The sequence below is a fragment of the Garra rufa genome, chromosome 18, assembly GCF_049309525.1.
Source record: "Garra rufa chromosome 18, GarRuf1.0, whole genome shotgun sequence".
NCBI classification, from domain to species: domain Eukaryota; kingdom Metazoa; phylum Chordata; class Actinopteri; order Cypriniformes; family Cyprinidae; genus Garra; species Garra rufa.
In genome coordinates this window covers 20,150,666-20,222,754 of record NC_133378.1, presented here as the reverse complement: position 1 = coordinate 20,222,754, position 72,089 = coordinate 20,150,666, and the positions used below count along the sequence as shown (strand labels likewise).

At 38.6% G+C, this 72,089-nt stretch overlaps 2 protein-coding genes across 3 annotated transcripts in view; both read left to right on the top strand.

Annotated features, from left to right (window-relative positions):
- The window catches only part of lamb2l (laminin, beta 2-like), a 64,557-nt gene extending 52,750 nt beyond the window's left edge, over positions 1 to 11,807 (top strand). Inside the window, exons 27-34 of the mRNA XM_073822837.1 lie at positions 4,860 to 5,107; positions 5,216 to 5,431; positions 5,512 to 5,656; positions 6,731 to 6,938; positions 7,029 to 7,170; positions 8,296 to 8,472; positions 9,353 to 9,512; positions 9,690 to 11,807. Coding sequence (XP_073678938.1) covers positions 4,860 to 5,107; positions 5,216 to 5,431; positions 5,512 to 5,656; positions 6,731 to 6,938; positions 7,029 to 7,170; positions 8,296 to 8,472; positions 9,353 to 9,512; positions 9,690 to 9,826 — 1,433 coding nt within the window. The 3' untranslated portion in view covers positions 9,827 to 11,807. The remainder of the gene's footprint in view (positions 1 to 4,859; positions 5,108 to 5,215; positions 5,432 to 5,511; positions 5,657 to 6,730; positions 6,939 to 7,028; positions 7,171 to 8,295; positions 8,473 to 9,352; positions 9,513 to 9,689) is intronic.
- Positions 11,808 to 12,768: 961 nt separating this feature from the next.
- lamb2 (laminin, beta 2 (laminin S)) lies at positions 12,769 to 70,775 on the top strand. Of its 2 annotated transcripts, XM_073822545.1 has the most exons (35): positions 12,769 to 12,859; positions 13,006 to 13,071; positions 26,704 to 26,873; positions 26,970 to 27,105; positions 35,828 to 35,901; positions 35,990 to 36,178; positions 36,261 to 36,324; positions 39,268 to 39,470; positions 39,796 to 39,916; positions 40,008 to 40,196; positions 40,549 to 40,728; positions 41,357 to 41,469; positions 41,977 to 42,056; positions 42,144 to 42,279; positions 43,712 to 43,870; positions 43,959 to 44,086; positions 45,503 to 45,632; positions 45,712 to 45,904; positions 45,994 to 46,137; positions 46,428 to 46,659; positions 48,455 to 48,618; positions 48,928 to 48,963; positions 51,689 to 51,913; positions 52,000 to 52,217; positions 54,466 to 54,562; positions 54,700 to 55,072; positions 56,182 to 56,366; positions 56,552 to 56,793; positions 65,858 to 66,061; positions 66,209 to 66,353; positions 67,582 to 67,789; positions 67,875 to 68,016; positions 68,108 to 68,284; positions 68,356 to 68,515; positions 69,989 to 70,775. In XM_073822545.1, the coding sequence occupies exons 2-35, from the start codon at positions 13,041 to 13,043 to the stop codon at positions 70,123 to 70,125; spliced, it is 5,385 nt and encodes a 1,794-aa protein (XP_073678646.1). In that variant the 5' UTR covers positions 12,769 to 12,859; positions 13,006 to 13,040; the 3' UTR covers positions 70,126 to 70,775. The 2 variants fall into 2 exon arrangements, with proteins under 2 accessions (XP_073678646.1, XP_073678647.1); XM_073822546.1 differs by lacking the exon at positions 48,928 to 48,963.
- The last annotated feature ends 1,314 nt before the right edge of the window (positions 70,776 to 72,089 follow it).

Below are 72,089 nucleotides of genomic sequence, written 5' to 3'. Positions count from 1 at the left end.
AGTTGAAACCTAACCCCCCGAAGCAGGCCTAGTACAGCTAGGAAAACGCCGGTGCGCGAGTCCCGCGGCTGCCAGACTCCCACCGAAAGTATTCGCTCGCTCAGCTCCAAGAAATGTGGCTGTTCCAGCATCATCCGCAGTCATCAGGCCGGCGCTGCAGCCCGCCTGTCTGCACTCAAAAGCCGTTCTCACGGCTACCCAAATAAATCCTCAAAAGAGTGTATTTTCTGGTGTCCCGGCCACAGCCGAAGGTGTTTTGTGTGTAGCACGCATGCCCACTGTCCAGTGCCCATCACTACACATAAGCACATCCTGTCATACAAACCCCGCGCACATAAAGTCGACCAAAATCGACTGCGCTTCACAGGTGATATTTGTGCCCACCCAAAAGTGCCCACACATATCATATCAGGCAGGTCTTACGGTTTCTGTAAAAACGAAACCGGACGACGCCCCGTCTACGCGGCTAAAAGCTGCATTGAGTGTGTTAAATGTGCCCGTTACTACGCAACCACATATACACACAAGAATAGCAGTCCCCGCGGTCAGCGTACCCCGAGCCTCACATGTCACAGCGGCCCCGTTATTAACAGATCGGAGCGCGCTTCGCACCCACCCCCTTGCATTACATGCAAATGCATGGGAAAAGCTCCCGGGGGTTTCACAATGGGTGCTGGACATCATAAAAAGAGGCTATTCGCTCCAGTTTCGACGGCGCCCTCACTGTTACACGGCGCGCGTCGAGACCACTATACAGGCAGATGCAGCACACCTGCTACGAGCCGAAGTGACCACATTATTGAGCAAAGGAGTCATAGAACCCCTGTCTCAAGGTCAGAGCGAAAGAGGGCTATACAGCAAATACTTCCTGATACCGAAAAAAGACGGGGGAGTCAGGCCCATACTAGATCTAAGACAACTGAACAAAGCGCTGGTGAAGCGAAAGTTCAGAATGCTCACGACCAAGAAAATCCTCGCGCAAGTGTGCCGAGGAGACTGGTTTGTGTCAGTGGATCTGAAAGACGCGTATTTTCAAATACAGATAGCGTCGCGTCACAGGCGATTTTTGAGATTCGCCTTCGAGGGCCAAGCTTATCAGTACACAGTCCTACCATTCGGTTTGTCCCTAGCACCCCGTACGTTTACGAAGTGCATGGACGCAGCGCTCGCCCCGCTCAGACTGAAGGGAGTGCGAATACTGAATTATTTGGACGATTGGCTGATTTTAGCGCAATCTCGCTCAATGCTCAGGGAACACACGGCCATGTTACTCGATCACCTCGAGAATTTGGGTTTGAAAGTAAACTGGGAGAAAAGCTCGCTGAACCCCAGCCAGAATATCTCCTTCCTGGGCATAGAACTGGATTCGCAGTCAATGACAGCGAAGCTAACGCAAGAGCGCGCGCTGAACATTCAGAGAGCAGTGAGCGCGCTCTGCTGCAGCGCGTCTGCCCCGCTCAAGACCTTTCAAAGAGTGTTAGGTCTTATGGCGTCAGCATCATCAGTTCTACAGTTAGGGATGCTCTGTATGCGCCCACTGCAGTTCTGGCTGAGAGCGCGAGTGCCGCGCCAAGCGTGGGCGTCCGGTCGACTCCGTCTCACGATCAATCAGAGATGCGTTACAGCCCTGATGCCGTGGAGAACAGCCGGCTGGTACCAAACAGGTGTCACTCTAGAGAGACCCTCGAAGGTGAAAGTAGTGTCCACGGACGCGTCCACCTCGGGATGGGGAGCGCTCCTAGACGGCAGACCGTCGTTCGGCCAGTGGTCAGAACGCGAGAAATCGCTGCATATCAACTGCCTCGAAATGATGGCAGTGGAGAATGCGCTGACATATTTTCTTCCTTTATTGAAGGGAAGTCATGTATTAGTCCGCTCCGACAACATATCGGTAGTGGCTTACATAAATCGCCAGGGCGGTCTCAGGTCCAGAAAACTACATGCACTTGCAGAACGCCTTCTGGTATGGGCTCATCGCAACCTGCGCTCGCTGAGGGCAGCGCACGTGCGGGGGACCCTAAATGTAGGACCAGACAGACTGTCCAGGAACAATGTTCCGGCGGGCGAATGGTCGCTGCACCCTCAGACGGTGCAGCTATTATGGAAAACATTCGGCAGAGCGGAGATAGATCTATTTGCATCTCAGGACAACGCTCATTGTCTAGAATTCTTTTCAAAGCCAAGGACGCGCTAGCCCATGCGTGGCCCCGCCGTCCTCTTTATGCTTTTCCCCCAGTCTCTCTCCTACCTCAGGTGATAGAGAGGGTGAAGGAGGAAGGGTGTGCAATACTGCTAATAGCGCCGTTTTGGGGGAACCAGCCTTGGTTCCCAGCGCTGATGCAGATGACGAGCATCGCACCGTGGCCAATACCTGTGAGGAGAGACCTCCTCTCGCAGGCGGGCGGCGCGATTTGGCACCCTCACCCCGAGCTGTGGTCCCTTCATGTATGGGTCACCAGGGAATATATGATGAACTCCCCACAGGAGTGATATCAACGATCACACAGGCTAGGGCGCCATCTACTAGACGGCTCTATGCCTCGAAGTGGTCGATATTTGCGGACTGGTGCACAGCCCGCGGATCCTCACCCACAGACTGTGGAGTGACAGATGTACTTTCCTTCCTACAAGAGCTGCTGGACAAGGGCAGGTCCCCGTCCACGCTCAAAGTTTATGTGGCGGCCATAGCAGCGTTCTCGATGACAACGCTAGGTCAGTCAATAGGGAGGAATGATTTAATCATACGCTTCCTTAGGGGAGCTAAGAGATTAAATCCACCCAGACCGCCTTCAGTCCCAACTTGGGACCTTTCTGTGGTGCTGGACGCTATGAAGGGCGGACCATTCGAACCACTACAGGCGGCTGAATTAAAATATCTGTCTCTTAAGGCTATATTCCTCCTAGCGCTCGCTTCAGTGAAGCGCGTAGGAGATTTGCACGCGCTCTCCGTGGGCGCGACATGCATGGAGTTTGGACCTAACGACTCTAAAGTTATACTCAAACCCAAGCATGGATATGTGCCAAAGTCTATTAACACACCGTTTAGAGCACAGGTCATCGCACTGTCTGCTCTGCCGGTTGGGAATGAAGAGGCTGACGCGAGACTCTTATGTCCAGTGAGAGCGCTAAGAGTCTATGTGTCTCGCACGTCTGCTTTTAGACAGACAGAACAGCTGTTCGTCTCGTTTTACGGGCATTCTAAAGGAATGGCTGCGTCAAAACAGACTTTATCCAGATGGATAGTGGATGCTATTGCACTGGCGTACGAGTCCAAGGGCATGCGATGCCCGCTGGGTGTCAGAGCACATTCCACGAGGGGCGTGGCCTCGTCGTGGGCTTGGTCGAGTGGAATTAACCTGCAAGACATTTGTACGGCGGCAGGCTGGGCCTCTCCGTCTACATTCATAAGATTCTACAACTTGGAGGTTCCCGCCCTACAGGCCAAGTTGCTATCGGTCTAGATATTAACAGATATCTAGACCCATGTTCCAAGTTTATCCAGGTCGTTTACCTGCCCGGATATACCAGGAGCCAGTGTTTCTAGGGTCCTAATCCCCTTATATGTTCAAGCACGTTCAAACACTATATGAACCCCGGGCTATTCGCCCTCGGGTCTATGGCATCAGATCTTGGCATGCACGGCGTTTTACATGGGGTCCCCAAGCGTAAGCTTAACGCTTACGCAGTACGAGAGACCTCTCGTAAGAGAACGTACTCGGTTACTAACGTAACCTCGGTTCTCTCAGAGAGGGAACGAGTACTGCGTACCTTGCCGTGCAAGCGCGTGCTCTGGGCGCTTTTATGATGAAAAAACCAGAGTGTAGCTACCTTCGAGCGATATTTATAGGCTTGGATCACGCCACTTTCGGCGGGAGATGACGTATTAGGCGCGAAAGGCTCTCATTGGAGCTGGTTTCGCGCCAAGCCTCGCTCGATAGGTGCTGCAGTTGCTGCAGAGCAGCCAATAGGCAAGCAATACGCCTCGCCTATGTCTGCTCACTGCGGCAACGCGTTTTACATTAATACAAAATTAAGGATAATTTTTTGGCTTCAATATCTCTCGCGGAAAGGATTTTCCCCAAGCGTAAGCTTAACGCTTACGCAGTACTCGTTCCCTCTCTGAGAGAACCGAGGTTACGTTAGTAACCGAGTACGTTTTTATGAATGGAGGACGACGCGACCCCGTCTGTGTTTTGGCGGAGGAGACTTAAACGCGCGACCATATTCTATAGTCTTCGGTATACATCCGCGTTAAACTATCAAGGTGAAAGTCATCATAGCTTGTGTAGTTTAGACCCAGCTCCCAACCCAAATTTGAGAATAGATTAACGGCGATATTTTTTTTATCGCGCGATAAGAGTTTCACGTTAACGCAGCACGTTAACGCCGATAACGGCCCACCACTAGATTAAATACATAAAGGAAACAAAAAGTAACTGGCGTTACTTTTTTGAAAAAGTAACTCAGATATTTTCTTGTAAATAAAAAAGTAATGCATTACTTTACTAGTTACTTGAAAAAAGTAATCTGATTACATAATTTGCGTTACTTGTAATGCGTTAGCCCCAACGCTGATGTGACCATCATCTCAGTATTTTATTTTCTGAGTTGTGTTGAGGTAAAAATAGCAACAGGTGGCGCCAGTAGCTCACCGAGTGCAACCATTTTAAGTCATCAAAGAAAATGGCGCCCCCCATAGTCCAAGAAATGTATAAAACATTGTGTATGTTTTAAATAACGTAAATCTTTCGTGGTTTTCTCCACATATTTTAGTAAGACACAAGATTATATTAAGTCATACAAGTCTTAATACCCGGGGTTAACCCATGTTAATGTCTTTTGTTATTTTTGTTTTACAGAGCAGTTTGAAAATGTGCGCAAGTACTACCAAAGTTCATTGAATTCAGAGCAGCGCTGTAACGCCTCTGTATACGGACCCCAGAGTCCTGTGAAACAGTCTGAAGACACACGTAACCGTACCGAAGCTCTGCTGAAAGAGAAAAAGGACCGCTTTCTACGGACAGTCACCGCCAATAATAAATCTTTGTCTGAACTGGGCGAAAAAGCTCATGAGATAGATCGAAAGCTCCAGCAGCTCAGCAACAAGGTACAGACTTTAGACACAACTTTGGCTTGAGACCTGAAAGAAAGCATCAGAAAACCATTAACTTCATCAGTGACACATTCGTGATTCTTGTTTTTCTTTTGCCTTAAGGTATGTGGTGGCCATGGCAATGCTAGTGCAAATAGTAGCTGTCCAGATAGCCCATGTGGAGGACCTGGCTGCCGTGACAGTGACGGTGCGCTGAAGTGTGGAGGGAAAGGATGTAAAGGAACTGTTGGTGCCTCAGTGACGGCTCTGAAAAACGCTGATGATGTTCATAAGAACCTGACTGCTACCAGTGAGGAGCTACAAACCATTGCTAAAAAGGTAAATGGTGTTTGTTTGAACATGTGCAGTGTGTGCGTATGCTCGTGAAGGAGCCTGAATAATTTCTGCTTCCCTCTCAGCTCAGAGACATCGCTACACTCACCCAGACTGTGAAGACGCAAGCAAAGGACACTCTTGATAAAGCCCAGAGCAAGAAAGAACTCTTTGAGAACTCCAACAATATGCTCAAAGACTTTATTCAGAAGATTAAAGATTTTTTGAATGGTCAGTGATTGCGTTTTTGTATTGATTTTGTGTTGTGTGAAATGCAGAGGCGTTAAGGCATAGTTCAGTGAAAAATGAACATTTACACACCTATATGTTATTCCAAATTTCATACAATAGCAAAATTGTATACTATTTTTAATATTGAGACCCAAAAATGAAAATTACCCTATGATTTGGTCACCATTAAGCAATCCTAGGTGAATATGACTTTTTTTTATTTCAAACTGATACAATCTGAGTTATATTAAAAATGTCCTGACTTATCCAAGCTTTATAATGGCAGTGAATGGATGTTGAGATTTTAAAGTCTAATTAAGTTCATCCATCCATCATAAAAAGTATTCCACATGGCTCCGGTTTGTTAATAAATGACTTCGGAAGTGAACTGATGCGTTTGTGTAAGAAAAATATTTATACTTTGAAGCTTTATAAACCATAATCTCTAGTTTCAGCTAACTGTCAAACGCACATTTACGAGAGTGAATTCCAGCGGATGACGTAGGACATAGGTGTAATGTAAGCTCTGCTGAGAATATGCTAGTCTCGCAAGAACCGTGTTTTGTTTACAGCAAGGGAAAACCTGTCTCTTCTTGGCTTACATCGAAATTCTCTGACATTTTTCTTTACAAATCCACATTTTGTACTTCTAATTCGTGACTTCCTCTGCGCTTCTGTTTAATTACAGTTTATTTTGTTTCAAATATTGATATTTTTCTTACACAAACGCATCAATTCAATTCAGAAGGCCTTTATTAACCCCCCAGAGCCATGTGGAGTACTTTTTATGATGGATGGATGCACTTTATTGGACTTCAAAATCTCAACAGCCATTCACTGCCATTATAAAAAAGAGCAAGAACATTTTTAGTAACTTCTACACACCTAAAATGGCTTGAGGGTGAGTACAGTAAATCATGGGGTAATTTTCATTTTGGGGTGAACTATCCCTTTAACATAGGCCTGAGTAGATGATAAATTTACATTTGTTTCATGAAAATGTTTAATTTTCATTAATGCGTAATTATCACTTACAAAAAACTGTTTTAATACTAAAACTCATGATATATGCAGAGGAGGGAGCAGATCCAGAAAGCATTGAAAAAGTGGCCCAGCAGGTTTTGGCGATCTCCTTGCCAGTCAACAGGACCGTAATAGTCAACATCGTTGAGCAGATCAAAGCCAACATTGCCAACCTCACCAACGTGGAGGGGGTGTTCAACCAAACCTCAGAACAACTGGCCAAAGTCAAGGATCTGCTTAAGAGAGCTCAAGATGCAAAGTAAGCGAGAAAGAACATAGTTCATTACTGGACACAGAAATCCACTTAGGGTAAATGACATTTTGTGTGTGTGATTTTGTGTTTGCGCAGGGCACAAGCTGAGGGGGTGAGCAATAATATCAATAAAACTAAAGAAGCACTTGAAACCTCTCAGAGTGCCATTAAAAAAGCTGAGAAGGAAATGACCAAAGCCCTGGAAAACCTCAAGAATGCCCAGAACATCACTACTACGGTAAACATTAATTATTATTAACAGCATTGAAAACTGCTTAATTTGTTGTGCTGCTTAATAGTTTTTGTGAAAACCATCATACTTTTTTAATGATTCTTTGACATTCAGAACAGAACAAAGAACAGCATTTATTTAAAAACGAAATCTTTTGTAGCATTATAAATGTCTGTACTCTCACCTTTGATCAGTTTAAAGGATTAGTTCACTTCCAGAACAAACATTTACAGATAATTTACTCACCCCCTTGTCAACCAAGATGTTCATGTCTTTCAGTAGTAAAGAAATTACGTTTTTTGAGGAAAACATTTCAGGATTTCTCTCTATATAGTCGACTTTTATGGTGTCCGCGAGTTTGAACTTCCAAAATGCAGTTAAAATGCAGCTTCAAAGGACTCTAAACAATCCCAGCCGAAGAAGAAGGGTCTTATCTGGCGAAACAATCAGTCATTTTCCTAAATAAATTGATATTTATACACTTTTTAACTACAAATGCTCGTCTTGTCTAGCTCTGTTATGCACACGTTAGGGTATGTCACAAAATCACCTTACATCGCAACATTTTTTTCTAAAAGGCATTTGTTCTTCTTTGCACATTCACTTTGTAAACACTGGGATGGAACTTCTGCTGTGATGTAGGACGATTTTGAAGTTGGAGAAGAAAATGAAATTTGCAGACATATTTTCGTGAACCAGACGCATACGCATGCGCATCGCAGAGCTAGACAAGACGAGCATTTGTGGTTAAAATGTGTATAAATATTAATTTATTTAAGAAAATGACCAATGATTTCACTAGATAAGACCCTTATTCCTTGGTTGGGGTCGTTTAGAGCCCCTTGATGCTGCATTTAAACTGCATTTTTGAAGATCAAACTTCTGGGCACCATAGAAGTCCACTATATGGAGAACATTCCTGGAATGTTTTCCTCAGAAAACATAATTTCTTTAGAAACTGAAGAAAGAAAGACATGAACATCTTGGATGACAAGGGGGTGAGTAAATTATCTATAAATTTTTGTTCTGGAAGAGAACTTGCAGAACTAAGGTGTTTATTTCTTTAAAAATAAAATGTTATCGTAGCATTAAAATTTGATCCAATCTGCTTTCTGTCTCTTCACTGAACAGGTTGACAACAAAATCTTAAATTTAGACAGCAACCTCATGGATGTGATGATGCGATTGGCCAATTTGTCACGTGGAGTGGATTTATTAAAGAATAAGACGGAGCAAAACAGGGAAATGGCAAAAGATGCTAAAGCTCAGTCCGACAATGCAACTCAAGAGGCTGCTGGACTTCAAGAGGTGTGTGTGTGTGTGTGTGTGTGTGTGTGTGTGTGTGTGTGTGTATGTGTGTACCTGGTATTCATCACGTTGTGGGGACTAAATGTCCCCACAAGGATAGGAATACCAGTAGATTTTGACCTTGTGGGGACATTTCTCAGGTCCCCATGAGGAAACAGGCTTATAAATCATGCACAATGAGTTTTTTGATGAAGTAAAAGTGTGCACAATCTCCTGTGAGGGCTAGGTTTAGGTGTAGGGTAGGTGTAGGGCGATAGAAAGTACGGTTTGTACAGTATGAAAACCATTACGCCTATGGAATGTCCCCATAAAACATGTAAACCCAACATGTGTGTGTGTGTGTGTGTGTGTGTGTGTGTGTGTGTGTGTGTGTGTGAGCGCATGTGTGTGTACCTGGTATTCATCACGTTGTGGGGACCAAATGTCCCCACAAGGATAGGAATACCAGTAGATTTTGACCTTGTGGGGACATTTCTTAGGTCCCCATGAGGAAACAGGCTTATAAATCATGCACAATGAGTTTTTTTGATGAAGTAAAAGTATGCACAATCTCCTGTGAGGGCTAGGTTTAGGTGTAGGGTAGGTGTAGGGCCATAGAAAGTACGGTTTGTACAGTATAAAAACCATTACGCCTATGGAATGTCCCCATAAAACATGTAAACCCAACGTGTGTGTGTGTGTGTGTGTGTGTGTGTGTGTGTGTGTGTGTGTGTGTGTGTGTGTGTGTGTGTGTGTGTGTGTGTGTGTGTGTGTGTGTGTGTGAGCGCATGTGTGTGTGTGTGTGTGTGTGTGTGTGTGTGTGCGCGTGTGCACGTCTTGCTATATTTCAAAGCTTCTGCCATTAACATTTAATATTTGTGTGCATGTTTGTGTTTAAAAGGATCTGGCAAATGCTGAGACTCTGTATAAGGAGCTGAAAGATAAGGTGGACGCTGTGGGAGGGACAGGAGAAGGTAACATCAGCCAAAGAGCCACAGAGATGAAAAAAGAAGCAGAGGAACTGCTGAACAAGGCCACCATGGGCATGGAAACCCTCAGAAGTATGTCCAAATGCAATATACATTTACTAAAGAGCAAAGAAGTGATATTTTATGCTCAAACTAATAGCTTTTTTATGCTGTCATTTTGTTCAATAACAAATTGGAATATTTTGGGTTATTTGACTATTTTTGGCTCTTTTCTTATCTTCTTTTTTTTCCTGTGTCTCTCCTTTGAAGAACTAGAGAGAAAGTTCAACAAGAATGAGAAGAAATTGCAGCAGCAGCGGGATGAACTGGCGGATCTGGAGAAAAACGTTACAGAAGTCAGAGAATATATCCGATTGAAAGTCATGGGCTACAATAACTGTCAGTAGGAACTGTAAAAGCCTGAAATCAGATGAAATCAATGCATCTTCTCAATCACCCTCTGTGTGATTCATGTATTGTTTTATTACAAATCCAAATTGCTATTTCAATACGAATCAGCAGCTTCACTACTTAATTGTTATGAAGTTGATGATGAACTTCTAAATGGAGCACAGGTTTTTTTTGTCATGCTGCTAAATCAGTGGTTCTCAAACTTTTTCAGGTGTCGGAGAGCTGAAAAACTGATTGTGGACTACACTACCAGTCAAAAGTTTTTGAACAGTAAGATTTTTAATGTTTTTAAAGCCTGAATTTATTTTATCCACATCAAAAACAATGACTTTTTGAATATTAAATATTTTTACTATTTATAATAACTGTTTTCTATTTAAATATATTTTAACATGCACTTTGTTCCTGTGATCAAAGTAAAATTTCAGCATCATTACTTCAGTGTCACGTGATCCTTCAGAGATCATCATAATATGCTGATTTGTTGTTCAAGAAACATTTACTATTATTATTATAATCAAGATTTAAGACAGTTGAGTACACTTTTGTTTCAGGATTCTTTGCTAAAGAGAAAAATCTAAAGATCAGCATTTATCTGAAATCAAACGCTTTTGTAACATTATACACTACTACACCATTCAAAAGCTTGTAGTCAGTATTCTTTATTTTTATTTTTTTTGAACGAAATGATAGAAATTAATACTTTTATTTAGCAAGGATGCTTTAAATTAATCTTAAAGTAATGATTAGGACATTTATAATGTTACAAAAGATTTATGTTTCAGATAAATGTTGTTCTTCTGAACTTTCTATTTATCAATGAAACCTGAAAAAAATCTGCTCAGCTGTTTTCATCATCATAATAATAAATGTTTTTGAGCAGCAAATCAGAATATTAGAATGATTTCTCAAGGATAATGTAATGTTGCTAAAAATTCAGCTTTGATCACAGGAATAAATTACATTTTAAAATATATTCAAATAGAAAACAGTTATTTTAAATAGTAAAAATATTTCGGATTTGTACTGTTTTTGCTGTACTTTGGATTAAATAAATGCAGGTTTGGTAAGCAGAAGAGACTTCTTTAAAAGAAAAAGTGTATCTGATACCCCAAGTCTCATCTGATGTCCTTTTCACTGTGCCTGACTTGAGTCACCAATCCATATTTTTTTCTGAACTGCTGTTTTGTTCTTGTTTTATTGAAACAAGCAACTAGCTGTTTGCTACCTAAGAAATTGAAAGAAATGCTTACGTCCATCAGTTATGTTATTAATTTAATGTTAACAGTCAGTTTATTCATTTGTATGGGTTGACAGATTTTGATTAATTCAATATTGGTGCTTTCTGTTATATATTTTTAATATTTCTTTTAAATAAGCCAATCAACGGAACAGACCCCAGTTTGAGAACCACTGTACTAAACGAACTGCTGACCAACTGTTGTGTAGCCTAGTGGCCAAAATCATGCACTACTGTTCAACGTTTTGGGGTCAGTAAGATTTTTAAAAGAAATTAATACTTTTACTCAGCAAGGATGCATTGAATTGACCAAGGTAGCAGTAAAGACAATTCTAATGTTACTAAATGTTTATAAGAACTATTCATCAAAGAATCCCAAATGGCTGCCGAAAATTAAAATTAACCAAATTCAGTTAAACATTAAAGCCTTGGTGAGCATAAGAGACTTCTTTCAAAAACATCTTTAAAACTTACCAACTCCAAACTTTTGAACTGTAGTTACATTTACACATTGAAGTGCCAAGCACCATATTTTTATAATATGTAAAAGACGTATATGAACACATTAAACCTTTGATATGGAATTCAAAACTTACTGTTTTGTTTTATTTGTATGCACTTGCATTTGTATGCAAACTCTGTTCTTTTGTGTATTACATCTGTTGTACAGAAGGGGGCGATAGAGAATAGAAAAAGCACAACAGTGCATAAAACATAATCAGTGCTCATGTTTATGATTCTGATGCATATTTCTGAATTTCAGGTTTGTTTCAACATTATATATTGCACCCTTAAACTTGAGCCCATTGGCTTTTCTGTCTCTGCATCGTCTTTCCTGTGTCTGTTAGTTTTAGGGAGGATATGTTCATTTCTGTGCAGTAATCCTGTCTGTGTTTGGATCAGTGGCTTTAGCTGACCCTGAGCTTTGATTCAAATCAGACCACTGAATTTTGTTTCACATCATATGTTTGACTGTCTACTCCTGATAGACAAGTACTATAGTGTACATATCATAAGAACATAAGTAATTAGTACTTAAAATATAGTATAAATATAAGTACAGAGAATAGACACATACATTCATATTTAGTGGAGGATGTGTCTTGTCAGCATGCTGGGTGTTAAGTTAGAGACAGGGTTTTAAACCGGGGGTTTTTGCTGCGTACTGTAACATATGTTATACTTCATTAAATTTGAATGAACATTAACTAATGGATAAATATTAATGAGTTTAAATAAAGTGTTACTGACAAAATCTTTAAAAATCTCTAAAACAAATTATTCTGAGGGTCTTTAAGTCTGACTTGAAAAATCCTGGTTGAAATAAGTTACCAATAAAATCATTTTGTGAGCTGTATTCACATTACCAGACAATGTTTAACATGAAGGTCTTTCATTAGGCTAGATATTTGCATAAATATATAAATTATTGCTTAATCGATCATAGAGCTAAACAAAACGGTATTGTGTAACATTTAATTGGATAGTGATATATATTTTATATTGTGAGAATCCTTTTAAATCAGTTTTCAGAAGCGCGCATTCCTGTTCGGCTACGCGCGTTCATGTGGGCGCTGTGGAAAACAAGAAGTGGATTAGTTTTCCTCGGCGACATTGCTTGAGGACTGTGTCGGTTTACCTTTCGCGGCCACCTCTTGAATCCAGCCCGTGATTTCCATCATTTCCACGGCTGTAACAGGACTTCAGAAAGTCCGTCTGACTCTGATAGCGCTCAAAGTCTCAATGGCATAAAGAGCAGCTTGACCATCGACAATATCACAGTAAATATGTAAGTACTCGCTTTCTATATTAGTAAATACGCACGTATGTTTTTAGTTTTATTACTAAATGTGATAGTGCAGGTTCTCTATTAGTTACATGTATTATAATAAGCTGAAGTTGTGTGACAGCTCATTTGTGATTTTCATATTTTAGAGGCGCGCGGCAGTTGAAGGGAGCTCATCATAGACATGAACGCGCTTCCCTTACTGTTCATCTGCGGTAAGTGTAGCATGAATCATTAAATCATGTTTCGTCATTTTACTGTTATTAGAGCAAGACTTTTAGTATTTATTTATTTAGTTAATATCTTATGTTTATCTTTATGCATTATTAGCAGCCTGTTCGTGTAATTTATAATGTATGTAGCCTAAATATGTTTTGTACGTTATGGAACGATTAGTTTTTGGTTTTGTTGTTATGAGGCACTTGCCTTTGCCTCTTTTTGAGAGACAGCTGTTTAGAGGTGTATAAACAAACAAACACACACACAGTATATATACCATAAAAAGTAATTCTACGTTTTATATATTATAGGCTATACATCATCTATCTCAAAGTTGGGCAGACTGATTAATGTTTTATGTTTGAATCCATGTTTAGATACTTTTTAGGTCAAATGTGTTTGAGCCAGAAGTCTTAACCTTACATATAGATCTTATACTTCTCTTACATTATGTATGTCGGAACTGTATGTTTGCATTTAGATGTGTACAGCCAAGTTTAATCATTCACCAAATGTCTTTGTGCCTGACCCAAGACCCATGAATCATTTGCACCTGCTTATATAACTGAAGTCTGTTCTATCGACATCTCAGTAGACAGTAGACTTGTGATGCTCCACACCAAAACTGAGTCTGAAGGGACGCACTTTCTCAAAGGTCTCCAGACAATGTTATTACCCCCTCCGGCACCCAATTAGCTGATTTGCTTATTTCCCCTGTCTGTCTAGTTAAAGCTGAAACAAATTTACGGGCATACTAAAAAGGAAACAAGAGGTCAGCAGGTTACAGAGAGGCCATGTGTATTGGATTAGTACATGACAGTTCTTCCCTCTTTGAGTTAGTTTCATCTTTGCAAAAGTGTTAACCAAACATACTCATCCTTTGATGAATTAAGCACACCTTTTGGATATGAGACACTAAATTTGCTCAGTCGGGTGTACTGACCTTCACATTCCTTTTTCTCAACCTTTTCTTCCTCTAATTCCAGTGTTTTGTAACTTCAGTGAAGTTTTGACAGACTTCCTGCACATTTTACTGTTATTTTTTTATTCTTCTGCCGTTAATTTCTCTGAATTCTAGCTTTAGTTTTTTAATTTTTTAAGTTACTTAATTGTGACCAAGTTTCTGATCACATAGTTGGCAAGTAACCGAGCTGGGTAGTAACTGATTACATGTAATCTGGATTATGAAATCAGATTCCAAAAATTGTAATTAGATTAATTAGATTAAACACTCACTTGATGATTAAATTACATTTTCAAATACTCATAATCAGACTACAGTTACTTTTTTATGGATTACATGATTACATATTATTTACACAATAGAAATAAATTATTTATAGATTATTGATTCTTCCCAATTCTTTTTTTTTTTTCCTTTTTAAAATAGCCTCCTCCTATATACATTCAGAAATTCTTCCAGTTTTATAGACATTTACTCAAACATCAGTCATTAGTCAGGCAGCCACACAGCATTTGGTCACTGATTTACAAAAATCATTTTAGGTTTAAGAAGTGTTTCAACATTGCATCAACTACTGATGAACGCATTAATTTTTATTTGAATGATAACTATTTCTATGTCTTTGGAAGGCTTTTGTCTTTCAAACACATTTAAATGCACAAATCATCTGATCCACTTTCACCTAATATATTTACAGTTGAAGTCAAAAGTTTACATACACCTTGCAGAATCCGCAGAAGGAAACACGGTGTTAAGAGCGAGGGGTGTAAACTTTTGAACTGAATGAAGATGTGTACATTTTTCTTATTTTGCCTAAACTATTTTTTTTTTCATTTAGTACTGCCCTTCAGAAGCTACAGAATATACTTACATGTTTCCCAGAAGACAAAATAGTAAACAAAATAGACAAAATAAGTTAAAATTACCCTGATATTTACATTCCAAAAGTTTTCACCCCCAACTCTTAATGCATTGTGCTTCCTTCTGAAGCATCAGTGAGCGTTTGAACCTTCTGTAATAGTTGCATATCAGTCCATCAGTTGTCCTCAGTGTGAAAAGATGGATATCAAAATCATACAGTCATTGTTGCAAAGGGTTTAAATACACAAAAATGCTGAAAAAACAATTTGTGGGACCTGAAGGATTTTTCGTTTGTTTAGGACAATCTAGAGACTCATGAACAACTATCACTAAACAAAAAAAAAAAAAAAAAAAACACAGCTGTGGATCATTCAGGTTACAACATAGTATTAAGGATCATGGGGATGTAAACTTTTGAACAGGGTAATTTAAATATTTTTTATTTTTATTTTTATTTTTGGCGTTTTTGCCTTTATTGTGATAGGACAGTTCAGAGATGACAGGAAGCAAAGTGGGAGAGAGATAGGGGGCGCGATCAGGAAAGGTCCTTGAGTCAGGATTCAAACACGGGTCGCCCGGAGCGCAGCGGCACTGTATGTCGGCACACTGCCCGCAAGGCTATTAGCGCCGACGAACGGTCATTTTTAAAAAAAATTCAACTATTGTTTTCTCTGGTAGACTATATGTAAACATCTTTTATGTGAAATATTCTATTCAGGTCAGGACTAAATAAAAATGTACATATATTTTGGTAAAATAATTAACATTTTGCAGATTCTGCAAGGTGTATGAAAACTTTTGACTTCAACTGTACTTGAAGTACCCCTGAGATTTAAAAAAATAATAATAATAATTAAGTATTACATTTGCAGGTTCATTGGTTCTCTGATATTGATTAATGGTCACATGACATGCAGGTAAACTAATAAAATAGACATTTTTAGTTTTTTTATATTGATTGGTTTTAAAATACTTTATTACTTTTAACATTTTTTATTTATTTAATTAATAATTAGCTTTTCATTAAACTCATAAACCCCCTGCAGTTCCTTCACAAACACCAGTTTGGGAAACCTTGACGTAGTATAATGTTTAATGCACTTCCTGTTGTTAATATCAACGAATGGAAGGTATTTTTTTACTCTTTGTATTTTTATGTCAACGTGGTACAAGATTTAAATCAATGTGATAAACGAGTTAGGTTGAAAGTAATCTAAAAGTAGTAATATAATGGATTACATTGCAAACTATAATTTTTGTCATGTAATTTGGAATCAGTAACAGATTACAATTTGTATGTAATCCACCCAGCTCTGGCAAGCAATGTGGTAAACCAGTGAAAGTTCCACTAGTTCAGATATTATATTTGTAGTTTACTTTAAATAAATTGGCTTTTTGGATTTGGAAGGAAGGTTTGAGTTATTAAACTTTAGAATTTTTTAAATATCAAGGAACATTTGATTCATTGTGCCTTTTAAAAAAGGCTACAAGGTTATATTCCAGTTTTGTTTTGTACATACTGCTAAGACTTGCCATTTATACCACTGACCTTGCTCGTTAAATACGTCTCCACAGTGCATTTACAGTGTTCCATATCTTTCTTTATCATTTAGTGTTACTGTCCAGCTGTCCTCGGCTGTAAGTTTTGTGTAGGTGATGGGCCGCAGGGCTCGACAGGAGCCTCAGTGTCTGAGAGGATTGATAAAGCTGGAGAGAATGTGGAGGTATCGGAGAAAGAGCGGTGGGAGTGTTATTTTTGGTGAGGCTCTAATGAAAGTAGCAGGCTTGTAGGAGGCAGACAGCCGATGAGGAGATGCTCTTATTTAGTTCCTGTCACATTACCGTCTGCTGCCTGTCTGAGTTTAATTTTATAGGCCTTTGAATTGTTCACAGATTGTGAGACTTGATAACAATGTTCACAGTTGTGGTTGCCTGTTAATGCAGATTTAAGCCAATTGTGCCTAAAGTTGGCACTCAGATTGGGCGAATAGGTAGGACTACTTTGAGCAAAGTATTCTTGTACTTTCATAACATTAAGGCTGAACCACTGATGTCAGATGGACTATTTTAATGATGCCCTTACTACCTTTATAGGCCTTGAATTGTCTATGCAGGGTCAGAAAGCTCTTGGATTTCAACACAAATATCTTAATTGGTGTTCTAAAGATGAACAAAAGTATATAAGGTTGAGTAATTAATGACAGAATTTTCATTTTTGAGTGAACTTATCCCTTTAAAGGCCATCTAGGACCTTAAAATTCCATCATAGTTTTCTCCAAAAAATATGAAATAATCCAGTCAAGCTTTTTCTTCAGAAAGAGATAAAAAAAAACATGAAATAAAAAGAAAGCCTTGATGAAAAGAACATGAAAAGCTATAAGGAACCTTTGTTCATAATTTTCATCTGAAGGCAAAACTCTGGTGCAAGTGGAGGAGAGGAAAATCTAAAAAATCCCCTTCGACTCTCTTACTTTCAATCTCTTTGTTCTGCTTGTTTGCCTTGTGACTTTTTTTATTCCTCTGATGTGTGCCGAGATCATACGTCCCCCAGTGAACAGCTGTGCGGTGGTGACACAGGTAGAGGCCGGCGCGTTCAGGACGGTGTCTGTGATCCATAGAGTCGCTTGAATGCTGGCGCTAGTGAACACTGCAAAACCCTGCACTCCATAACAATGGAGCAATATGACGCTTTGATAGAGCTTTGAGGTGGAGGAGGAGGGAAAATAGAAGAAAGGACGAATACAGGGGGTGGAGAGGTGGTGAAATGAAAGGGGAGGAAACATGTCTGTTTATGAGTCGAGTTGAATAAGATTTCTGCCTTAGGGAAGACGTTTCTAGAGAGAGAAAGAAGTTGGATTGTATACCAAATACATGCGGCAAAGTGATGTTAAAGTAATAGTTAAATTAAAAAATAAAAATTCACTTTTTATTCACCTACATTTTTTTTTCGAAACCTTCATGACTGACTTTCTTCTGGTCGCCTATTTCCATTCACTGAAGGTTTAAAAAGGACGTTTTTTTCTTCTGAAGAACTCATTCAGGATGGATTTGTGGTCTGAACACATTGAAAAGATTTAAGTCAAAGGAGTGATTTGTTCACCGCTTTTCTCACATTCTTTTACATTTCTCATACTTTCTCAGTCCTCTGACCTTTTCCTGACTCATGTCATATTTCATGCTTACTCCAGATGTGGATGTGTGTGTGTCACAGCTGTATATACCTCCATATGTGATTGTCAGGATATGAGTGCTTTAACGGGCTGTCCTGAGGGGAATGAAGAATGATCTCATCTCTCATGCAGGTCAAGAGAAGGTGTTCAGCACATTATAATTCATGCTCAGCTGTGCCCATTTTCCCCTGAGTACCTGCCCACAGAACATGCTCTTTAACAAGCTGGAAAAGCTCCAGAAACTTTCACCAATTCAACTTAGGATTCACTAACACTTTACAATAAGGTTTAATTTATTATCCTTAGTTAAAGAAGTTCACTTCCAGAACAAAAATGTAAAGATAATTTACTCACCTCCTTGTCATTAAAGATTTTCATGTCTTTCTTTCCTCAGTCATAAAGAAATTATGTTTTTTGAGGAAAACATTTCAGGATTTCTCTCCATAAAGTGGACTTGAATGGTGCCCATGAGTTTAAATTTCCAAAATGCAGTTTCAATGCAGCTTTAAATGGCTCTAAATGATCCCAGCTGAGGAATAAGGGTCTTATCTAGTGAAACGATTGGTTATTTAAAACAAAAATGACAATTTATATACTTTTTAACCTCAAATGCTTGTCTAGCACTGCATGAACTCTGTGTAATCCGGTTCAAGACAGTTAAGGTATGTTTTCTCCTCCTTCAAAATAGTTTTTTTTTTAAATAACAAATTGTTTCGCTAAATAAGACCCTTCTTCCTTGTCTGGGATCATTTAGAGCCCTTTGAAGCTGCATTTGAACTGCATTTTGGAAGTTCAAACTTGTGGGCACCGTAGAAGTCCCCTATATGAAGAGATATCCTAAAATGTTCTTCTCAAAAAAAACATAATTTCTTTACAACTGAAGAAAGAAAGACATGAACATCTTGGATGAAAAGAGGGTGAGTAAATTATCTGTAATTATCTGTAATTATCTGTTTTTGTTCTGGAGTTGAACTTCTCCTTTAATACATTTACAATACAAATATAATACAACATTTATTAATCTATGTTAATATAATTTTTTTACATTTTTATGAACTCATTTTCATTCATAATGCACCAGTTAATTTTTAAAATGTGAAATCGCAGTGCATTAGTTTAAGATTCACAGCCAATCTCTGCTGTGTTTACTCCATGTTATTTTATGATGGCCTTGTATTTCCTCTTTACCAGCTCTCTTCCTTCTTGCAGAGGCGTGAATACAAAGGAGACCTACTAGTTTATTGAAATCACTCTTTTCTAAACTATGTGGAGCCTTTTTTTTAAAGAGACCAATAATAAAGGATTGAGGAAGGCAACCGTTTTTATTTTTTGTAACTAACAGGTCTGTTCACAGACTTGTATACTGTTATGCTCACCAAGGCTGTGTTTATTTAATACAAAAAAATAGAGTAAAACTGTAATATTGTGAAATATTAATATTATACGTTTTCAGGATTGTTTGATAAAGTTCAAAAGAACAGTATTAATTTGAAACAGAAATCTTTTGTATTATTAATATCTTTACTGTTACTTTTGATCAATTTAATGGATTTCTGCTGAATAAAAGTATTAATTTATTTTTTTAAAAACTGTATAGAGTGTTTTCATGACGCGCCATCAATCGGCCATATTGGCGGCACTGAGCGGAAACAATGCCACGGGACAGAACGAAACTGGATTATTTTACTGATTATCACTGCTAAAATTGGTCAATTATTGTCATGTTTGGGCTGTACTAATCGGTCGGACCAGGAAAAGCATTTGGAGTACTATGAACTTGCAATTACTATAGTACTTGCAAGCTTAGAAATGGTATGAAATTGCATAATAATGATGATTACTCTCAATTTGACATGACTACTCTCAACCTGTATTACACAGCATGTGCAGTTGTATGCCAGTGTGAACGAATCTGTCAGGAATGTAGCTGTTTTGGCCAGAGGAGAAGCCATAGCATGGGCATGTGGAGGGGTGTATGTCACTGTGTGACTGGAGAGGAGCTAGACATGACGAGAGCTGGAAATAGCACCAGGGTTAGAGAAGAGAGAGCAGACTTTGAGACTGGGCAGTGGGCTTCAAATAGCAGACACCTCTCGTCAAACTAACTAGACTCACAGTGCCAAAATAAACTCAGTGGAAAGGGAGTAACAAAACCAGCAGCAATATCCTGTATCCACATGTATTCTCTATATTTCACATTGGCCCACAAGGGCATCTCAATGCTGCATCATCATTACTGTCATGTCTGGCTGAGGCTGTGACAGTGGTCAAAATGTGAGGGGCTTGAAACAGTGGTCATTTTACTGTCACACATGATAGCTGCTGTATGTTCATGTCTGCTATTGTCTACCTTTCTGCCCTTGTCTCACATAGTGGCCACAAAATTACTAGACACTCAAGCCACAGGTAAAATGTATGTATGTCTTTTCCGAGGATGTATCGATTTGTTGATTAAAACCTGCTTCTTACTTCATGATAATAAAAAAATGTGACCCTGGACCACAAAACCAGTCATAAGGATTTTTTAAATTAAATTTTAAATTGTGATTTACACATCATCTGAAAGCTGAATAAATAAGCTTTTCATTAATATATCTTTTGATGGGTGGGACAATATTTGGCTGAGCTACAACTATTTGAAAATTGCTTTTAAAGTTAATTAAATTCTTAGAAATGCATATTACCAATCAAAAATTAAGTTTTGATATATTTATGGTAGGAAATTTACCAAATATCTTCATGGAACATAATCTTCACTTTCAGAACAAAAATTTACAGATAATGTACTCACCCCCTTGTCATCCAAGATGTTCATGTCTTTCTTCTTCAGTCGTAAGGAAATTATGTTTTTTGAGGAAAACATTTCAAAATTTCCCTCCATATAATGGACTTCAATGGTGCCTCCGAGTTTGAACTTCCAAAATGCAGTTTAAATGCAGCTTCAAAGGGCTCTAAATGATCCCAGCCGAGAAAGAAGGGTCTTATCTAGCAAAAAGATTGGTTATTTTCTAAAAATATATACAATTTATATACTTTTTAATCTCTACACAGAGTACACACAGAGCTAGACAAGAGCATTTGAGGTAAAAAGTATATAAATTTAATATTTTTTTTTAAATAACCAATCGTTTTGCTAGATAAGACCCTTCTTTCCTCAGCTGTGATTGTTCAGAGCCATTTGAAGCTGCACTTTGGAAGTTCAAACTCGGGGCACCATAGAAGTCCATTATATGGAGAGAAATCCTGAAATGGATGACAAGGGTGTGAGTACATTATATGTAAATTTTTGTTTTGAAAGTGAACTACTCCTTTAAAATCGATGATTTTGACCCATACAATGTATTGTTGGCTATTGCTACAAATATGGTTTTGTGACCGAGGGTCACAAATCTGTAAAAAGGGTTAGTACGAATGGCACACATGCTGTATTTAGGAATACTGGCTTCCATTCATCCATCCTTCCATCCCTGGTCAAATTTGCTCCCTCCCTTAGAGGATTCTTACCTCAGGATAACATTTTCTGCATTCCGACAACAGGTGGACGAATGAGTCAAGGAAGAGTCTCTAAATCAATATGGCACAGGAAAACTGATTAAAGATATATACATACTTGTGGTAGTTTGTGTAGTGGCTTTTGCTTTTGTCAGTATTTGTGTAAAAGCCCTGTTCAAAACTGTTTCAGAGGGGTCTCTGTGCGTCTTAATGGACTATTTAGGAAGTGACCGGCTGTTTTCTGTCACTCAGCTGCTGAAGAATGTGCCGTGTTAGTGTCACTTTTTCCCCTCTCGTCAAATGAACAGTCCCCCAGATTAAAATGGCTCTCTGGGGTTAGAGACAGGCACAAGGAGGCGATTCTCTGCCTTCCCTGGTTGGGAACAATCTCCCTCTGAAAGCTGAGAGGGGCAGAGATGCAAGTGAATGAAAAAGTGGAGCTCTTGAACAAAGCGGACAGTCCCAGCTGTGATAATCCCTACCTGGCACACTGAGCCAAACCCAAACCAGCAGAAACTAAAAACTACAGATAAGAGAGAAAGGAAGGTTTATTAGATTCACAGAAAGTCAAAAATATTATGAAATGTGCCAGAGAAAAACAAAATGTGTTTAAGAGAGTGAAAGACAGAAAGAGTAGCCTTCTCTTTGTCTCATTCTCTGGGTCTAACTAGGAGATTAGCACAGACAGGATAAACAGGACATCAGAGAGCATCATGGGATATGGCCGGTGCACAATCACTGTGGCTGTGTTTTCAGAGATATAGATAACACACTCTGCCCTACTACAGGCCGCACTGTACCGCACTGAGACTGAGTTTGTCTATTCTGAATCAGTGAGCCTTGTCAGGACCACAGCACAGCCCCTATAGCAGCCCCCCACTTATTCACAGCAAAAAAAAAAATATATCAACCGAGGCTGATGCTGTTACAGACTGAAGAATATTTATGTTGGTTTGACAAAGACAGCATATTCGTATTGTGCAAACTTCTTGCAAATTGTCTAAATCTTTTTCACATTCACCACCTATGGTACTGTTCTGTCTGTCTGTCTGTCTAGTCATCTATATCTATATTTTTTTCTTTCTTTCTGTCTATCTATTTGTCTAGATATCTATATCTATCTTTCTGTCTGTCTGTCTAGTCGTCTATATCGATCTGTCTATCTAGTTGTCTATCTTTCTGTCTATCTATCTGTCTGTCTATCTGTCTGTCTGTGTAGTCATCTATATCTATCTATCTATCTGTCTGTCTGTCTGTCTGTCTGTCTGTCTGTCTGTCTGTCTGTCTGTCTGTCTGTCTGTCTGTCTGTCTGTCTAGTCGTCTATATTGATCTGTCTATCTAGTAGTCTATCTTTCTGTCTGTCTGTCTGTCTGTCTGTCTGTCTGTCTGTCTGTCTGTCTGTCTGTCTGTCTGTCTGTCTGTCTGTCTAGTCATCTATATCTATCTATCTGTCTGTCTGTCTGTCTGTCTGTCTGTCTGTCTGTCTGTCTGTCTGTCTAGTCATCTTTATCTATCTGTCTGTCTGTCTGTCTGTCTGTCTGTCTGTCTGTCTGTCTGTCTGTCTGTCTGTCTGTCTGTCTGTCTGTCTGTCTGTCTGTCTGTCTAGTCATCTTTATCTATCTATCTGTCTGTCTGTCTGTCTGTCTGTCTGTCTGTCTGTCTGTCTGTCTGTCTAGTCATCTATATCTGTCTGTCTGTCTGTCTGTCTGTCTGTCTGTCTGTCTGTCTTTCTGTCTAGTCATCTATATCTATCTATCTGTCTGTCTGTCTGTCTGTCTGTCTGTCTGTCTGTCTGTCTGTCTGTCTGTCTGTCTGTCTGTCTAGTCATCTTTATCTATCTATCTGACATCTATCTGTCTGTCTAGTCATCTTTATCTATCTATCTGTCTGTCTGTCTGTCTGTCTGTCTGTCTGTCTGTCTGTCTGTCTAGTCATCTATATCTATCTATCTGTCTGTCTGTCTGTCTGTCTGTCTGTCTGTCTGTCTGTCTGTCTGTCTGTCTAGTCATCTATATCTATCTGTCTGTCTGTCTGTCTGTCTGTCTGTCTGTCTGTCTGTCTGTCTGTCTGTCTGTCTAGTCATCTATATATATCTGTCTGTCTGTCTGTATCTATCTGTCTGTGTAGTCGTCTGTATCTATCTATCTATCTGTCTGTCTGTCTGTCTGTCTGTCTGTCTGTCTGTGTAGTCATCTTTATCTGTCTATCTGTCTGCCTGCCTGCCTGTCTGTCTGTCTAGTCATCTATCTGTCTGTCTGTCTGTCTGTCTGTCTGTCTGTCTGTCTGTCTGTCTGTCTGTCTGTCTGTCTGTATGTCTGTCTGTATGTCTAGATGTATCTATCTATCTATCTATCTATCTATCTATCTATCTATCTATCTATCTATCTATCTATCTATCTATCTATCTATCTATCTATCTATCTATCTATCTATCTATTTATTTTGTAGTATACATTGATTGTAATCAGTATAGTCTGTTCAACACAATAATGGTATGCATTTCATGTATTTCTCAAACAACAACCTTGGCTGTGGGGTCTTTAGTTTGAGATCTCCTTAGTGAGTACAGTAAGGCAACAGCAGGTCTTTGTTAGCTCTGAGGTATGTCTGCTGTGCCAGCTGTCCTCCCACATTCCTGAGAGCTTGTCCATGTAAGGCAGGAGCAGAGAGTGGCACACTGAATGAGGAGCAGCTTTCTCAACCATACCCATATACATAGTATGAAACCTGTAAATATGACACATGATTTGATCATCTTGAAAGCATGACAACAGTATGGACTCTGTGTTCTCGCTGTCACCATTTATTATCATAGTTCATTGTGGGCGTAGCGATTAAAAGGGAAACTATTTCCATTTGTCAATCCCTGAAGTGCACTTTTCGTCTTCCATCCGTGACTTTATTTTGCTCTTGCCACCTGTTGGTCTTACAAAGCCAAGAATATTTAAGAGGATAGTGAACCCAAAAATCCTGTCATCATTTATTTACCCTCATGGTGTTCCAAACCTGTATGGAATTTGGAATATCATATCATTTTTGTCCATACAATTACAGTCAATGGGGTCCAAAATGTTTTCTTTTGTGTTCAACAGAAGAAAATAAGTCAAGTAGGTTTGAAACTACATGAGGGTGAGTAAATGATGACAGGATTTTCATGTTTGGCTGAATTCCTTTGCGTCTCATTCACATTGAAGCCTTTGCTTCCCATAATTCAGCTCCTTTCTCACTGTTTTGTGGGTCAACACACTGCCAGAAAGATTAAATCTAATACCAACGCCAGATTTGTCATTGCTCAATAATTGCATTTGGTGTATCTGGATTTATCTGTGGTTAGTTGTTCTGCCAGTAAGGGGAAAAGAGCCGGTTTTCCCTTGAGTTTCAATTGATCATTTCTGAGGCATTTTCCCATCAGTTCCTGCAGTTTACTGTAAGGCTTTATTTTGGAGCTTGGCTCCAGGTAGGTGTGTTGCTGTTTGTGGATGTGTGAGGGTACTACGTGTGTGCGAGTGTGTATTTGGTGGCAGAAGGGTGAGAGATGGTTCGGTGCCAGACAGACGCAGCTGTCTTGTGTTGACGACACAGATCTCTGATGGATAAATGCTGTAAACAAGAGTTTTCCCAGGCTCTTCAAGTCCATTCATATGACTACACTTTCCTAATTCTATTTGTGTGTTAGTTTACATTTGATTTCCGAGGTTAAAAGCTAGAAATACATTAGGACAAATTATGCAGATTTCCATGTATGTGTGTATCACAACACCTGTCTGACTGCAAATCCCAACATCATCTCACACAGGGTTTGTTTAGGACACTGTCAGGAATGTTTAGCAGCTGTTGGGTGTTGTAAAAGGTTATTCTGAAACTTGAAATCTCGCAACCGCTGTCTCCATCTCTCTTTCACTCTCTTATTAAAACTACACTCTTTAAAATAAAGGTGCTTCACAATGCAATAGAAGAACCTTTTTTTGTTTAAAATTGTTTCATAAAGAACCTTTAACATCTGAAAAACCTTTCTCTTTCACAAAAGGTTCTTTGTCACAAAAGAAGGTTCTTCAAATTATAAAAAGGTAAGAAAGAGATGGTTCTTTAAAGAACCTTTGACTGAATGGTTCTTTGTGGAACCAAAAATGGTTCTTTCATGGCATCGCTGTGAAGAACCTTTTAAAGCACCTTTATTTTTAAGAGTGTACACATAGTAACCACATTTGACCCAATTTTAAAAAGTTTTAAAGGGATAGATGATCCAAAAATGAAAATTCTGTCATTAAGTACTCACCGTCTTGTCGTTCCAAACCTGTAAGACCTTCGTTCATCTTTGGAACACAAATTTAGATGTTAAATCTAAGAGCTTTCTGACCTCTTCATAGACAGCAACGCAACTGACACGTTCAAGGCCCAGAAAGGTAGTAAGGACAGTAATAACAGTAATTAATGAGAATTTTCATTTTTGGCTAAACTATTCCTTTTAATGTGGCTGCAAAGAGTGTTTTAGGGTTCAGAGAAATCATTTTGACCAAAGAGAAAGATTTTAAATATTTAATGTTGAAAATAAATGTAACAAAAATAGTGTTTTTTACTAAACACAAAGAATTACACAACAGATTTTATTAAATCATCTCCCCAAAAGTGTTATCCATCTTTATTGACTACATAATTTGATCAGTGAATCATTTTGAATGTATTACAACAGTTTGAACTGTTTCACTTAAAAAAAAAAACAACTCAACTACTTTTTGTTACTGAAGTGTAAATCAGAGGTGCCATTACAACTTACTGTTTGTCTTAGTGCTCTCATACTTGTGAGAGAGGGAAGGATTGAGAAAATATGTGAATATATGAAGTTGAAAACCACAATATTCAAGATTTTGCTTAATTTGATATTGCCAGATCATTTCCCATCATACTAAATCAGCACTGTTGCTCCTCACCACCACAGGCTTGACTTTTTGTGGAAACTTGGCCTTTGCTGAGAATTAATGGAAAATTGCTTGAGTTCTGGTTGGCCAAACTGGCAAAAGAACAAAAATGACATGTTAAATTTTTTCTTGCACACTAAAGACTGAATGTTCTGCTTGAACAGCACTACAAATACAATCATGTTCTGCTTGTTCTGTTTTGTTTATTTTTGTTTCCTTAAAAGTCCTCTCAGCGGCCAGCGCACAGGAGCCTGATCTTGCCCATGGCTGTGCCCATGGAAGCTGTTACCCTGCAACCGGTGACCTCTTGGTGGGTCGAGAGATGAACTTAAAAGCTTCATCCACCTGCGGCCTACGGAGGAGAGAACCCTACTGCATTGTCAGCCATCTGCTGGTAAAGCCGACACCAGTTCTCACAGACAGTTAAACGATGATACTGCTGACACTGCAGAGCTGATCATTTCCATTTTTGACCCTTTCCCTTATTTAGGATGAGAAGAAGTGTTTCCACTGTGATTCACGGCGACCTTATGATCCTTATTCCAACCCCATGAGTCACCGCATCGAGAATGTCATCACCACCTTCAAACCACATCGCAAGAAGTCCTGGTGGCAGTCTGAGAATGGTGAGAGAGCAAGAACTTGGATCAAGAGCCTATCTTTCATAATCAGCTGTACTTTTTAAGGCTTTTTACACTTTACAAGACATAGGTCAGAGTTGGATCTACACTGCAGCTTAACCTCAGCCAACTGTTAATTATTGCATGCAGAAAACCATGTGTGCTAATCTGCAGCTTCAGTGATGTTTTAATGGAAATCCACAGATCCGTTTGGTTTCATTTGTCAAATGTAGAGTAAAATGTTGCCAGGAAATTTGATTGCCTCCCTGAGCCCTCCAAACCCAGCTGCTTGGCAAGGACTGGAAACGCTTCACATGTATTATTAGAAGGTTGATGTTTAGGGCGTCTATTAATAACACAGAGGCTGTAGGAGAGATGCATGCACTCAGAATGAAGCCCAGACCTGGGGCAAATTAGCCTAAAGCAGTTCATTGACATAAAAATAAATATTTATAAATCATATTTTAATTTACACTACTGCTCAAAAGTTTGGGGTCGGTAGGATTTTTGTATTCAGCCAGGAAACTAATACAATTAATCAAATACAATCTAAAGACATTTATTATGTTAAAAAGAATGATTTCTGAAGGATCATGTGACACTGAAGAGTGGAATAATTAAGTTTTACCATCACCGGATTATGTATTTTTGATAAAAAAAATCCTTTCAGATCCCTTATTCATTGAATACAAATAATTTATTGTACTAATTTAACAACTTAAATAGACAGCCTTGCTTTTTGTAGAACTAGGATGCAGATTGACATTTAGAAATGAAGTAATTATATACAAGAGTGCAGAAATAGAGAAGGGTTGTTAGTTGACTTGGCTATTTTTCAAAGCTCAGATGTCCAGGCTCACTCTGACACACACTCCCTAAACCTTGCAGTATTAGAGATAATTACAGACACGGCCTGCTGCTGGCAAACCCACAGAGAGAGGCAGAGAGGATGAAAGAGGGAAACAAAACTCTAATAGAGTAGAACATGGAAGAGAAAGGGATGGAACAACAGAAAACTTCAAGAGATCAAGAAAAAGTTGCAGGCTAATACCTGAACCTAATGCACTCGCAGCATGTATTGTTTATTCTGCTAAGTGCACTTGTGGGCTGCAGTGTTGGGTGTTGGGGAGTAACTAACTAAAAACAGTGCTGCTACTAACTTAACTACATTAATGCTAAATCATGCTACATCATCCATAGCATGATAGTTATCTGATGTTTATCTGTTTTCAAAGTAGCAAGTTTTTGTCCAGTAAGTTTTCAGTAACAAAATTTCCAGTAACAATTTACTTTTTCCAAATAAGTAGTGTAATGAGTTAAATGGTTGTTTTTAATGTCACATTGCATTGTGTACTCAATATAGCTATTCATATTGTGGCTGAGAGAGCTTAAAGAGGTGCAACTTAACAAAACACATTTTAATAGAAAAAGCACCAACAAATTAAGGAAAACATCTTCAGTTTAACAACACGTGCTAGAAATACTAACAACACAACCAATTACAGAAACGCACTGTAAATACTTACAACAAAAACAAATACAGAAACATGCCTCTAATTAATCACAACACAACCAAACACAGAAAGCCGCTGCAAATACTTACAACACAACCAAATACAGAAATGCACTGCTACTACAGAAACACGCTGGAAATACTCACAACACAAACAAATACATAAACGCACCTGTAAATACTCACAAAACAACCAAATATAGAAATGCACTGCAAATACTTACAACAAAAACAAATACAGGAACGTTCCTGTAAATAATCACAACGCAACCAAACACAGAAAGACGCTGCAAATACTCACAATCAAATACAGAAACATTGTGCAAATACTCACTAAACAACTATATACAGAAACGCACTGCAAATACTCACTATCAGATACAGAAACATGCTGCAAATACAACACATACCAAATACAGAAACGCACTGCAAATACTCACTATCAGATACAGAAACATGCTGCAAATACAACACATACCAAATACAGAAACGCACTGCAAATACTCACAATCAAATACAGAAACATGCTGCAAATACAACACATACCAAATACAGAAACGCACTGCAAATACTCACTATCAGATACAGAAACATGCTGCAAATACAACACATACCAAATACAGAAACGCACTGCAAATACTCACAATCAAATACAGAAACATGCTGCAAATACAACACATACCAAATACAGAAACGCACTGCAATACTCACAATCAAATACAGAAACATGCTGCAAATACAACACATACCAAATACAGAAACGCACTGCAAATACTCACAATCAAATACAGAAACATGCTGCAAATACAACACATACCAAATACAGAAACGCACTGCAAATACTCACAATCAAATACAGAAACATGCTGCAAATACAACACATACCAAATACAGAAACGCACTGCAAATACTCACAATCAAATACAGAAACATGCTGCAAATACAACACATACCAAATACAGAAACGCACTGCAAATACTCACAATCAAATACAGAAACATGCTGCAAATACAACACATACCAAATACAGAAACGCACTGCAAATACTCACAATCAAATACAGAAACATGCTGCAAATACAACACATACCAAATACAGAAACGCACTGCAAATACTCACAATCAAATACAGAAACGCACTGCAAATACTCACAATCAAATACAGAAACATACTGCAAATACTCACAAAACAACCATATACAGAAACATGCTGCAAATACAACACAAACCAAATACAGAAACACACTACAAATACTCACAACACAACCAAATACAGAAAAACACACTACAAATGCTCACAACACAACCAAAAACAGAAACGCAATGCAAACACTCAAAACACAACCAAATACAAAAACGTGCTGCAACTACAGAAACGCATTGCAAACACTCACAACACAACCAAATACAGAAACATGTTGCAACTACAAAAATGTGTTGCAAAAACTCACAACACAACTTAATACAAAAATGTGTTGCAACTACAGAAGTGCAGTGCACTCACAACACAACCAAATACAGATAGGCATTACTCACAACACAACCAAATACAATAGTGTTGTGACTACGGAAATGTGTTGCACATAGGGGAGCGCAGGGCACAACCTAACATAGGGCTGGGCGATATGGCAAAAAAAAGTTATCACGATAATTTTTTTTCATATCAGTCGATATCGAAAATTATCACGATAAATGTCAAATCTTTATATCTATCAATTTTAAAGGCAGATTTTTACTCCTGAATGAAAGAAAAACCAGACAGTTAATTATTATTTATGGTTTATTGTCAGAACATGACAAATACGTTTCAAACAATGATCAATTGAGGTAGAATACAGATTAGAATATTACTAGTAAAATCAACATCAACAGAATACAATATTATTAATATTAATAGAATATATAAAACGTTTTTATAAAAAATAAGAACTGTAATATTATACAACACTTGTAACATGGCTCTGACTGTAAATGCAGAGTTAAAGTGATTTTTAAGTATATTTATCATTCAACAAAAATAAAAATAGACAAATCTTTTCAGCATGCCAATCCTTTTGTGCAGCTGATTTAACACATTTTGTAAAATGTTTTAGCTGTCTGACAATATAAATAAATTAAAAAAATGGCTCAGGGCTCTACGCTTACTTACTTAACTTGAAAAATTTAGGAGCACAGTCAAAAATTTAGGAGCACATTCTATACAATAATCAAAACTTGAAAATTATCTCAAAAATTACGAGGTGATATTTGACTCCTCAAAGTGATTTACAGGGGAATTTAGTTTTTTACCTTTGTTTTTATCTTTTCATATGTTTAATGAGGCTCAGAGTAGAGGTCTTCACGGGTCCAAAAATTCGTACCCGAACCCGAAGAGACCCGTAAATGTCCTGGATGGAACCGACCCGGACCCGTATTTTATTTTAAAGTGGGACCCGAACCCCTGAAGACCCGAAAAATATCTTAAATGTACTAGTTGGACCCGAACCCGGCTGGGAAGACACAGACTGTACCTGATCGGCACATATTGCACAGCAAACTGCTATTAACTATAAATAAGTTGCGAAGGAAAAAAAACTTTTTGGCATAAACTACTGTTAGTAGCGTTACATACACACCTCCTTGCCAGTACATTTACATGTTAGGCTGTTCTTCTCTCTTGCCGACAGAAAGACCCTTTTTAATCCACTATTCCAGCTTTAATAGTTACTTTAGTTTAGGCTACTCGCGGTCACGGTCGGTGACGAATGACTAATGCAGTACTTTTTTTTCTCTAAGTCAACTTCGACCGTCGTGTTTACCCTTTTGAACTACAATAACAATCATTTTTTTCCCAAAAAGGCACAGAACAATGAATGCGGTAAACTTTACTGCGTGCATCTTCAATAACAGTATCTTCTTCAGTAAGATAAAGCAATACAAAACATATGTTTAGAGCTCCACCTACGGTAGTGGTCATCTTATGAAACTTAAAGGAGGAATTCGCACGATAGTATAGCACGAGACAGCTTGATAGCGTAAATAGCTTATTCTGAAAAGAGTGTATTTTTTCCACCATATTTTCTATCATTACTGTGCTCTCTGAGCCGAGCCTGACCAAAAAATTAAAATATAACAAGATGGTTCTTCCGTATTATTATAAACGTAAGAAAGAATGCAATGTGTACTATGGCAGAGTAAAAGCAAAGTCCCTTTAAGGCCTTAAGGGTATTCTATAGTCTTTGGCAGAGTTTCTCTATGGCTCTGGTCTTTGGTAAAAGTCACCAGCTCTGGTTGCCATAGAAACATTTCATGCGCGTTATTTTAATGCAGTGTAAACATCACAGACAACATTAATGTGACTGTTCATTTTCGATCTCATATTTTGTTGCTGATGTGAAATAAATAATTGTGCAAAGCTTTTTATTTCACATCACTCATGAAGGAATCCATGATCACCGACCGTCCGTTTACGTTAACTCCTCCCGCGCTCTGCTTCTCGCTGCTGCGGTCACGCGACACGCGTTTTTATTTATTTAATCTTCTCCTTTTTTTTAATTTCCCTCTCACACTTTTCTTATCATAATTTTTTATCATAATTTTACAAGTTGCAAGTTACAAAACACGTGCAAAGTGGTGAATGACACTGGCAGGTGCGATGTTCTCCGATCACTCAGGTATTACACACAAGTTAAACATACTCGGACCCGAAGTAATAGATTTGGACCCGACCCGGACCCGACTAACCATTTAAAATATAGACCCGAACCCGCACGGGTCCCGGGTCGGGTCCTCGGGTCCTCGGTGTCACGAGTGAGAAAGGAGGTCTGGGTCCAAATGCAGGAAGAGGGATATTTAATAACAAAACAAAGCAAACAAAAGGCCAACACGGCGCAACTGAACATAAACTGAAACACAAAAAATAAACAAGATCAGGAACACAATCAAAGCCAGGGAATTCAGAACACAATTACAAACAGGACTAGAGACAATGCAGACATGAAGCAGGAGTGAAAGGTGAGAGTGCTTATAGACCAGATAGTGAACAGCTGTGAGTGAAATCAGTGCTAATGACAAGACAGACGTGAACAATCAGGGGAGTGCAGTGCAAGGGGAACAGCGACCTCGAGAGGCTGAGGGAAGACCCACAGCCCCGATCATGACACTCGGGTCTCGGGTCCTCTGTGAAGAGCTCTAGCTCAGAGGTAACATGAGTGCAATCAAAATCATAAATTCATGTTAAAATCAATGTTTTAAATATAAAATTTTGAATACAGAAATATTAAAGATTTAAATAACTGACAGATCTGCCAGCAGGTCGCATCAAGACACTGATTAAATTACTGAATCATATCATTCATTTGATTCGTTCGAACAGATGGTTCATTCTGGAATAAAGCAATTGTCTGTCTTTATGAATGGGAAATTGAATCATTTCACTAGATTCGGAAACGCACGTTCCTTCAAAAACGAAACACCGCTGTGTTTAAATGGAGATGCATGCAGTTGTGACTTGTTTCAGACTACTTTTGACGACGAAATAGAGTTGTTTATTTAACCGCTGTATTAGATCAGTATCTCATTTACAATCTCCCTTAAAAAACGATTAAAAGCTGTCACTCATCTTAGTTCGCGATATCACAAAGCTCTATTATAAACAACGACGCTCTCTCCACTGCACAATCAGTCTCTTATTTACACTCTCTCTACACTTTATTTATGAAAGGATTCATGAGATATGTCCGTGATACATTACTCAATGTTGCAAAAACACGTAGAAACCTTTGAAACTCCGCTGAGCGCAAACACAAATATGCTGATCGGGTCAGTCGCACATGGTGCTCCTAAATATTTTTTTACAGTCACACGTACTAATTTTTAGTCGCAAATGCGAGTGAAATGGTCGCACTGTAGAGCCCTGTGGCTGTAAACTAAATACTGCGTGCGGCATCCGGAAGTGCAAACTGCAAAATGCCTATGCAGCGTTACGCATAGTGCGTAAACATTATTGAGTGCTTATCGAACTGTCATTATCGGTTTATCGAAAAAGAAAACTATATCGTGATAATTATCGTTATCGAATTATCGCCCAGCCCTACTCAGTTGTAACTGATTTAAGGTGAAATGAGGTGATTTGAGGTGAAATGCTGTAGTAATACTACAAATCTCTGCAGCCATTTACAAGACATCATCCAGACATGCAGATTCTAGCACCCCCACAGCCTAACAGACAACCGAAGATTTCAGACGCATTCAAAAGTAAAGACTGTACCATGAAGTGAAGGGAAATAAATATATATTCATTAATACTGTCAAATCAAGAAATGAAATTGAGAATTGAAATCGTATCAAGAATTGAAATCGAATCGAAAATCGAATCGAATCGAGAATCGAAAATCGAAATCGAATCGAGAATCAAAATCGAATCAAATTAAGAACTTGAAAATCGAGATCGAATCGAATCAGAACATCTGAATCGATACCCAGACCTATTTAGCTCTCAGTATTGCCCCTAAGTATCAGTGTAGTTACAATGTATTAAATAAATAATTACCTGAATGGATAAATAAAATAAATCTAACTGAAAATGTACTGGTAATTTTCTGCATCATCCATTAATTTTACAGACATTTACACTACTCCTAAAACACAACTCAATGCAGTTCAAAATTCAAAATACAAGTATAACACCTTTAAAAATCAATACAGAAATTTCATTCATATTAATACAGTACATTTTGCCCTATTTTTTATTGATTTTTTAGTGTAGCTTCTTTTTGTTAGTACTTTATAGTCTGCATTTGACTGTACTACTTTAAATAGCTTGTAGCTTGCAAAGCTACAGTTACAAAGAAGCTTAAAGCCCCAATGGCCGATAGGCTGAAATTATATTTAGATTTAGATATAATTTTATGCAAAACAATACCTCTTTGCATCTTAACAAAGTTCCTTTTATAGTTTAAGAGAGTGAAACCCCTGTGTGTCAGCTGTGCGTCTCCGTAGATAGGGAATTAATTATGGGCGTTCACAGGAAATGGTCACTATTTTTGCTCATGGTCGCTATGGCTTCAGTGACTTTTCTGTAACAATGTCGTATAATGAACAGCAGATCAGTTGTTTAACACTTGTAGAGTGTGTCTCACAAGTGAACCCCTGTTATGACCCCTGTAGCACTATTGCATGGATAGTGGATACGGTATTTTTGGTGTCCAATTTGGTGTACTTTTAAGGCATTAAAAAGCATTAGATTATGTGATCAAATACTTTTTTTTTTTCTAAAATGTATGAAAGATTTTAATATTTATTGATAACTAGAAACTAGCATTTGGTTCTAGTTGCCTCCTACTTATCGACAGCCTAACTTGGTCTAAATTTTCAACACTGTTATTGCCATTTTTTGTTTATGAACTATTTTTTGTTTATTAAATTAAATTAAATTAAATATTAAATGTTAAAATATTAAATATTAAAACTAAAATGTCCCCTTTTATATCAGGCACTATTATGTACCCTTTTCATGGAAACTGCTTTCTGTCTAGATTCCTTTATGGTGTGTCACATGTTCTATAGGAAAAAAATCAGGTGCTGTACATGAGAGTAGTCTTTGTCATAGCTCTTTGACATGTGCTCCGGATTGAGGCTTAATGACTTCCTCCTCCAGCCAAAACACTGAAACATGTATTGAAAAAACAGCAAGCCATTCAGTCAATTTCCTTTTGTGCTCCACTTCACCTCCGCTGGCCTTTCCCCCCACTCTGCTCTCTCATTCTCTTCAGCTGTGGTACAACCTGTTTCTCTTTTCCTCAGCATCCCTTTCCTTCCTGTTTAGCTGTTGATTATAAAACGCAGGTTAAATCCAGCAGTCACACAAAGGGCCGCTGCAGTGGACTGAGTTACAGCTTTGTAATGGTAATGCAGGGAGGCACAGGTGAGCTCAATATGGTGCCAGCTCTGCAGAATACAGACCCTCTGTCGCTCCAGATGAATAATGAACTGTCAAAGCAAGAGCTGAACAGAACAAAAGTAGATTGTTAAACCATCCCATCTATTTCTAGCTCTGCTCAGTCACTGTAGGACACTGTGTTTGAATGTGCATACTGTTATGCATTGTTATTGCCAGAGCCTTATTAAATTCCAAGATAAAGTGGTTCAGGAAGGAAAATACAGGATCTCGTTTTTGGGTTTTATTAAAACAATCAAAAAATGTTAATGTGGAACACAAACTCTCTTTTCTCCTCAGGGAAGTCTGACGTTTACCTTCAGCTGGACCTGGAGGCAGAGTTTCACTTTACTCATCTCATCATGACTTTTAAGGTACAGTAAGAAAGTTGTTGTCCTATAAGACGTCATACATAAAACACTCCAAAACTGTCATTGTACTGTCACTTGTTTTTATACTCAGACTTTCCGTCCGGCAGCCATGTTGATTGAGCGATCTGCAGATTTTGGCCGAACCTGGCAGATGTATCGTTACTTCGCTTTCGACTGTGAGTCCACCTTCCCAGGAATTTCTCCAGGTCCTCTTCGTAAAGTTGATGATGTTATCTGCGAGTCCAGATATTCTGACATCGAGCCCTCGACAGAAGGAGAGGTAAGAGATTCATTTGGAAGACTGTTAATTTGTCAGGTAGATAATTTGTTTGTTTGTTAACTTTGATCTTATTTTCTCTCAGGTGATTTATCGTGTTCTTGACCCTGCTATCCAGATCGAAGACCCTTACAGCCCTAACATTCAGAGTAAGTGAAACTTAACGATCTTAACCTCCAACTGAACAGGTAATCTATCTATCTACAGTTGAGGTCAAAAGTTTACATCCCCCTTTCAGAATCTGCAAAATGAAAATTATTTGACCAAAATAAAAGGGGGATGCATACAAAATGCATGTTATTGTTTATTTAGTACTGACCTAAATAAGATATTTCACATATTGTCAACAAGAGAAAATAATAGTTCAAACCCTGTTCAAAAGTGTACATCCCCTTGATTCTTAATATTGTGTTGTTACCTGAATGATCCACAACTGTGTTTTTTTGTTTATTGATTTTTGTTCATGAGTCCCTTCTTTGTCCTGAACAGTTCAACTGCCCACTGTTCTTCATAAATATACTTCAGGTCCCAGACATTCTTTGGTTTTCCAGCATTTTTGTGTATTTGAACCATTACCAACAATGACTGTATGATTTTTAGATTCATCTTTTCCACACTGAGGACAACTGAGAGACTCATATGCAACTATTACAGAAGGTTAAAACGCTCACTGATGCTCCAGAAGGAAACACGATGCATGTGGGGAGTGAAAACTTTTTGAATTTGAAGATCAGTGTAAATGTAACTTATTTTCTTCTCTGGTAAACGTACGTATTTTCTGTAGCTTCTGAAGGGCAGTTCTAAATAAAAAAATATTATATTTAGGCAAAATAAGAAAAATGTTCACATCTCCATTCTGTTCAAAAGTTTTCACCCCCTGGCTCTTAATACATGATTTTTCCTTCTGGAGCATCAGTGAGCCTTTGAACCTTCTGTACTAAATAAACAATAGCATACATCTTGTATAATCCCTCTTATTTTGTTAAATAATAAACTCTATATATCTACCTATCTATCTGTCTATCTTTGCTGTTACATTTCAATATCTACTGTTACCAGGAACCTATTTAGGTAAATTATTTCATCCATTTATCGGCCTATATGTTTTAGCTTTGCAGTACTTATTGGCAAAGAAAATGTAAAGGAGCAGATGGCCTTGTTAGCTGAGAAGTAACTTAAATATGAATTAATGATGAGAAATCTGGTACATAATGAACAAGATGTGCTCTAATAACCTCACACATAGGCATAAACAGGTGCAGCCTACATATCATATATTCTCGAGACATTTCTTTTGACTCATTCGTACAAATGTATCACTCAGTTTTCCCTCTTTTAGATTTTCTTCTAAAGAGTTGCATACCCATAACTGAATTAGCAGAAGAATAAAACTGTTAATAACTTAACTGCTCTCTTGTCTCTTCTGAGGCTGAGACTCTAAACAGTTTTTTGTGCTCATCTGTGCAGCCAATGAAATAACAGTTAGCAACTTTTGCCATGGCGTTAGAACTGGTACACCGTTGTCGCTTGCGAAAACAAAATGGTGGCACAGTGCGTGGAAATGTGCAGATTAATCGGCTGTAGTATTATAATTAGATCCCCTTCCTATGCCACGGGGGGAGCTAAATCTGAGCAGTTCGTTTTTTTCACAAGATTGCAAAGAGCTTACCCAAAACAAAGTTAAAATTTAAATAAAAAAAAGAGTTTGCAAAAGAATATAAAATAAACTGAACTGAATGCTGGATGGTAAAAAAAATGTGTGAGTGTGTATAAATTGACCTCACACTCTCTGTGTGGCTCTCACTTTCTGTTATACTGAACATCTAGACCATGACTGGAACAAACAGCATGTGCACAGGAGCTGCATTTGCTGATCTCTGATGTTGAGATGGAAGCCCCTCACACACACAACACTAAAACTCCATGATTTTCCCTCCAACTGTTTATCTTATAAATCACACAAGTCCCACTTCATTGAGTGTCTGTGAAGCGTAACAGAAGTCTATCCACCACACTTCTGCCAAAGGCCTCCACGCTCAGCTGACTGCAACCTCCCACTGAGGAGCAGACCATTGGCTTGGGAGAAGGGGTCAGAGGTCATGGGTTAACAGAGTTTAGGGATAGTTTTACAAGCGTGGGAGGATGTTCTTATAACTGGGTGGTTGATGTTGGTTTGATGTGATTCTGATTTTTGTCATTTAGGCATCAACTTTTTTTTGCTGTAACAAAAATTTATAATTACTTTTATAACTGTGTTAAACAGGGCCAGACCTGTTCAAGATGTTTTAAAGAAGTCAAAAACCTTGCAGAATCTGCAAAATGTTAATTATTTTACCAAAATAAGAGGGATTGTACAAAATGCATATTTTTTGCTATTTAGTACTGACCAGAATAAGATATTTCACATAAAAGATGTTTACATATAGTCCACAAGAGAGAATAATAGTTGAATTTATAAAAATGTCCCCCTTCAAAGTTTAAATAAACTTCATTCTTAATACTGTTTTGTTACCTGAGTGACCCACAGCTGTGTTTTTTTGTTTAGTGATGGTTGTTCATGAGTCACTTGTTTGTCCTAAAAGGTTAAACTACCTGCTGCTCTTCTGAAACATCAGTGAGCATTTGAACCTTCTGTAAAAGTGGCATATGAGTTCCTCAGTTGTCCTCAGTGTTAAAAGATGGATCTTAAAATCATACAGTCATTGTTGGAAAGGGTTCAGATACACAAAAATGCTGAAAAACCAAACAATTTGTGGGACTTGAAGGACTTTTCTGAAGAACAGAAGGCAGTTTAACTGTTCAGGACAAACAAAGCATTCATGAACAAATATCACTAAACAAAAAAGAAAACACAGCTGTGGATCATTCAGGTAACAACACAGTATTAAGAACCAAGTGTATGTAAACATTTAAATGGGTCATTTTTATAAATTCAACTATTATTTTCTCTTGTTAACTGTATGTAAGCCTGCTAATCTCTCTCTCTATATAAGCTTTTACCATCCATTTTTACATCAAAAATGGGATTAGTGTCTTTCTGCTTTGTTTATGGTCCACTATCCTCCACTAACCTCAATGTCTTTATGTTGCAGACCAGCTGAAGATCACCAATCTCCGTCTGAACTTCACCAGGCTGCACACTCTGGGTGATAACCTGCTGGACTCACGAACAGAGATCAAAGAGAAATACTACTATGCCATGTATGAGCTGGTTGTCAGGGGCAACTGTTTCTGCTATGGCCACGCCTCCGAATGTGCTCCAATTGAAGGCATCAGGGATGACATTGAGGGCATGGTGAGTTACTGAACTGTAGCTAGTTGTATCTTTGGAACACAAATTAAGATTTTTTTTTTTCTTTGCACACAAAACTATTCTTATAACTTCATAAAATTATAGTTGAACCACTGATGTCACATGGACTATTTTAATGATGTCCTTAATACCTTTCTGGGCCTTGAACGTGGTAGTTGCATTACTGTCTATGCAGGGTCAGAAAGCTTTTGGATTTCATCAAAAATATCTTAATTTAGGTTTAAAACAACATGAGGGTAAGTAATTAATGACAGAATCTTCATTTTTGGATGAACGATCTCTTGAAATTCGATGTTTCCATCTCTAGGTACATGGAAGGTGTGTGTGCAAACACAACACCAAAGGACTAAACTGTGAACAGTGTGATGACTTCTATAATGACCTGCCCTGGAGACCAGCTGAGGGCCGTAACACTAACGCCTGCAAGAGTAATTATGAATAATCATAATAATATAGCTCTTAAAGTACATAGAGACATACACCTCTTATGTCACCGTTACACTTTCCTCTTTTTTCCAGAATGCAACTGTAACAGTCACTCCAACAAATGTCATTTTGACATGGCAGTGTATCTGGCTATGGGGAACGTCAGTGGAGGTGTGTGTGACAACTGCCTCCATAACACCATGGGCCGCAATTGTGAGACCTGTAAACCTTTTTACTATCAGGATCCAACTCGAGACATCAGAGACCCTGGAGTCTGTGTAGGTAAGTGAGACATATTAACGTTTATGCATTATCCATCTTTTTCTTTACCGCAGAAGTAAGCCTATGGGTGACTTCTGGTTCATTAGGCGCTATAGGGAAATAATGAGAAAAATAACAACGTGCAGTAAACGATAAACCAGTGTGCTCATAATTAAGATGATACATTAAAATAATATGGTAAGAATCACCAATTTGCAATATCAGGCAGTAAAACAAGCTGTTTTGCACAGCTAAAAATAGCTGGACGCGGATGAGACTGGAAGTCAGACCCATAAAATTTACAAATGGCTGCACCCACTTGTACAGGAAGATAAAATTGATATGTAATTGCTTATTTCTTTTCTCTCACCAGCCTGCGACTGTGACCCAGATGGTTCTGTGAATGGTGGCATTTGTGATGGGCATGATGACCCCTCTCTGGGCATGATCGCTGGGCAGTGCCGTTGTAAAGACAATGTCGAAGGCCCACGCTGTGATAAATGCAAGCCTGGTTTCTTTGGGCTCAGTGCTAGTGACCCTCGTGGCTGCCAACGTAAGTACAAGCTTATACTTTTGGTCCCACTTTACATTAGGTGGCCTTAACTACTATGTACTTACATTTAAATTAATCATTTGGTACAATGTACTTATTGTGTACATACATGTTTTTACATTGTACTTATCGTTTTTAAAAAACCTATATGTAATTACATTTGTAATTGATTTCTGTAATTACCACTGTTGACCCATCTCTCACACCATAACCCACCCTTAAACTTACCCATACCACCAAACCTGTCCCTAACCTTACCCATATCCCACCTTAATAGAAGCAAAAGCGTTTTGCAATGCAATATGACCACATTAAGTACATTGTACTTATTTTTTGATGTAAGTACATAATAGTTAAGGCCACCTAATATAAAGTGTGACCAGATTTTTTTTGTCTTTAAATGTCTTGACTGTCACTTTTGATTAAATGAATGCATCCTTGCTGGATAAAAATATTAATTTCTTTAAAAAAAAATGTTACTACTTTGATACAATTTTTTTAGTCCAAGTTAGCAAGGAGTTAAATGTCTCTGCACTTTTAGACTGCCATCTATTTGAAGAACATTTTTCTGGTATGTTTTACTCTTGATACTCAATCATTCTGTCTTTCTTTCACTGGTCTACTTTAGCATGTAAATGTGACCCCAGGGGTACAGTGTCTGGTAGTTCCCAGTGTGACCCTGTTAGCGGAGACTGCTTTTGCAAACGCCTTGTCACTGGACACAGCTGCAACCAATGTTTGGTGAGTAGAGCTAAACTAAGATCTCTGAAAGAACATTTAGTTATCATTCACCAGTTGCATGCCTTTACTGGTACTTTGTATCCCCTCTACTGGGTGGTTTGAACTAAAAGTGTTTGCTCTACAGTAGAGCCTAATGTCTGCATTTAGCCCAAGGCTTTATGGCGGATGGTGTAGGTTTTCACACAGCTTAAAATGGACTGAACGGAAGAGCTGTATCCTGAAATTAGACAAGAAATAAATGCCTTTAGTATTAGACTGATGTCACTTCATTTTATGGATATGTACCATGGTAATTCTTTACTTTTTTGTCATGGTATTTGCATATGTTACTTGATTAGCAAAGCATAGTATATTCTATATCAAAGTATCATGGTTTCACCTTGGTTCTGTCACAGTATTTTGTACCTATAGTCAGTAATCTACATATTAATTGTCATATTGTGGTTTATGTGTCATTTATATAAGTATTCATCAAACCTGCTTGTGTTTTATGTGTATTTCCTACAGCCAGAGCACTGGGCCCTGAGTCATGATGCCAGTGGCTGCAGAGGATGTGACTGTGATGTGGGTGGAGCTACAGATAACCAGTCAGTATTTTTCGTTTTTTGAATTAAGTATTATAAAAGTATTATAAAACTTGATTGGCATTATAATGATGTGCATCGTGTGTGCAGATGCTCAATGGAAACAGGGCAGTGTCACTGTCGGAGTCACATGATTGGTCGCCAGTGTAACCAGGTGGAGTCTGGGTATTTCTTCATGGCGCTCGACCACTACATCTATGAGGCTGAAAATGCTAAACTGGGTCAAGTACGTACAGAAATGGGACAAATAAGAAGATATTTGCTTTGTTTTTGGCCCCATGTACTTTGCCTAATAACTATAGTAGCCCATTTCAGCCACTGAATATTTTTTTTTTATCTATATGTGAGTTTTTGTCTCACAATTCATATTTTTTTCTCAAAATTGCATGAAATAAATGTACAATTGTGAGTTATAAAGTCAGAATAAACATCATAGTTAAACATGAGTTTCATTTACATTCAGAAGCATCTTTAAACCAATGCGTAAGGCTTTACAGTTAATTGAAAACGAAACCTAACAAATTACACAAAAACTGAATACCAGTTTGTTGATGTCCATTGCTGGATGAAAACTCACAATTCTGACTTTGTTTCTCACAAATGCAAGTTTGTATCTCACAATTCTGTCTGTTTTTCTCAAATTGCATAAAATAAACTCACAATTGCAAGTTATAAAGTCAGAATAGCGGGATAAAAACTTGCTTAAAAACTTTCTCACAAATGCAAGTTTGTATTTTACTATTCTGACATTTTTTTCTCATGATTCTGACTTTTTTCACAATTCTGACATTTTTTTCCTCACAATTCTGACTTTTTTTTAATTGCATGATATAAACTCACAACTGTAAGTTATAAAATCAGAATAGCTTGATAAAAAGTTTTTTTTCTGACAAATACAAGTTTGTATTTCACAATTCTGACTTTTTCTCACAATTCAGACCTTTTTTCTCACAAATTCTGACTTTTTTACTATTTTCCTCACAATTCTGATGATTTTTTTTTTGCATTTTTTTCTCAATTCTCATTTTTAGCATTTTTTTTTTCTCAAAATTGTGAGATTCTGAAGGGGAGAAAAGACTGATATGTTTTTAGATTTGAAATATTGTGTCTCACATTTCTGACTTTTTTTTCCTTAAAACTGCATGATATAAACTCACAGTTGTGAGTTATAAAGTCAGAATAGCAGGATAAAAGCAATTCTGACTTTTTTTGTTTGCATCTCACTATTTTGGCTTTTTTTCTCAAAATTGCATGATATAAACTCACAATTGCGAGTTACAAGGTTAGAATTGCGGGATAAAAACTAAATTCCATCTTTTTTCTCACAAATGCTTGTTTCTATTCTTTTTTTATCTTTATTATTTTGACAAATCGCTATGCTGAGAAATTCTCAGAATTGCGTTTAAATCTCACAATTTTGTTTATATAATGTAATACTGACTTTATAACTGACTTTATACTTTATAATCACGCAATTCTGAGAAAAAAAGTCATTTATATGACTAAGAATCAATTATATGGCAAAGAAAAATATCCATATCCATGCATTTACCATGTAAGAATATTTTTTGTTATTTGGTAAAAAATTAATATGGTAATAATGGATATTCATTTTGAGATTTGCTGAAGATTACATTTGTGTATACTGTGTTTTATAGGGCTCTGCATTTGAGGAGAGGGAGTACCAGCCAGGCCGTCCCGTCTCGTGGACAGGCACTGGTTTTGCACGGGCTCCTGAAGGTGGTACGTTGGAGTTTGCCATTAACAACATTCCATATTCTATGGAATATGACATCCTCATTCGCTTTGAGCTTCAGGTAGATTACATGTCTTCTTATTGGCTTTATAGGCTACTCAAAGGAGTGTGTTATGGGTATACTCATGTGCGTTTATGTATTTTTTAAGATGCCACGGGACTGGGAGGAGGTCCGTGTAATGGTGATTAGACCTGGCCCCATACCAACCAGCAGTCCATGTGGAAATACCATCCCTGCAGATGACCTGCTAACCGTATCGCTCCCATCTGGTGCCAGGTCTGTGAAACACATTTACAAATGTTTAAAGGGTCAGTTCACCCAGGTCAGTAAATGAACATTCTGTCATCATTAAGTTACCCTCATGTTGTTCTTTCGTTCTTCTGTGAAAGTCAATAAAAGATATTTTGAAGAATGTTTCAACTGAAAATTACACCATGATTTACTCACCCTCAAGCCATCCTAGGTGTATAGACGAATGCAATCAGAGTTATATAAAAATGTCCTGGCTCTTCCAAACTTTATAATGGCAGTGAATAGCTGTTAAGATTTGAAGCCCAAAAAAGTGCATCTATCCATCATACATAGTGCCTCACACGGCTTTGAGAGGCCTTCTGAAGCGAAGAGTGTACGGAAAGCTAGAAATTTCAGTTTATAAAGTTTTAAATATGGATATTTTTCTTACACAAATGCAGCACTTCACTTCAGAAGGCCTTTATTAACACCCTGGAGTAGGGATGGGAATTGATAAGATTTTTACGATTCCAATTCCATTTTCGATTCTGCTTAACGATTCGATTCTTTATCGATTACCTTATCGATTCTCATCTGGAAGAAAAGGGACAACAAATTGTTGATTAGCATAGTTAAACTGTCTCTGTTTGGGGCTTTGTACTTAGGGCTGAGAATCTTTGTCATCTCCCTAGAAAATATATAATGGGAATGAATGAGTCCTGCAGCTTTATTAGCCGAGGACATGCTAACGTTGTTGCTGCTGCTGCCGCTGCTGGGTTGAGAACTGTTAGTCCGGAGCGGATCGAAAACGCAACATTCTTTTATTGTTATTGCATGCTGCGTGCGCAAATGTTTTAGCATGTTAGTGGTATTTCCTCCCTTTGAGGAAATATCTACGCTGCGAGTATTGCAAGTTGCCCTATTTTCATCTTTTTTGGTGAAATACTACCAGACTTTTGAGCGTTTGTTCCGCTTAGGCGCCAGTGCTTATTGACTGAGCGTAAGCTACGCAATGCGCGTGATGACGTCATTCGTGCCCACTGGAATCGTTAAGGGAATCGTTTGCAAATTTTGCAAACGATTCGATGGAATTGAAACACTGGGAACCGGTTCTCAACAAGAACCGGTTTTCGATTCCCATCCCTACCCTGGAGTCGTGTGGAATACTTTTTATGATGGATGAATAGACTTTTTGAGCTTCGAAATCTAAACACCTATGTACTGCCATTATAAAGCTGGGAAGTGCCAGGACTTTTTTTATGTAACTGAATGTTTTCGTCCGAAAGAAGAAAGTCATGGCTTGAGGGTGGCTTGAGGGTGAGTAAATCATAGGGTAATTTTCATTTTTGGGTGAACTATCCCTTTAAGCAAACCAAGTAATGTTTCCTTTTGTATCCCAAAATTCTCAGTTTTGCTTATAATACAGATTTAATCACTTTTTTTATTTGTTTGGTAATGCAGGTTTGTGGTTCTGCCTCAGCCGGTGTGTTTGGAAAACGGAGTGAGTTACAAACTGCGTGTTGAGTTCATCCGCTATGCTGACAGGAACAGCATCATCACCTCGACTAATGCCTTTGTACTCATCGACTCTGTAAGCATCAATCTGTAATTTGATTCACCTTTTATAAGCTCTTCATGTCTAATTTTGACTAATCTCTTCACCTCCCCAGATTGCCCTTCTCCCTCGTTACTCTTCTCTAGAGATGTTTACAGCGGGAGACCCCGCCTCCGTCGCACGAAAGCAGAGTTACGAGCGTTACCGCTGCCACGAGACTGCCAAGAGTGTGTCCCGTCCACAGATGAGTGAAGTGTGTGCTAAACTCATCACCAGCATGTCTGCCCTCATTAACGACGGCGCGCTGCGTAAGTGTCAGCAGAGAATGTACAGTCTGAGATGGAAATATTGAGGTGTGTTTTTACTTGTTATTAAGACAAGATTATTAATCCCACAGCTTGCGAGTGCGATCTTCAGGGTTCGCTCATCTCTGAGTGTGATGTCCGTGGGGGTCAGTGCCGCTGTAGGCCCAACATATCAGGCCGGCGCTGTGATAAATGCGCACCTGGAGCTTACGGCTTTGGCCCTTCTGGATGCAAACGTAAGAGAATTTTTTCACCTGCTGTGGTACATCAGAAACAACTTTTTCTTTTATGTTTTATGTGTTTTTCTTTCTTTTACTGTTTTTGTCTGGTTTGTTTCTGTTTGCTCGCTTCTTTTTTTCTTTCTTTTGTTTTTATTGCTGCTGTCTATTTATTTCCTCTTTTTTTGTAATTTTGTTTTATTTGTTTCCTTCTTTTGATGTTTTGTTAGTTTTTCTTCTATTTTTATGCTGTTCTTTGTTTTATTTCTGGTTTTCTTGCATTAATTGCTTTCTTACTTCATCCATAGTTTGTGAATGTAGTTTGGAGGGCTCTCAGAGCCGTTTCTGTGACCAGTACTCAGGACAGTGTCCATGCCAGGCTGGTGCGTTTGGTCAGCGCTGTGATGGTTGTCAGGCCGGACACTGGGGCTTTCCGAACTGCAGGCTGTGCGTATGTAACGGACATGCTGACGAGTGCCACCAAAGGACCGGAGCCTGTATCAACTGCAGAAGCAATACAGCCGGGGACAAATGTGACAGGTACAAGGGGATAAAAGACAGACATTCTTGATATTTTAAAGGGGACATCGGATGCAAAATTCACTTTTACAGGGTATTTGCATATTCCCTGGCTCAGCCCGTTGTATGCTGTCTGCCATTTTCTCCACGTTCAAGCAGCTATAGAGACAACAACGTCTTGTAAGCAATGCAAGTGTTTTGTATTTGAATGTAAAAGTGAATATAAGAGTCTTTATTTTCTCCTGACATCAGAGCCTCTGAGAATGCAGAATTAGTTTTGTTTTTGATGGTAATGCACCACCGAATAAACAAAAAACAGAAGAGAGTGGTGGAGTGAGCAGTAACTCATTATCATTTAAATAGACTTGCACCGAAATGGGTTGCTGTGAACTAGGGATGGGCGGTATACTGGTACTGGAAAAATACCGGTGTATATATTATATTTCAAAGGGTTCAATACCATCATTTTGCTCAGTTCAGTAGAACCAGTAGAAGTGAAATATGGCATTATTTTGCATACAAAGATGATGATAAGTTGAACGAACTAACCTGTATTAAAGCGTTGCCATAAAGCCAAGCATTTGTCACTTGCTCATCCTGATCTTTTCTGCAAATTTAGAGATTGACAGGTGAGTGCATCATTCATAAATTCTGATTTAATTAAAGGGGTCCTATTATGCTCTTTAACAAAGTCTTTATTTTGTTTTGGGGGTCCACTAGAACATGCTCTCATTGCTTAGTGGTTCGAAAAACGCATAATTTTTCACACAATTTACATTATTACAATAGCTTTCTCCCCAGGCTGACACAAATGACTCGATTAGTTCCGGGTTTGATGAAGGTCTGCCTTCCAAAAAATGAAATCTGTTGTGATTGGTTAGCAGTCTCACTGCGTTGCAATTGGTGCACAGCTTAGATGGCATTTCAGTCCTGCCACACCCCTTCCCAAAGCGGCAAGTTCCGTGTACAACTGTTAGCGCATGCTGAATTAAAGTGATTCTTATGTTTTAAATACGGATATTTTTCTTACAAAAACACATCAGATCGCTGAAGGAGGCTTTTACTGATCCCCCAGAGCCATTTGAGGAACTTTTTATTATGTATCAGCTTGTTTTGGACTGATGGAGAGAAACACCAGTCTATGCCGTTTTGAAGCTTGGGAGTGCCAAGATTATTTTTAATATAACTCCGATTGCATTCATCTGAAAAAACGAAGGCATATACAACAGGCGTTTGTTGTAGTTCTTAAAAAAGGAATTAAAAAAAAATCTCCCTTTGGAGTGGACTTCGAGATTTGTAACTTTGTATATGTTTTTTATGCCAAAACACAGACAACACAAACTGGCTAAAATTAAAAAAATGAAAAAGCATAACATGACCCCTTAAACTTTTATTCACAACTGATCACATACCTAAGATGTGATACAGAGCAAACACAAAAGCTCAAACGTGCGTGCGTGACATGCTAGATCCATTTTAATTTAGGTCACATAATATTTGCACTGGCATTTCAAACGATCAAATATTAATTGAATTTGAATGAAGCAAGAGTTTTGCTATTTTAATTTCAGTATTAGTAATATAAAGGGAATGTTTCTGCAGCGCTGGCAAGAAAGCGAGAAAGATATTTAATGCTTTTCTTTGGCTATCTGAGTCTGAAATCTGTTTTAATCACTGATTCTTCAAATCGTCATCTTTCGGCAATGAAAACAAAACAAACTTGCTTTCACAGCACAGAACACAGCGTCTTCTCTACATGAGATAAACACACATGTTTCTCTGCCCAAGCTAATGTAATACTTATCTCTTGTCACAGGTGTGCTAATGGTTACTATGGAAACCCGGCTCTCGGTTTAGGGAGTCAGTGTCGGCCCTGCCCCTGTCCTGAGGGCCCCAACAGCGGACGCCACTTTGCCGCCTCTTGTTACCAAGACAACCGCAACCAACAGGTGGTCTGCAACTGCAACCAGGGTTACACAGGTATTTTTAACTCCAGAATATTCTATCCTTCCACAGATGGATGGAATAAAATGAATTAAAATGAGGTCTGGGTTCATGTGCCGTTGCATTTCTTGCATACATGCAATGGGAGAATGTAGTTCTTGTATGACATCCTGAATTAATAAGTGCTTGAATTGGGCTTTATATTGCCATTTAACACCCTGAGTCCATCTGCATCTGAAAAGGATGCAGAAAATGCCATAATCAAAGATAAAGGCCACTGTCACTCTGATTAGCCAGTGCAGTGATCATGTGTGTTATCTCCTGTCCCCTCTCAACTGGACACAGGGATTGTAAAGCGCTCTGCAGGGCCAGTCCTTAAGCGTGAGTAACAATGGAGACCCACCCCACTTCTGCTGCCCAACTTCCATCACCTCTCTCATCCCTCCCTAGCGCATGGCATATGCACTTCACTCCTTGCATGTACATTTGCAGAACCCTGTGAAACTGCACCAAGTGCAGTCGTATGTGACTGAGAGGTGTTGGGAAGTAACTAACTAAATGTAGCTACTACTTGTTTTTTAAAACTACGCTTTTGTAGTGCTTAGCTTTACAGCTAAATTAAATTCAAAAGAATTTAGCATAATTAAACACTAACTTAAAATGTCTTCTCTCTCTCTCATATTAAACCTGGGGAAGTTCAGTTTATTTAAATCCAGGGTCTTAAAGGAATAGTTCACCCAAAAATGAAAAATTCTGTCATTAATTACTCACCCTCATATCATTTCAAATCCATAAGACCTTTGTTCATCTTCAGAAAACAAATTAAGATATTTTTGATGAAATCACTAACCTTTCTGACCCTGCATAGACAGCAGTGCAAGTTTTTGTGTGCCAGGGACTATGTTAATGATGTCCTTACTACCTTTCTGGGTCTTGAACGTCTCAGTTGTGTTGCTGTTTATGCAGATTCAGAAAGCTGTCGGGTGAGTAATTAATGATTAAATCATTTTTGGGTGAACTATCCCTTTAAATAATAATATACTATATTATACTATGTATTTCAGTCATTTTACAAAGTAATATATATATTTATTTTAATAATTCTAGTCTTCTGATTTAACGTATGATGTTAAAATTTAATTTGGTGTTTTTAAATTGATATTCAGTTGAAGTCAAACATTTACATACACCTTGCAGAATCTGCAAAATATTAATTTTACCAAAATAGGAGGGTTCCAACAAAATGCATGTTATTTTTTATTCAGTACTGACCTGATTAAGATATTTCACATAAAAGACATTTACATATAGTCCACAAGAAATTAATAGTTGAATTCATAAAAATGATCTTGTTCAAAAGTTTACATATGCTTGATTCTTAATACTGTGTTGTTACCAGATTGATCCACAGCTGTGTTTTTTTCTAGTGATAGTTGTTCACAAGTCCCTTGTTTGTCCTAAACAGTTTATCTTCTGTATCTTCTGAAGGGAGGTACCAAATGAAAAATATGTTTAGGCAAAATAAGAAAAATGTTTATATCTTCATTCTGTTCAAAAGTTTTCACCCTCAGCTCTTAATGCATTGTGTTTCCTTCTGGAGCATCAGTGAGCGTTTGAACCTTCTGTAATAGTTGCATATGAGTCCCTCAGTTGTCCTCAGTGTGAAAAGATGGACCTTATAATCATACAGTCATTGTTGGAAAGGGTTCAAATACACAAAAAGGCTGAAAAACCAAAGAATTTGTGGAACCTGAATGGTTTATTTGTGGGACCTGAATGGACTATCACAAAAAAAAAACAGCTATGCATCATTTAGGTAACAACACAGTATTAAGAATCAAGTGTATGTAAACTTTTGAACAGGGTCATTTTAATTTTTTTTTTTTTCTTGTAGACTATATGTAAACAATTTTATGTAAAATATCTTATTCAGGTCATTACTAAATAAATGCATTTTGTATGATCCTCTTATTTTGGTAAAATAATTAACATTTTGCAGATTCTGCAAGGTGTATGTAAACTTTTGACTTCAACTGTACAAATGCTATTCAGTTCTGTCACTCTAATAGAGAGACTCTTTGTTTTTTAGCTAAATACCTATCTGATTTAAATTTGATTATATTCTTTTCTGCTCTTTATATCACTAGAAGCAAGTGCTAATCACTGTCTCTTTGCCAGCATTTGAGCCAGAATAGCAGGCGTCTGCCTCTATATAGCACTTGGCTGCAAGGAAATATGAACATAGCAACAGAGTGAATAAATATACATCAATCAGAGCTTCCTGTTTAGACTAAATTAAATGAAGTAGCTAAAGTAACACAGCTGAGTTTTAAAAGTGTTTCAGATCTATTAACGTAAAACAGTAACTTCACTCTGATGCTTTGTACCTCTTCACTCTTCAGGAGATTATTATACTTGTGCTCAGACAGTCGAGTCTATTATGATTTGGCATTAAGAATAAAACATGAAATCTTCTGGAGAGTCATTTTTAATCATTTGTGAGTTGTTATTTGTATTTTTACATTGTTTTCTTAGTAGAGCTTCACATGAAGATTTTGTATGCGTGCACTTGCATCCTTTAACTATTCATTTAAACAGTTCTATTAATAATTTAATTTATTATTTTAATATCATAATATATTGTTCTACTATTTAAAAAACAATGCCCCATATTTTGCTGTTAATTTAACACTGTTATTGTAACACTAAGCCAACAATAATGAATTTGTTCCAACTCAGTTTAAACCTTTTCCTTTAGATATGTGAACCTAATATTGCTTATGAACCTAATATTAATTATGTAGCTATACTCAGTAACCCTATTAAATAAATTGTGCAGGTTATGGAAAAAGCATCATGAAACTGGAAGTGCTTTATTCCTATGATGACTATGGATTTTCCAGCAGTGACAATTTTAGTGAAAAAAATGCAGTACAGCATAAAAAATGTCCTTCAAATGTATTAGTCATTTTTCTTTTACCCTGTTCTCAGATGCTTTATAAAGATGTTTGCTCTATTTAATTGTGACAGAGGAGTAAAACATAATTGTAAGGATGTGTTATTAAAATCTTTGTGCAACTAAATGCCTACTTTCTCCATCAACCAGGTCCACGTTGTGACGAATGTGCTCCGGGTTATTATGGTGACCCCACTAAGCCCGGTGGACAGTGCCAAGCTTGTCGTTGCAGTAACAACATCGACCTATCAGATCCTGAGGCATGTGACAAGCGTACTGGCCAGTGTCTCAAGTGCCTATACAACACTGAAGGACCGGACTGTGGCGTGTGCAAGAGCGGATACTATGGAGATGCTTCCCGCCGCAACTGCCGGAGTAAGTTTACTTCGGCCTTAAATTACTTGTATACATTATAGTGCACTATTAACATAATAAACATATCAACACATTTATCTGCCCAGAGTGCACCTGCAACTTCTTGGGCACAGAGCGCAGTCAGTGTCTGTCTCGAGATGACTGTGTGTGCCAGCGTGCCACAGGACAGTGCCAGTGTCTGCCTAATGTTATTGGACAAACCTGTGATCACTGTGCTCCCAATTACTGGAACCTGGCAAGTGGACAAGGCTGCGAGCCCTGTGGCTGTGACCCCAACAATGCCTACACATCTGCTTGTAATGAGGTACATTTGGCTCATAAATACAGGTCACATTTAGGGCATTATATATGTGTAAACTACCATTCAAAAGTTTGTGGTAGTACAATTTTTTAATTTTATAAAATATTTCTTTCTATTTATCAAAAGAAAATGTTCTGGAAAAATATAATGATTTCTACAAACATATTTAGCAGCACAATGGCTTTTAACATAGATAATATGATCAAATGATCATCAAATCAGCATATTAAAAATAATTTCTAAAGGATTGTGTGACACTGAAGTCTATGGAAGCCTGTTTCTGCCAAAAATATACAAAAGGTAATTGTCTCACAATTCTGACTTTTTTCCTCACAATTGTGAGTTTCCATCTCACACTTTTGATATTCTGAAAAGATCTAAACTCACAATTCTGAGAAAAAAAGAATTGTGAGTTTATATCTTCCAATTCGAGTTTTAATCTTGCAATTTAGATTTTTTTTTAAATCTTGCCATTCTGACATTATTTCCCAGAATTGCGACTTTCATTTATTTCAGTAATTCAACTTAAGTTGTAAAACTCATGTATTAAATAAATTCAACGCACACAGACTGAAGTAGTTTAATTCTTGGGTTCTTTTTATTGTGATGATTTGGCTCACATTTGACAAAAACCCACCAACTGACTCAACAAATTAGAATATGGTGACATGCCAATCAGCTAATCAACTCAAAACACCTGCAAAGGTTTCTTGAGCCTTCAAAAACATTTATTAGTTTGGTTCAATAGGCTACACAATCATAGAAGACTGTAAGACTGTTGATCTGACAGTTGTCCAGAAGACAATCATTGACACCCTTCACAAGGAGGGTAAGCCACAAACATTCATTGCCAAAGAAGCTGGCTGTTTTTGTTATATTTGAGCCAAATCATCACAATTAAAAGAACCAAAGACTTAAACTACTTCAGTCTGTGTGTATTGAACTTATTTAATACATGGGTTTCAAAATTTGAGTTGAATTGCTGAAATAATGAACTTTTCCTTGACGTTCTAATTCATTGAGATGCACCTGTATATCACGCAGTACTGATTTTATAACTCACAACTGCGAGTTTATATCTAAAAATTCTGAGAATTCTGAGAACAATTCTGACTTTATTTCTCTATTTATTTATTTATAATACAGTATTTTAATAATATTAATATTAAAATTCTGGCTAATACAGAGCAATTATTATTTTTATTTTGTGGCTGATAACTGATAAATGGATGATTTTTAAATTCTAGACTGTTTTGTCCAAATAAATGAATAATAAAAAACTAAAATTTCGAAAATCAGCCATGTCAAATGTCAAAAAAAAAAAAAAATGGTACATTATAATGTATCATGAAAAATATTTTTATGAAAAATATAAATTTATAAATTTGCTAAAGATTACATGTTACAGTATTATTAAAAACTAAGTATAAGATGACAGAAAAGGTCATCCAAATGTAAAAACTGAAGTGAGTATGAATAATTAAATATCCATTATTGACTGATTAAAAAACTCTGATATCCAATGTGGTATTTATACACTACCAGACAAAAGTTTTTTGAACAGTATGATTTTTATGTTTTTTAAGAAGTCTCATCTGCTTACCAAACCTGCATATCTTTGATCCAAAGTACAGCAAAAACAGTAAAATTTTTAAATATTTTTACTATTTAAAATAACTGTTTTCTATTTGAATATATTTTAAAATGTAATTTATTCCTGTGATTTCAAAGCTGAATTTTTAGCACCATTTCTCCAGTCACATGTTCCTTTAGAAGTCCTTGTAATATTTTGATTTGCTGTTTAAAAAACATTTATTATTATTATTATTATTATTATTAATTTTTATAACTTCTTTTCAAAAAATAAAAAACTTATACTGCTTCCAAGCTATTAAACAGTATAGTGTACAATGTTACAAAAGCTTTTTTATTTCAGATAAATGCTGACCTTTGAATCCTTCTATTCATCAAAGAATCCTGAAAAAAAAAACATATATTCAACTGTTTTAAATACTGATAATAATACAAATGTTTCTTGAACAGCAAATCAACATAGTAGAAAGATTTCTGAAGGATCATGTGACACTGAAGACTAGAGTAATGATGCTGAAAATTTAGCTTTGATCACAGAAATAAATTACATTTTAATAAAATATAATATAATATAATACAAATATAAAACAGCTGTTTTAACATGCCTGCAGTAGTCCTAAATATTGCTAAACCTCTTTTTGAATCCAAAATCATATAGTTCACAGGTCAGTGCCAGTGCCGTGTTGGGTTTGGAGGGAAGACCTGCAAAGACTGCCAGGAGAACCACTGGGGTGACCCAAGAGTACTGTGCCGAGGTACCATGACACTTCCAGAGCACTTTATATATATAATCTGTTCATTATCAGCTCGAATGTTCTAATTAGCACATTTTTTATTCACAATAATCCTAACTCCCCAAATCCGATGGATTTGGTTACTTCTCTCCCCACAGCATGTGACTGTGACCCCCGAGGCATCGAATCATCTCAGTGCAACCGTGTGACTGGTCATTGCGTTTGCCAGCAGGGAGTTTCTGGGGTCCGCTGTGATCAATGTGCCCGTGGTTTCTCTGGCAGCTTCCCTGATTGCAAGCCTTGCCACCAGTGCTTCGGGGACTGGGATCGCATCGTTCAGGATCTGGCAACCAGAACCAAAGCGCTCACAGATCGAGCCAAGGAGCTTCAGACTACCGGCTTGACCCGAGCTTTCGAGAGAAGATTTAAGGAGTTGGAGGACATGCTGGGGCAGGCGCGGGACATTGTGAATGCCCGCAATGCCACTGCTGAGGCTGTGACCACTTTGATGGGCATGATCGAGGATCTTAGGTACAGTTTGGTTAGAGGGATGTGCAGACCCTACATTTTTGTGTATTGCTTAAAAGATTTTCTAGGCTAATTGAGAGTGTTAGAGGTTAGGGAGAAAATTACTTGAGTAATTTTACTTAAAGAAATGGTTCACTTCTAGAAAAAAAATTCCTGATAATTTACTCACCCCCTTGTCATCCAAGATGTTGATGTCTTGTTTTCTTTATTCGATAGGAATGAAGATTTTTTAGGAAAACATTCCAGAATTTAAGTTTCCATGCAGCTTCAAAGGGCTCTACATGATCCTAGTCGAGGAATAAAGGACTTACTAATTTTTTTTTTTTTAAACACAAATGCTCATCTTGCATTAGCTTGACTTCACGCATTACATAGTCACATTGGAAAGGTCATGCATGACATAGGCCGAAGTACCGACCCAAAAGAAAAAAATGCTAAGAAAGTCAAATGGCCTTTACAAAAAAGGTAAAAGAATGATGTCAGACGATTTTGAATCAAACTACACAAATGAAGAATTAACAATGCGTGACCTTTCCAACGTGATTATGTAATGCGTGAAGTTGTGGCCGCAGAGCTAGTACAAAACAAGCATTTGTGGTTAAAAAGTATATAAATTTCCAGAAAATAACAGATCATTTTGATAGATAAGATCTTTATTACTCAGCTGTAAAGCCCTTTGAAGCTGCACTGAAACTGCAATTTGGACCTTCAACCTGTTGGTTCCCATTGAAGTCCACTATATAGAAATCTAATAATAATCTAGTAATAATTTCCTCAGAACATTTTGTAACAAAATTACATTAATTACTATAACTAATTACATTAGACAATAATAGGAAATTAGATAATTTAATTAGACAATGTATTTTGACTTTATCAATCATTTTCAATAGCTTTTTAATTTTAAACATTGTTATTCATTTTGGAAAGGTTTTTCTTTCTTAAATGCTTTAATACTTTTGTACTTTTGAGAACAGATTTACCTTTATACTTTCACATAAATATAATTTGAATATAATTTTAGATTTTACCATTTTTCTCACAATTTTGTTCTCACTTTTTTCACCCTCGATAAGTTTGGTCAGTTCATTAGCTGTCTTTCTGTCTGTCAGAGCTCAGATTGGTGAGACCACGGACACACTGAACCAGCTGGAGGGAGACTTGACCGCCGTGCAGGACAGCAACTATGAGGCCAGTAATACCTTGAGTACACTTGAGAGAGAAGCAAAAGAACTCAACTTGAACTCAGATCAGCTTAACCGCCAACTTGACTTCCTCAAGAACTCCAACTTCTTGGGTTAGTAACTCATTACTGATTACTGTATCTAAAAATGCACCTACAGTGGCCCCATTATATGCTAAATATCAAAACAAAATAATGTGACATTTATTAATTATCACCTCCCAGAGAAAAATCTATTGGCAGATCTTTGATGTTGAAGAAGGAGAACATACTATTTAACCTGTGGTATTTTTCTTCAGGTGCATATGACAGTATCCGGGGCTCGTACAACAAATCACGTGATGCGGAGCACCGCGCCAACAGATCTACCACTGACATTCCCAGCACAGTGAGCCAATCGGCAGACACACGCAAGAAAACAGAGCGATTGATTGCCCAAAAGAGAGACGATTTTAATCGCAAAAATGCTGCCAACAAACGTACGCTCACAGACTTAAATGCTAAAGCTCAGAATTTGGACATGAAGAAAATCAATGAAAAGGTAAGCTGGATCAAACACAAATTCTGACAGATGCCTGAAAAAAAATGTAAACCACTGAAAAAAAAAATATTTTTAAAGATATATATAATTTATAGGGGTTCAAGCGTGTAGCGCTGAAACCCTATTGTAATTGTTAGAATGGTCACAGAACCCGAAGTTGTAGAGACTTGAAACTACTTGGAGGGATGGTAGTACTCACACTGCCTACAATGTGACAGGGGCACTACAGCGAACAAAAGTATGAAATCATTCATAAGTCCTAAACCGTCAATTGCAGGCTCAAGTGTTTTACGACGTTGGAAACGAACACCTCATATTCAATTGTGAGCCTTGCGAAATTTTGGGTTATTTCGCTTTTTTTTTTAAAAAACCCACATTTGCAAACTAGTCCTAGGTTTTTCGCCTGATTGGAACCAAACCAGTGCAGAAAGATTCTCTAGAGAGTGAATATAAATAAGTATCAAAAAAAGTTAAAAAAAACTTTCGACTCACTGTCGCAAAGGGACACCACAACTTTCTAAAGGGGCAGGGCCACTTTTAGTAAAATGCCTATAACTCCCGAACGGAATGAGATAGGTGTAACCCGTCCAATGACGGAGACGGAGGCTGAGGATCCATGTACAACAGTAGTTTATTAAACAAGGTCAGGCAGGCAAGGTTCAAAACAACAGCAAACAGAAGCAGCAGAGATAATCCGAAAGCGTAGTCAATATTCCAGGCAAAAGTCGAAAGTCAGGCAGCAATAATCACAAGGTGAGAATAACAGTCCGGTTGGCAACAAAGAGACAAGAAAACACTGGGAAAAACGCTCAGGATTGATAGATTGGCTATACAAAACTTCGCAGGGAGAAGCCCGCGAAGCGGGTTTAAATATGGCCGCCGGGAGGAAGTGACCCGAGCGACCCGGAACCGGAAGTGAGTCTCAGGTACGGGGTTATGGGAAATGTAGTCAAAATTCCGGAGAGAGTTCCCGCTGACGGCGATCGGAGGGAGCCACAGAGACCGCGTTGGTAACAGAGCCCCCCCCCCTGCGAGCGACTCCTGGCGCGAGGAGGTAGCCGACGCCGGGGTCTACCCCTTCCGCGGGGTGCTGGTCGATCTGGGTGATTGGCATGAAAGTCGTTCGTGAGAGAAGGGTCCAGGATGTCTCCGGCAGCGACCCATGATCTTTCCTCTGGGCCAAAACCCTCCCAGTCGACCAGATATTGTAGTTGGCCGCGCCGGCGTCGGGAGTCCAGGATGATGTTGACCCGATATACCTCCTCGCCGTCGATCTCCACGGGGGGAGGTCCCTGGGGTGCGGTCTCGTCTAGGTTCTCCACTCCGGCCGGGGGGTCAGCGGGCTTCAACAGAGAAACATGAAAGGTGGGTGAGATACAATATTGGGAGGGTAATTGTAAACGGAAGGAAACTGGTGTAATTTGTCTTATGATCTTAAAGGGACCCACGTACCTGGGGCTCAATTTCTTGGAGGGTAGATGGAGTCGCAGGTCCCGGGTGGATAACCAGACCCACTGGCCAGGTTCGTACTGTGGATTGGCGCGACGTCTGCGATTGGCCTGAACCCGAGTGCGCCGGACTGCTCCCTGCAGATGAACATGGGCGCGGTTCCAGGTATCCTCGCTGAGTTGGAACCAGGAGTTGATTGCTGGAAGATCAGAGGGTTCACCGGACCAGGGGAATAGTGGTGGTTGATAGCCTAGAGTACATTGGAATGGAGTGAGGTTAGTAGCAGGTTTGCGTAGGGAATTCTGGGCGTATTCGGCCCAGAACAGGAAACGACTCCAATCTGCCTGGTGGTCGTGGCAGTATGAGCGGAGAAAGCGAATCAACTCCTGGTTCAGCCTCTCAGCCTGGCCGTTGGCCTCCGGGTGATAGCCAGATGTTAGGCTTACATTGACGTTGAGAAGTTTGAAAAAATCCTTCCAAAGGCGTGAGGTGAATTGGGGTCCTCGATCAGAAACTATATCGTCAGGCAGTCCGTAGATTCTGAACACCCATTGACAAAGGAGCTCGGCAGTTTCCATGGCAGTGGGAAGCTTTGATAGTGGTATGAAACGGCATCCCTTAGAGAATCGGTCTACCACGGTTAGAATGGTGGTGTAACCCTGGGAGGGAGGTAAGTCAGTGATAAAGTCCACGGCAATATGCGACCAGGGACGTTGGGGTAACGGTAGGGGTTGGAGTAGGCCGGCGGGTAGGCGGCGAGGAGTCTTAGAGATGTTGCAAGTGACGCACCTCTGGACAAACTGGATGGTGTCCTGGCGAATGGTAGACCACCAAAACCTGTTGCTGAGTCAAGTCAAGTCAAGTCAAGTCAAGTCACCTTTATTTATATAGCGCCTTTTACAATACAGATTGTGTCAAAGCAACTGCACAGTATTTAAACAGCACAATAGTGTGTAAGTAACGCATTATTGTAACAATCAATTTTCAGTTAAAGGCAGTTCATCAATGAATTCAGTGATATCATCGTCAGTTCAGTTCAAATAGTATACGATATCGCTGGAAAGTGTCCCCAACTAAGCAAGCCAGAGGCGACAGCGGCAAGGAACCAAAACTCCACAGGTGACAGAAATGGAGAAAAAAACCTTGGGAGAAACCAGGCTCAGTCGGGGGACCAGTTCTCCTCTGGCCAGACCAAACAACAGTTTGTACCAATGTCTGATTGTAGAGAACTCATCAGGATCCTGTGGTGTAGCGCCGATGGCCGTCAAGGTTGGCGAGGTCTTTATTGATGATCCGCCTTGGAGCTCATCTGGTTGACATCCACGGCTATTGAAGTCATCTCCAGGTGGTGATCCATGATCTAAGCTGGGTACGGACTGGATCCGGGGGACTGCAGTGACCATCTGATCTGGATACAGGCTGGGTCTGGAGGCTACGGTGACCTCGGAATAAGAATGAAACAGACTAATATTAGCGTAGATGCCATTCTTTTTACGATGCAACGAGTGCATCAGGTGTTATGGGAGGTGTTTTCGGTTCCGGTTGACCTAATTAATGCAGCCTAACAATCCTTTAACGGATTTGAATTATAGGAATGTGTTAATGATTTTATGTGTAAGCCAGGTTAAAGAGATGTGTCTTTAATCTAGATTTAAACTGACAGAGTGTGTCTGCCTCCCGAACAGTGTTAGGTAGATTGTTCCAGAGTTTAGGCGCTAGATAAGAAAATGATCTGCCGCCGGCAGTTGATTTTGATATTCTAGGTATTATCAGATTGCCAGAATTTTGAGAACGCAGCGGACGTGAAGGACTATAATACGATAGGAGCTCGTTCAAGTACTGAGGAGCTAAACCATTGAGGGCTTTATAAGTAATTAGCAAGATTTTAAAATCTATACGATGTTTAATAGGGAGCCAATGCAGTGCTGACAGAACCGGGCTAATATGGTCATACTTTCTGGTTCTAGTAAGAACTCTAGCTGCTGCATTTTGGACCAGCTGGAGTTTGTTTATTAAGCGTGCAGAACAACCACCCAATAAAGCATTACAATAATCTATCCTTGAGGTCATGAACGCATGAATTAATGTTTCAGCATTTGACATTGATAGCATAGGTCGTAATTTCGAGTAGTTGCAAGGTGGCCTCAATGCCTGGGTGTCCTGAGCTCGGAGTGGAGTGAACCTGGGTGAGAAGCTGAGGCCGGAGGCTGAGAGGCACATACGTGAGGTTGACGGGACAGTCGGGGGGAGTGGGATCCCTAGCTTGGGCCTCCGTAATCTCAGTCATTATGTCCCATGCAACTGGAGCGATAATCATGGTGGAAGGAAGGATGGACTCTGGTAGTGATGTGGGCTGCCTGGGTTCGTGAACGCGTGATTCATGAAGTATTCTGTGAGCCTGGGCGATAGGAGACTTGGAAATCGAATCGAGTAAAATACAACGCCCATCTAGCCTGACGATGGTTCAATACCTTAGCCGAACGAAGGTACTCCAGGTTCTTGTGATCGGTTAATACGGTGAAAGGATATTTAGCGCCCTCAAGCCAGTGTCGCCACTCCTCTAAAGCTAGTTTGATGGCCAATAATTCTCGGTTGCCGACATCATAGTTTTGTTCGGTGGGTGTAAGCTTGTGGGAATAGTAAGCACACGGGAACATCTTTGGTGGGCTCCCCTGCCGTTGCGAAAGAACAGCCCCTACTCCGGTGCTGGAAGCATCCACCTCCACAGTGAACGGGAGGTCTGGGTCTGGGTGATGAAGGATAGGAGCTGTGGTGAATCTTTGGCGGAGGTCATCAAAGGCCTGCAGAGCTTCGTGTGACCAGGAGAGACAGGTTGCTCCCTTCTTCACCATGGCGGTTAGGGGGGCTGCCACAGTACTAAAGTGACGAATGAAGCGGCGGTAGAAATTAGCAAAGCCCAGGAAACGTTGAAGTTCCTTTAGAGTGTTAGGGCGTGGCCACTGAAGAACAGCCTTAACCTTCTTCTCATCCATTGCCACTCCCTCAGAGCTGATGATATATCCAAGAAAAGATACTTTGTCAAGGTGAAACTCACACTTCTCCTCCTTGGCGTATAACTGGTGTGAGATGAGACGTTTAAGTACCGCTCGGACGTGCTGGATGTGTTCAGGAAGAGAGTCAGAGAAAATGAGGATATCATCAATGTAGACCACCACCCACCGATTTAGCATGTCTCGGAAGACCTCATTAATGAAAGCCTGGAAATATGAGGGGCTGTTGGCCAGACCGAAGGGCATCACCCGATATTCATAGTGGCCTGATGTGGTGGAGAAGGCCGTCTTCCACTCGTCCCCCGCTTTGATCCTTATCAAGTTGTAGGCGGAACGTAAGTCTAGTTTGGTGAAAACTTTGGCCGCACGTAACTGCTCCAAGGCGGCTGGCACGAGTGGGAGTGGGTAGCGATACTTCACTGTCACCTCATTGAGTCCACGATAATCAATACAGGGTCGAAGCCCTCCATCCTTTTTCTTGACGAAGAAGAAGCCGGCTGAGGCTGGTGAAGTCGAAGGGGTGATGAATCCCTTAGCTAGCTCCTCCTGGATGTATGAGGTCATGGCCTCCGACTCGGCTTGGGATAATGGGAAAATCCTTCCTCGTGGAGGTGAAGTGCCGGGCATGAGATCGATGGCACAGTCGCCTGGTCGGTGTGGAGGTAATCGGGTGGCCTGTGTGCGACTGAAGGCTTCTAGTAAGTCCTGATACACGGCTGGTACGGAGGACCGAGAGAGACTAGCTTCGGGGAGTGGGCCTGGTTTAGTTTGCTGACAGTGCTGCTGACAGTAGGGAGACCATTGACGGATGGTGCGCCTGGACCAATCGATGGAGGGACAGTGTAGAGTCAGCCAGGGGTAGCTTAGGATGACGGGTGTTTGTGAAGATGAAATGACGAAGAACCGGATGGTTTCCTGGTGTCCTGGGGTGATGTGCAGAGTGAGATCGTTAGTGGTGCGGGAGACCTTTCCAGTTCCTAGCGGTCGCCCGTCGATGGCGGCCACTGAGACATGTGAAGGGCAAGAGAGAGTGGGAAGGTGATTAGTTGCCACGAATTCAGAATCAATAAAATTCCCAGCCGCTCCAGAGTCAATTAAGGCTGTAGTAGCGACCACTCTATTAGCAAAGGTGAGTGTAACGGGTACTTGACAACAGTTTAAAGAAGTAGCAAAATTACTCACTGAGGATGGCTGGCGTGGAGGACATGTTGGGCAGTTAGCTCGTATGTGTCCCGCTTGTCCACAGTACAGACACAAATTCCCGCGCAGCCTTCTCTCCCTCTCCTCCAGAGTTAGTTTGGTGGCTCCGAGTTGCATAGGCTCAGGGTTTGCCTCCGTGGCAGGTGTGAAGAGTGGTGCCGAGGTGAGCGAGCGGGTAGGTTTGCGAGCCCTCATGATATTGTCCACCCGTAACGAGAGATCAATATATTGGTCCAGATTAAGGCCCTCGTCACGACAAGCCAGCTCCATTTGTAAGTCTGGATGCAAACCCCTGCGGTAGTGTACCTTGAGCGGCTCGTCATTCCACCCACTCTGAGCCGCGAGGGTGCGAAAACTCAGCGCATAATCGGCAGCGGTCCTCCTTCCCTGTCGAAGAGCCATGATCTGCTCCCCTGCATCTCCACACTCCGAGCTCGGCTGAAATACCTCCTTGAACCGCTGTAGGAAGGCGGCAAATGATGGAAACGTGGGAGTGTCCAGGTGCCACACGGCCGTAGCCCAATCCAAAGCCCTTCCAGAAAGCAGCGAACACACAAAGGCAATTTTGCTGTCATCACTGGGGTATAAGTGAGGTTGCTGGCTGACAAATAGAGAGCACTGCAATAAAAAGCCTTTGCATTTAGTGGGTGTCCCATCAAACTTTTCAGGAAAAGCCAACCGTGGGCTGGCCGTAGCAGAGGGGGCTATGGGTGGTGGTAAAGTCGGAGGTGCAGTGGGTGGTAGTTGTAAACCTTGCAAGGCTCTTACCAGTTGACCAGTTAGATCGGTGAGGCGATTCAGCTGTTGCTGCTGATTGTAGAGAGCGGTAGCCTGAGCGGTGAGCTCCGTGGTGAGCTGCTGCACGGTAGCAGACGCTGTTTCCGGGGCAGATGCAGTTGCTGGATCCATTACTGGCGAAGTTTTCTGTAACCCGTCCAATGACGGAGACGGAGGCTGAGGATCCATGTGCAACAGTAGTTTATTAAACAAGGTCAGGCAGGCAAGGTTCAAAACAACAGCAAACAGAAGCAGCAGAGATAATCCGAAAGCGTAGTCAATATTCCAGGCAAAAGTCGAAAGGCAGGCAGCAATAATCACAAGGTGAGAATAACAGTCCGGTTGGCAACAAAGAGACAAGAAAACACTGGGAAAAACGCTCAGGATTGATAGATTGGCTATACAAAACTTCGCAGGGAGAAGCCCGCGAAGCGGGTTTAAATATGGCTGCCGGGAGGAAGTGACCCGAGCGACCCGGAACCGGAAGTGAGTCTCAGGTACGGGGTTATGGGAAATGTAGTCAAAATTCCGGAGAGAGTTCCCGCTGACGGCGATCGGAGGGAGCCACAGAGACCGCGTTGGTAACAATAGGTCACTGGAAAAAAAAAAATAATGGAGCTTGGGGCACTATTAAAGGGGAAACACATTAAAATATAACTGTGCAACCTTTTGTCCTTTCAACATTGAAATTGCTGTGCACGGTCTTGGTCCAAAGTGCTAAGAGTGTATATAAGGATATTTGTATATCTCAAAAAACATGGCCGCCACTGGCCGACAAATTTTGTGCACCTGTTTAAAAGGTTAACGGAGGCCGAAAACTTGGTAGGAAAGAAACTCGGTGGGCCTGTTCTCACAGCCACAAAGGTCTGAGAGAAATTTGAAAGATATCGGTCACTGGGGGTCGATATTGCATTTTTCAAGGGCATAAACGATTGTACATTGCACGTTTTTTCACACATACACACGATATTCATATCATACGACAGAACTCCTCATTCCAAACAACTTTGCCTCTAGAACCACTGCTGTCAATCAAATTGTTTGTTAAATGATTGAGAAGATGTGAAAAACCTACTTTTGCAAACTAGTCCTAGGTTTTTTGCTTAATCTGAAAAAAAAAACACTTAGGCCCAATCCCAATTCTATTTTCTACCCCTTCGCCTACCCCTCGCCCCTTCCCCTTGTCCCTTGAAACAAAGTGTAAAGGGGAAGGGCTAAAATATTTCCCCTAAGAAATGGGACACCACTGCAACACTGTTATACGTCATCATACGTTGTCGCTAGTTCCTAATGTTACGTCAGAGGACATGCGCAGATGTTTATCACTCATTCCAAGATGTCAAAATGTTGTCAAGTTGCAAAAAGTACAAATGTACGGTGTACGCACCGTTCATTCACATGTGGCCGTAAGCAAAACAAACAATGCGTTATCACATGCGCGGCAAATTGCTAACCAGTGTAGTGGTGCCGGGAGAAGTATATATGCTTCATTTGTGAATTTCGTTTTCAACTTTCTATTTGAACGCGTTCGTTTTCTGGATCATTGGACTAAAATGTTTACAGGGGTTCACTGGTTTAAGAAATTTCTGATCGTAAAAATGGATGTGGTGGACTGCCATGATTTTGGCGAATGCAGGACACTACTGAATAATGCGCATCAGAGGGGATTTAAAAAGTGGAAGTGTGTATACACCGTATTCCTGCGTACACCCTCCACTACACCACCGTTGCAAATTGCCGTGCCACTGGTCTTTCATGTTTCTAACATGCAGTCAAGTGTATATGACATAAAAATATATTTTGTAATATCGTGCAATCAGTGCTGTCTGCTAGCAAACTTTAGCGATTTTTTTGCAAACGTTTATTTACAAAACAACACCATAAACACAAACACAAGATTGAAGGTAATATACATATAATGAAACATTGTCATCAAAATCCTTATTAAAGGCAAAAATTACTTATATTTACGAGTCTGCTTGCTCGAGTGAGCAGCCATGTTGGAAATTTCTCTTAGCCCTTCGTTTGAAGTGAGGTCCTGAAAAATCTTCGTTTGGAGGGCTATCTGGCCCTTCCCCTTACCCCTACCCCTCCAACCAAAAGAGAAATGAGACACCCCTACCCCTTCACGTGAACGCGCCAAACGGAGGGGTAGGGCTAAGTGTAGGGGTAAGGGGTAGAATTGGGATTGAGCCTTAAGTACAATACTCAGGACTCTCTAGATCAATAATTATCAAAAAAAAAAATAATTTACCCTTTAGGAGCTTATAATAGGGTAGTTTAGAAAATGGGCCTGTCTGAATTTACCCAAAATCCTATAAAGCCTAAAGGAAAACTCAAAACTTCACAAAGCCTGGTGAGCACATGTGACAGGTGATTCTAAACAAGCATGAACTTTGTAAGGAGATCGAACAACAGCTGATGCAATAACAGTCATAAATGTTAAAAAAAATCATATTTCTACAGCAAAATAACCTGTATTAGTCTTTTTTTTAATTATTGATTTAGGTGGTCACAGGCTTGTTAAACAATACGTATTTTTCCATATTTGCTTCAATGCCTTAAAGTGCTTGAATTCCTGTATTATTTTATTTTACTTTAGAGCTCTTGTTTGATTGTTTTTGTAGGTATGTGGAGCACCGGGTGATGCTCCATGTGTGGACAGTCCTTGTGGTGGCGCTGGTTGTCGTGATGATGAGGGCAAGCGCCACTGCGGTGGCCTGAATTGCAATGGAGCCATTGCAGTGGCCAACAATGCCCTGGATAGATCCAAGCATGCAGAAAAAGAGTTGGATAAAGCTATGGGAGTAGTGGAGGAGCTTTTTAAGCAGGTAGAAACACACTTGAACTATTTTGACCAATGACTACCATAAATACAGCATTCATGAATACAGTCAATTACTTTTATTACTTAACATTCTCCTGAAAGTCTTCAGTCTTTTATCAGCATCTCATATTGTCTTGATGGCGTCATTAAGGTGGCAGATGCTAAGGGCAAGGCTCAAGAAGCAAAGGATAAAGCCCAGGCAGCTTTGGAAAAAGCTAGTGATGCCAAAAATAAGGTGGATAATTCTAATGACGACCTGAGGGACCTCATCAAACAAATTCGTGAATTCCTCATGCGTGAGTTTTTATATATTATATTATATTATATAATATTATATTATAATTTTTACAAACTGCTTGTCTTATTTTAACATTTAACATTTTAACTAAATTTTATTTTATTAGGATAATAAACATGAATATTATATTATATTACATTATATTAATTATCCTTAATTTCTTCAAACTGCTTGTCTTATTTTAACATTTTACATTTTAACATTTTATCATTTGTTATTATCTATTCTTTCCCCAAACAACTTTTTTATTTTATTATATTTTTTATTAGGAGAATAAATATTAACTACAGGAATAAGAAAATAAAATTAAACTGTTAAATAAAAATAAATAAATTCATATTTTCTCTCTAATTTTTACCACTGTTTACAAATTAACTGCTGAATTGGACAAAGGGACTGCTGAATTGTATGTGCTAATTTTAAAATATTTAAGAAATTATATTATATATCTTATTTATGCTTGTCTTGTTTGTTTTTTTATTATCAAAAAATTGTCCTATTATATTATATTATATTTATTATATTACATTATCCTTAATTTCTCCAAACTGTGTGTCTTATTTTTTTTACATCTTTGTTTTTTAAAATCATTCTTTCTCCCAGCCACTTTTCCAATTATATTATATTATATTATCCTTAATATCTCTTATTTTTTAAACATTTTTTGTTATCCTTTTTTCTCCAATCCATTATATTATATTATATTATATTATTAAATTAGTATATTATACTAATTAAATTTTCTATTATTACTTATTTATTTTTATTTTTTTATTATCCATTCTTTCTCCCAACCACTTTTCCTATTATATTATATTATATTATATTATACATACTTTTTCCAAACTGCTTGTCATATTTTTTACATTTTTTATTATCCATTTTTTCTCCCAAGCACTTTTTCATTATATTATATTACATTATATTATATTATATTATATCAGAGAATAAAAATGAATAAAAAGCCAATAAATAAAATATTTAAAATGCATAATATGCCATGTTTCTTTACCAAATATCAATAATGTAATTTTCAAACATTTGAATAACATTCCATATATTATATTCCCTCTCTCATTTTTTCATTTCAACATTTTGAATTCTTTTGAGCTCATTTAATTTGCTGAAGCCTAGGTTCAATCCTGTCCAAGACTTGTTTGAAAACTGAAAACCTTTTAATGCTCACACTTTGGTCACTATCTACATATCCTGTTGAATATTTGCAGAGGAGGGGGCAGATCCGGACAGCATTGAGGCGGTGGCCAATCGGGTGCTGGAGCTGTCAATCCCAGCTTCTCCCAAGCAGATTCTACACCTCGCAGATGAGATTAAAGACCGTGTAAAGAGCCTGTCCAATGTGGATGCCATTCTGGAACAGACTCAGAATGACGTCCGCAAAGCAGAACAGCTGCTACTGGATGCCAAGAAGGCCAGGTGACTATCTGCACATCTGGTTTTGTGCACTGTTTTCATACATCACTTTGTTAATATCATCACAAACCGTATTCTTTCACTCCAGGAATAAGGCGGAGGGTGTGAAGAACACAGCTGAGAGTGTGAAAAAGGCCCTGAACGATGCCGGCAGAGCTCAAGCAGCTGCAGAAAAGGCCATTGAGAAAGCTAGAAATGACATTGGCTTAACTCAGAACCGACTAGCACAGGTAAAACACCTTTAATTTGAATTACCTTGAATTTTTATGCTACTAAATTGATCAGTTTTGACCACAAAGTGATCTTACTATCTTTTTAAAGATCCAGTCAGAGACCACAGCTCGTGAGAGAGATCTTAATGATGCTATGGACAGACTGGGAGATCTGGGACGCCAAATAGAGGCCTTAAAGACCAAACGAGCCAACAACAGCCTGGAGGCAGCACGGGCAGAGGAGACGGCCACCATGGCCCGGGACAAGGCCAATGAAGCTAAAGAGGTGTGTGACGGTCATCTCTGTCACAGAGTGTTTTGTTGACCAGAATTTAATGAATTTATTGTCTGTTTTAGATCTTAGACGGCGAGCTGTCCGATAAGTACCGTACTGTTCAGGGTCTGATGGACAATAAGGCGAAGACAATGCAGGACGCTAAGCAGAAAGCAGAGCGCCTGAGAGATGAAGCCAAGGAGCTGCTAAGAGACGCACAGGATAAACTGCAGAGGCTGGCAGGTAAGTGTGTGACAGACACGCAGAGAACCGGAGGAGGTATATTAGTTTAATAGTTCAATTACATAAATTGTTTCAAAGCACCTGTACAGTTTTGTCAGAAAAGTCGGAGACCAGTAGTGGAAATTTAGCATTTGTTTCTAATTTAATTATTTTAAACATTTTATATGATCAGCATGCAAGTTCAAGTAAGTTGAATTGAAAAATTAACATGAATTAGTATTTCATAGTGTTTGTTTTTTTTTGTTCCAAATTTTGCTTTAATGACATCTAAACGTATTGGGGGAAAAATGGAATAAATAAATAATATTTATTATTTTCATTTATATATTTAAAAAAAAAACATTTTGTTCAATAATAAAATTATACTATACTATTATGATTTTTTGAATTTTGAAACATCACAGAGATGGACAAATAAATATTTAAAAATAAATATAAATGTATTATTTATAATATCATTTAAATATATAAAATACATGAAAAACATAACTTTGTGCAATATATAGATAATATTATAATTATATAATCATATTTTGAATGTATATCACAGAGATGTACAGTACAGAGCTGGCGTGATATAACAATAAATTAGCAAATAAATGTTAAAAATAATTATTATATTATTATTATTATTAATATTATCACTTAAATATATAAAATACATAATTTTGTGTAGTAAATAAATAATATTATAATGTAGAATGTAGAAACATCACAGAGATGTATAGTACAAAGGTGGCATAATATAACAAAAACAAATTATTTTATTATTTATATCATCATTTAAATATATAAAATACATAAACACAATTTGTGTAATAATAAATAAGATTATAATTATATAATTATATATATTTGGAAAGTAAAAACATCCCAGAGACGTACAGTACATATGAGTTGGCATAATATAACAATAAATTAATTCATAAATGTTATCTTCTATGCTATCTATGTTATCATTTAAATAAATAAAAAAAAAATTATAAATATATTTTTATGTTGCAAAATACATTTTGATTAATCATCTAATAATTATATATAAATATATATAATATTCCTTTTATTTTGAATTTAGGACAGTTTACAGCACATAGCTGCCCTAATATAATAATAAATATTTATTATCCCTCTTATGTTAGCATGTAACCACCAGATCAGAAATGAAGGAATTGTTGTATTACATAAAAAACAAAACGAATGTAAAATGAATGAATAAATAAATAAATAAAATAAGGCAATACATACATTTATAAAATCTAAACAACAAAAATCGATATTATTTGTTCTCATTAATATTCTAACTATATTATAAATATTATTATTTTATGTTATAAGAACACAATTCTGTAGAGTACCTGTCAAGTAACTGAAAAACATAAAGTGCCCTCTTGTGGAGATCAGTATAACTTGGAAGGCAGTCATTGTTTTATTTCCTAATTCTGACCTGGTTTTGTTGTTGTTTTGCATCCACAGACCTTGAAAAAGACTATGAGGAAAACCAGAAGGTGTTGGAAGGAAAAGCCAGGCAGCTGGATGGCCTGGAAGATAAAATGAAGGCAATCCTGAATGCAATCAATAAGCAGATTCAGATCTACAACACCTGTCAATAATCGCTCACAGGAAGGAAAGCCCAACAGCTGGACTGCTGCTGTTTCTAAAACTTCACTACTGTCTGAAAGGATCTGTCATTTGACTCTTTTCCCAGGCTGCTACAGTTTTTGCCAACAAACCTACAAGACGATGCCAAACTGCCAAATGTTGTTTTAATAAAGGGCTACTGCTATAACGACACTATGTTAACCTATTTTTATTCTGGAATCAAATGCAATGCAGATGTTCACATGTGTCTTGTAAGGCTGAGCAGTATTCTACTTTCTTGTTGTTAGAAATTTGCTTGTAAAATACTAAATCTATTACGATGAAGACACTGAGTTTGCTTGAATGTAAGAGACACTGAATCGTGGCACAGAAGTTTTGTTGTATAGATTTTCTGCTTGCCCTTTTTCTTTGAAAACAGATATTGCTTGGTACTTTATTAACACTCGTTTTCTAATGAGAAACACATACATTTGTTGTCTGTTGAGAAATTAGTTTCTATAATAGGCTGAATATCTGTCTAGAGAAACTTTAAATGAAGTAAAATGAGTTACATTGTCCATATAAAGTCATTGGTTTTGTATCATGTACATTGATGTACATCGTGTTTCTTCTCACGAGTAAAAAATATCAATAATACTTATAAAAATATATAGCAGTTATATCCCTGAGTAATTTCTTGTACATCCTCTGTGCGATTGTTAGACTGTTTGTTGCTAATATGCAGTGCCTTTGCGAAAGTATTCATACCCTGTCATTTTTGTTCATGTTTTATGTTGCTGTCTTGTGTTAAACTGCTGTAAACAGGGGGTGTAGCGTCTGGGTATGCAGGTGCATATGGGCCCGGGCAGATGGGGGCCTGCCGAGCCAAGGGGAACGAATCCAAGGGAACGAATAGAGTCCTGCACGGGCCCAGCCCTAAAATACGCCTCCATTTTTACCGATAAAGGTAAGAGTAATACATCATTCGGAACTGCAAAATTGTCTACTTTTATTTGTGTGCACTCACAATATCAACACAAGTTATGCTTTTTGTAGTCTTGAGGAAAAGCGCTTCACAAAAATGATCTGAAACTCAAATATTTGCCTCACAAACACAATAAATATATCTACAGAATTCTTTGAATTACAGTTTTAAAACGAAAGAATTCATGTAATAAAATCATGTTATATTGCGTAAAGTGTAAAATGTGAAAATTCCACCTATCTTCACATTTAACATGAAAAACAGCAATTAAAAGTAGGCTTCAACTCAGTTAACTGGCTGTTTTATGAGAAAAATAAAACAATGTTGGCAAAGTCATAGGCTTGTTGGCTTTTCTGAGGTAGGCTAAATGTTATATTACTAATATTATGACTTCAAGATGTTTTATTGACTTTTTTTTAACTCTGATTGATTGATTTTATGAGACATCGTGTTTATTATTATTATTTTTTTTTAAATGCATTCAAATATTTTTTTTCATATTTATTCCATGCTGCAAATATTAAAGCAACACTAAAGAGTTTTTTTTTACCTTAAAATAATGTTTCCGAACTCGTGTCAGTGGTTCATCAACTCATAACAGGGTGAAACGGCACTTTCGTATTCGCTTTGCGACCCTCTATCGACCAGAACAGCACTATGTAAGTTTGGGTCGTCGGGTCATGGTTTTGTAGTTCAAATGAGACTACAAATGCGACTTGCTTTACGGAAAAAAAAATTGCAAACTATGTCATTATTATGTTCTATTTCCTTTCGCTCCAGACCGCCAGAGGCAGTGCTAAAGCACTAGTGGAATACTCCTCGCGCTCGCGCTTGACCGAGAACCGAATAATAAAGTTGTCACCTCGTGACCAGTGACGTGCCTTGAACTATAATAACCCCTTAGCACGTCACCTCGATCTCTTTTCTCATTCTCGCTTGTTTGAATCGAACGTGACGATAATTTGTGCAGCTTGCTGCTGAAGAGATCTTCAGGATATATCGCGAGCTGTT

Coding starts and splice junctions, on each gene's coding strand:
- lamb2 (XM_073822545.1), top strand. CDS start 13,041: ATGAACGCGCTTCCCTTACTGTTCATCTGCG. Junction 48,619..48,927: donor CTGCAACCAGGGTTACACAG/GTATTTTTAACT, acceptor AACTGGACACAG/GGATTGTAAAGCGCTCTGCA. Junction 54,563..54,699: donor CCCAAGAGTACTGTGCCGAG/GTACCATGACAC, acceptor CTCTCCCCACAG/CATGTGACTGTGACCCCCGA.